Source organism: Chroicocephalus ridibundus, chromosome 13 (assembly GCF_963924245.1).
Source record: "Chroicocephalus ridibundus chromosome 13, bChrRid1.1, whole genome shotgun sequence".
NCBI lineage: Eukaryota > Metazoa > Chordata > Aves > Charadriiformes > Laridae > Chroicocephalus > Chroicocephalus ridibundus.
Genome location: NC_086296.1, coordinates 480,509 through 550,822, shown reverse-complemented (window position 1 = coordinate 550,822; position 70,314 = coordinate 480,509). Strand labels below are relative to the sequence as shown.

The 70,314-nt window shown below is 47.7% G+C and overlaps 3 protein-coding genes and 1 long non-coding RNA gene across 5 annotated transcripts in view; 2 read left to right on the top strand and 2 right to left on the bottom strand.

Annotated features, from left to right (window-relative positions):
- The window catches only part of LOC134523085 (uncharacterized), an 18,435-nt gene extending 8,786 nt beyond the window's left edge, over window positions 1-9,649 (top strand). The window contains exons 2-3 of the long non-coding RNA XR_010073206.1: window positions 1,372-2,061; window positions 8,284-9,649. This is a non-coding gene — a long non-coding RNA (uncharacterized LOC134523085). The remainder of the gene's footprint in view (window positions 1-1,371; window positions 2,062-8,283) is intronic.
- Window positions 9,650-16,187: 6,538 nt separating this feature from the next.
- SDF2L1 (stromal cell derived factor 2 like 1) lies at window positions 16,188-20,540 on the bottom strand. Its single transcript, XM_063351527.1, has 3 exons — window positions 20,297-20,540; window positions 19,345-19,541; window positions 16,188-17,336 (listed from the first exon to the last, which is right to left on the bottom strand). The coding sequence occupies exons 1-3, from the start codon at window positions 20,463-20,465 to the stop codon at window positions 17,058-17,060; spliced, it is 645 nt and encodes a 214-aa protein (XP_063207597.1). The 5' UTR covers window positions 20,466-20,540; the 3' UTR covers window positions 16,188-17,057.
- Window positions 20,541-20,671: 131 nt separating this feature from the next.
- Window positions 20,672-42,842, top strand: YDJC (YdjC chitooligosaccharide deacetylase homolog). 2 transcript variants are annotated; one of them, XM_063351524.1, is made up of 8 exons: window positions 20,672-20,957; window positions 23,822-24,040; window positions 27,929-28,259; window positions 29,198-29,370; window positions 37,475-37,634; window positions 38,353-38,452; window positions 39,371-39,548; window positions 40,993-42,840. In XM_063351524.1, the coding sequence occupies exons 4-8, from the start codon at window positions 29,213-29,215 to the stop codon at window positions 41,321-41,323; spliced, it is 927 nt and encodes a 308-aa protein (XP_063207594.1). In that variant the 5' UTR covers window positions 20,672-20,957; window positions 23,822-24,040; window positions 27,929-28,259; window positions 29,198-29,212; the 3' UTR covers window positions 41,324-42,840. The 2 variants fall into 2 exon arrangements, with proteins under 2 accessions (XP_063207594.1, XP_063207595.1); XM_063351525.1 differs by lacking the exons at window positions 20,672-20,957; window positions 23,822-24,040; window positions 27,929-28,259 and adding an exon at window positions 28,533-28,667 and having other exon boundaries at window positions 40,993-42,842.
- Window positions 42,843-43,738: 896 nt separating this feature from the next.
- Window positions 43,739-63,438, bottom strand: UBE2L3 (ubiquitin conjugating enzyme E2 L3). Its single transcript, XM_063351142.1, has 4 exons — window positions 63,301-63,438; window positions 54,242-54,337; window positions 49,975-50,161; window positions 43,739-46,542 (listed from the first exon to the last, which is right to left on the bottom strand). Exons 1-4 carry the CDS (start codon window positions 63,325-63,327, stop codon window positions 46,388-46,390), a joined length of 465 nt encoding a protein of 154 aa, XP_063207212.1. The 5' UTR covers window positions 63,328-63,438; the 3' UTR covers window positions 43,739-46,387.
- Window positions 63,439-70,314: the final 6,876 nt, after the last annotated feature.

Sequence of the window (70,314 nt, the reverse complement as noted above, 5' to 3'; positions counted from 1 at the left end):
CAGAGTGGCAGGATTAAACCTGAGGTTTTGCCAAGGTAACGAGAATACAGAAGTTTGATAAAACTCATTCTGAGCCGCTTACAGCAGTCTCTGTGAACATAGCCTTTTAATTAACGTGAGCAAGGGTTATTGCAAATAAATAATGTGGAAGAAAGATCCCTATTTGCTTCCAACAGGCATTACAAAGGATGGGGAGAGGGAAGGGTTGGGGCGCATTGGAGATTTTGTTTATCAGTCCATTAGAAAAACAAACAATTAATGCGGCTTCCCCTGTTCCCTTTGGCATGTCCTTGGTTTTTGGCTGCTCTGGGCAAGTCAGGCAACATCAAAGGGGATGCAGGGCTGCCTCACGCCAGCGTGCCAAAGGCCAGGGATCTCTAATGGCAAAGACTAGATCAATGTGGCATGCATAAATTAGCCAGGAATCCATGAATTAGGGGCTTGTCTCTCCATCACACTCCTATTTAATCCACTGGAAAGCAGGCTGAGGAAAGAGAAGCTGAAAGTGTCAAAATCATGACCTGGTTTCGGATGGCCTGGGAATGAAGTTTCCTTCCTCTTCCTCTGGACTCAAAGTGTTCCTATGTGACAGATGCACCGGGGCAGGTTCCCCGGGAGCCAGACTGCAGAGGAAGATTCTAGTTGGCAAAGCAGCCCTGAAACTGGAGGTGTCTTGCCCCTCCCCGGGAATCATTTCTGTGGCTGTTGGTGCCTTCAACATCAAGGCAGCCCCAGCCAAAGATTGTGCTTTCCAGCCTCAGACAGAAAAGATGCTGGGAGGGGGAAGAGGAGAAGAAAGAGCCAAACAAAAATGAGCTAGGGCAAAACACGTGTGTGTCTCCAAACATGGTTTAATCTCTGTGCATTAATGTGAAGTCAGCGCAGGAGAGCTAGCCCTGGAGATCCTGTTTCGCTTTCTAATTTTTGGTGTGTACTTAATCCCATGATTTCCAATGAAGGGAGGGATATTTTAAAACACTGGGCTCTCCAAGTAGGACGGCCCTAGAAAGGAAGTTCTCCGAGGGCTTGATGCCTGTTACTAAGAGGTTTAAAATACAACTACCAGTTAATCAAATAAATAGCACTTCCCAGCCTCTAACAGCTAGGCAGCTAATTGACTGAGGTTATTAATAAAGGAGAGAAACTTACGCAGAAGAAGGTGAGAACTGGGGACAGAGCTATAGAAACCTGGATAAAATCCACACTGGACTTCAGTATGTCCTGGGAGGAAGGGGTAGTGTCCATGCACAGATTCTGTGGGGTCAGAGGTTTGCTCCGTCCCTGCATCCCCACCCTCCCAGGAGCACACGGTGCTGCGATCCATAGGGCAGTGCACTGCTTTCTAACCTTGTACCCCTTCCCCATTTGCAGGCATGGAATGAAGCTCCCTCCAGTCACCTGCTGCAAGACACATTATCCAGCTTCCTAACCTTAAGGATGAGACCCTATCAATATTGCCTCTGCTTTTGTGATCAGGGTAGTAGTGCAATATTGCTTATAGGGTCTTTTCTTTTGAGGGTTATTCTTCACGGAGAGAAGAAAGCCACAGCAGGAAAAAATAATCCTATGTGCCCATCGAGTTAAGGGAAAAAGTTGTGAAATGACGAGCGTTGTTAGATAGGCAAGTAATTGTGCAGGGATGTTATTTGTGACAAATAATTGTGCTATTGTGGTGACTCAGGTTGTGAGTAATGGGCATATTTTTGATGCTATCACACAGGATTCAAAACAGCCTGGTGTTTAAACCGCACAAGCAGTGATTGAAACCGGAGAAACCCATCATGGCTCAATTTTAAAATAGTATGAGTCCCGAGACGTTTGAAGGGTGCCTATTTTACATAATGATGTAAACACCCACCAAGGGATGGGAGGAGATACATAGCCACGCTTGCCGTTTCAGTGCCTGATCCCGGCCCGAAAACCAGTGCGGTGCGAAGCAGAGTGTAGCACAAAGAGGCCGAGGCTCTAATCCCAGTCGCCTCCAAACAAAGCTCACGCCTCTGGCGAGCGCGGGGTCTGCGCCGGGCCCTGCCTCCGGCCCTTCCGAGAGCACTCACGGAGGTACGTGGGAACGGAGCGGGGATGGGATGGGGCGCTCGGTCTCCCCGCGCCTTGTGCGGGATCAGCCGGGGGCTGACGGCGGCCGGGTGGGTGGCCCTGCCTTCCGTTTCAGGTGGTCCCCGCCGTCCCTTTCGGGACCTCAGGGGCCCAGGGAGAGGGACGGTGGGAGGGGACTAGGGGCCGGATCGGGGCGCGGCGGAACGGCCGCCGCCGCGGGGTTTTCCGAGCGGTCCGGGGCGGCGCGGAGCGGGGCCGCGTCTCCCCGCGGCGGGGCCGTGCCCGCTGCCTCCCCGTTGTGCGGCTGACCCTGCCGCTGCCCTCGCTTCGAGCCCCCCCCAGCATCCTTCCGGGGGGAGGCGGCCAGCTCGGGGACAAAGCCAGGAACCCCCCCCCCCGTGCTCTCCCTCCGTGCCCCAGCCCGGCGGCCGGGCAGCGCTGGGACCACCGGGCGGGCTGCCCCTCTTTCCCTGTTGCACTACTGTCACGGTCGCAGCGAGCAGTGCAATAATGAAAGGGCGTCAGTGCGCCGGGGAGCGGCGAGAGCGGGGACAGCGTGCGGGGACGGGGCGTCCCGCCGCCCCCCGGGACACCTTGCCGGGGCGGGGGCGGCTGGGGGGCTTTGGGCGTGCAACTCCCTTTGTTCGACACGCGGCGGCGGAGGGTGGGCGCAGGGCAGCGCAAGGTGAGCGGCCCCGGGCCCGCCGCGCCCCCCCCCCCGCTGTACCCGGCCCACACCGAAGAAATAAAGTGACTCCTACGGGCCCTGTCGCTGCCTTTTCTTCCTGGTGGGGTTTCTTGCAGGTCCCCAGCGCCTCCCGCCACCCCAGCAGCTGTCTGTCTGCAGGGAAGAAGCCCCTCGGTGGGTTTTGGCCGTGGGATAATCACCCCTTTGGTATTCGGAGGGAGAAGTGGAAAACGAGCGTCCTCCTCCACTGTGGGACCCAAAAAACGGGCCGGAGCCGTGCCCGAGTGCTGGGTTCAGCAGCGGGGGAGCCGGTGCGTGGGGTGGGAGGGGAAGGGAAGGGTTTGCAATAATGGAGATGAGAACAGCGCTCTGCATCTGGGAGCTGTGCTGGGAAGGCCAGGAAACAGCCCTTTGATTATTAGTGGCCATGGTGAAATGGATACTTCTATAAAAGAGGGCTGGGGAGGGGTATTTCCTTTAGCAAAGGACCTTTCCACTCTGGCCTTTTGAACCTGCGCTTCTCCCTGGCACTGTTTCTGCTTCATCATGACTTTTTGCAGAGGAAGGTGAGTGCAGAAAGCAGGCTGGCTGTAGGAGAGGGATGCAATCTAATCCTGATGAAAAGGCTTTTACAGTCCATGCTTCATTTCCTATTTCTTTTGGATTCTCTCTCTCTCTCCTGTCTCTCACGTGCACAAGCAGATATAAAAGCTGCATCCTTCCCTGCAGTCTCTCTCCCAGGGAACAGTCAGCCCCCTCCCCAGCTTCACCTTCGGGCTTTGCGCACACAAAATGGCTGCAGCAGCCTGTGGGTGGGCATGGAGAGCTCAGGAAGCTGCTTTTCTTTTTCCCACCCTGCCTGCCCAGGAAGCCCTTCTGCTTTTATTTTCTGTGGCATTTTGCTCTTGCATAGCTCTGTGCAAATCCAAGGGGGTCTCCTATGTGTAAGCTATGCATGGAATGGGAGCTGGGGAGGGAAATGGCCAGTTTGCATGAGAAGGGGACCTGTCGGGCCCCAGTGTTTATTTTTTTGCTGACCTTCTGGGGATATGGTCAGTGAGAGCTGTGACAGCTGCTGGAAGCGGCAGGGGCTTTGAAGATTGTGAAGGTTGTGACCTGGAGGCCCCTTTCCTCTCTCTGTCCCAGGAGCTGCTGAGTCAATCAGGGAAAAGGGGAGGTGAAATGGGGGCTGCTCTTTAGCCATTTTTCAATCGGTGAATGAAACAGGAAAGGACAAATGCAAGAAGAAAAAAGAGCGATTACTTCCACTTTGGTGCATTACTGAGAAGGGGGAATCTCTCTTTGGCAAAAGATTATAACAATAATGGGAAAACACTGTGCTCCTAAGATCCAGCACCTTGAATAAAGGATTTAACTGGGCAAGGAGCTGATGGCAGATCAATAACAGTAAATTAGGGGGAAAGCCTACAAACTCCTCTCGGTTCAAAAGCAAGAGGAAGTCCACCTCTCACTTCCACCTAATACCAGCTCTAGATATAGCAGCAGGAACATATTCCCAGTGGGCCCACTAACTCCCACCATCTCCTTGACCCTGCACTAACACATCTTCATCCTCGCTGAGCTCAGCTGAACACTATGGCTGAGGCTGCAGGGGCCACCGAGAGCGGCTGCACCATACATGCCAAAATAAAGGGACAAAGTGCATTGTGCAGGGCTGTATCCTTCATGTGCATGTGCTTTCAAATGGCACAAGCTCCCTTAGCAATCCACACCCCCGGGCAGCGCACGAGAGGGCTCTCGCTTGGCCCCACAGCCATCTCTAAGCCCAGTGACTGGGGTTTAAGTCTTTTTCACTTTCTAGATAACATGATCCTATGGATCTTTCCTTTTAAAATAGTAATCAGAACGGCAAACAGAGCGCCTGGCTTCGCTTGACCAATACACAACAGAGGCAAAGAAGGCAAACAGCAGGCTTTTCAGCTAGTTTACACAGGGGGCACTTAAATACTGCATTGGTTACATAATACCATTCGGGGGCTGGGGTTTTACACATTCTTCTACTAAATATATCTAGGAGATTTGTTTTAAAGTGATCAACATAAGTTCAGCCACAGCTTCGAGGGGAAAACTCCAATGATTAGACCTAATACCACTAGGACGCTCGTAGCCTATTTACTGAAACCCAAGGCACAATGGAATTTTTTCCTAGACCTGCTGGCCAGCACTGCGCTCGCCCGGCTGCAGCAGAGGGGGTGCGCTGCCTTGAGCAGGGCTCTCACAGACAGGCACTTCCCTGCAGGAAGCACAAGCTGCTGGGTTTTAGGGCCGTATCCTGCCACTGCTCCACATCCAGTCCTCGGGATTCATCCCAGCCCAGGCTGAAGATAGGATATGTTCTAGCAATTATGACAAACTTAAGTGCCAAGAAAGATGATGAGGCATATAAAAAAAAACCCCACAAAACCCCAACAAACCACAACCCAACCCCAAACCCTCTAGTCCTAGCTGCGATTGATTAGGGAAAAAAGTATTCACTGTAAACTCCTCCGGAGAACCCCATTCACATGGGATACCTGAAAGTATATTCCCTTCCTCATAAGCGCCCCAGTAAGCATCCTGTTCCCATCCAAAGGGATAGCAGGTGGCCAAACTGCTCCACTGGAGGCTTGACAATGGCATTATCCACCCAGCTTCTCAGCTGAAGCCTGGCTCAATCTGTACACAACTTCTGAGACTCCAGCTAAACCCTTCCCGGGAACGGCAAGCTTCCCCAGGCAAGGCCTGGGTCTAGCAGCCCCGCATCCTTGCAAAGGGCCTGTCCCTCTGCTCAGAAGTGAACAGATGGGAAGAAGAGTCTCAAAGCATCAGAGCTTTAAAACTGCGCTCTTCTCCTTAGTGTGTTGTCACCAGAAGCTCCGCGGGCAGAGATCTCTGCCATAAGGCGTTAGTGGAACAGCGGGTGGGTGGCTAATTGAGAATGGAAGTTCCTTGGGGCAAACCAAAATAGTCTTTGTGGCACCGCACAGAACTAGGTACGCTGCCTGGGCTCGGCATCAAACACCGAGTCAGTAAAAACCCTGCTTACTCACTCACCTGGGAGGTGGGCGAGCCCTTGTCTTGTAAACCTCCTTAGGTCTTGTAAACCTCCTTAGACACACAGAATAATCAGGTAACAATGATTAAGCTGCTGCTCACAGTGCGAACTCAAATGTACCATTTCGCATGGGTGTAGTAAGTCAAATATTTTAAAGAGTCACCCTGCTACTACCACAACAAATGGCAGACCCCCTGCCTCTCTCCAACACTGGTCTGCTGAGAAGCAACATCTTTGCCAGGAACTGCTACGTGGGCTGTTGGCCCAATTAAAATCAATAGGAGCTACACTGAGTACATATACTACAAATAGAGCTAGAAGACAAACTAGTTTGTTCCTCCACTGTGAATCCCCATCATATTTCAGAACAAGTTTAGGGTGACAGCAATCCAGTTTTACATAGCCCACCAGCAAAAAATTCGGTTGCTTGGTTTTCCTTTTACAGCAGTTACACCTTTGACACACCTCTAAATTATTTTGAAAAATTCAAACAAAAGGGAGGCTGTGCTCCAAGAGAAGCAGAAAATGAAAGACTTCCCAATCTGAAGGAAAAGGAGATCTCTCAACAGCCCTGGATAAGCACAGAGGCCACCTTCACATGTAAGCCGTTACAGACACGAGGTACCAGCAAAGCTAAGGATTTCTCACTGCCCACCCCCAAACGCCAACTTAGGGTGTTTGTAACAGCATCTGGAGCAAGTCAAAGGGTAGTTCTGGTGTTCCCCTGTTGAATCTCTGGCCAAAGTCTCTGATCACAATCGATCCCTTCTCCTCCTTTCCCTCTTCACACACAGATATCCCTACTGAAAGGTAAATGTTTACAAGGAAAAAAACCACAAACAAACAAACAAACACAAAACCACAACAAACCAACCAACAACCCCCCCAAAAAAACATCTCTCACACACACACAGAAGGAGGGAAAAAAAAAAAAAAAAAAAAAAAAAAAAAAGGGCAGGAGAGAATTTATATAGGGGAGAGGGGAATCAGGGTAGTATTTAAATTGTGAAAGGTGAAGCCGAACTGTTTTCCATTTGTACCCTGTCTAAGGGAGCAGCGGGGCAAGGGGTCTTTAAACCCTCCGCCAGCTGAACGGCTCTTGGCGCTAAGGCAGGAGGCCCCCCCGCAGGCGGGTTTAAGCCAACGGCCTGCCCTGCCTCTGGCCCGAGAAATCGTGCCGTGCCTCCCCGGAGGATGCTCTGCCCGGGCACCGCTCTGCTCCCGGCGGCACGGACAGGGTTTCACCGCCGGGGCTCATGCCCAGAGCTCGGCGAGGACGGGCGCACCGCAGCCCCCCGAGCCCGACGGCTGCTGCCGAGTGAGACCGACCCCCGCGGGCGGATCGCACGGGGGTTCCGGGGGGTCACCGGCCCGTGGCTCTGAAAGGGCCCCGTTGACAGCTCCCCCGCCGCAGTGTCCGCACGGCTCTCCACAGGGAAGGCGTCCGAGCCCAGGAGCGTCCCTCGCCGGGCCAGAGGATGCAGAGCCACCCCCTCCGTCGGGGAACGTGGGCTCCGAACCACCGCCTTCCCACCGTGGGAGGCTGGTGCAAAAAATCACGTCCACCGGCCCTGGCAGAGACGGCGCGGGGGGGCTCAGGGCGGTGCAATGTGGATCTCGACTAAAGCCACTTCTCGACGTAGACGTCTCGAAATATTTTTGTTAACTTGGGGGCACACAATAAAAGAGATTAGGGGGTCGTGGGGGACACGCAGCAGAAGAGACTGTTCAGTAAGTATTGCTCAGGCTATTCACTTGGCACATTTCCGATTATTTCTGCCTAAAATAGCCCTGAAATCCAAGCACATCCTTCGCTGGCTCTTCCCTATCGAACTGTAAACCCACTGATTCACACAAACGCCCCGAGAGACCCGCCTGGAGGGAGCCCGCTGCTGCTCCGACCGTGCTGCCGGTGGAGCCCCGCCCGGGGGGCTCGGGGCCACCCCGCCGCCGCGCTGGGTTTCCCTGCGCTTCCCGCACAGAAGCGAGCGCCGCGGGTCTCCCACCCGCAGCCGGACGGTCCTGGGAGCGGGAAAGCGGAAAGCAGCGGGCGGAGAAAGGCTGCGAGGAGCAGGGAACCCCTGTCACCCCGCAGTGCCGAGCAGGGGCCCGCGCAGCCCCCGGAGAGGCACTAGCTCCCGGCAGCGCACCCAGCCTCCCTCCGGCCGTGCCCCGGCTCCCTCCCGCGCCCGGCTCCCCCGGAGCCCCTGGGCAGCCGGGCAGGGCCATGCAGAAGCTGCTGCCTTCGAGGGACAGGGTGGCCGTCGCCATTTTAACCCGCTCCGAGCAGGCCCGCAGCAGAGAGGCAGAGGGTGGTGGTCCGCCGCTCCGCGGAGCTGCGGGGGAAGGACAGCGGGGAGGGCAGGGGCTCATCCGGACAGCCCAGGGCATGTCACCCCGCCTCCCTGATGGCTTCCCGGACACCAGCCCCGGGTCCCCGCTCACAGGCAAGACAAAGAAAACCTGTAATTTTCTCTTCCAGGTGGGACGAAGAGGTACCGACACGTTGTTTGGGATCACTCGGTTCTGCAGCTACGAACACAGTGCTGATCATCAGCCCCAATACCTTAAACATAGCTTCCTACCAAAAGATCCCTCGACTTTAGCTAACACATTATTAGATGGATCTTTTTTTAGGTTAAGTATTAAGCCATTCTTTCAGTATGAACCATAGTGCCTCAGAGCAAACAACAGATAATCATTTTCCTTCGGTTTCCTAAGGCACCAGATATAAGAAAACATTATCTAGTGTCAAGGTGGTTTTCTGACAAGAACGATCTAGACTGGGCAACTTTCCTCCGGAGAAGAGCGCAGCAAGCAGCCTGGAAAGAGGGGAGCCGTTATGCGTTATTGTTTTCCCTTCAAAAGCACCTTTCCCTGTGGCGTCCCACGCGGCACCAGCCCTCCCAGCGCCGCCGGGCAGCATCTTCGCCCGGCGAGCCAGCGCCGCGGCAGGCGGCCGGGGGAGCTCCGCCGCGGGGTCCCGGCCAGGGGCTGCCCGGCGGGCGGGGGGCTGAGCATGCCGAGCACCCTCCTCCGGCCAGCTCTCACGGCACGTCCCCTGCCCCACGCAGCCCCCGCCCGCCCTCCTGCCCCGCTGGGGACCGCCGGCCTCGGAAACCCTCCTTCCCCGAGGGAGCGCTAGAAACCCTCCTTCTCCGCCGCTGACACTTTGTCCTGATGTTTTCCACATTCGGGATCCCGCTCCCCGCAGAACACGGGCCGCCATCCCTCAGCCCTGCGGGGGAACACCGCCCCGGCGGGGCTCGCTCCCTGCCGCTGGGAGGAAGCTATAAACGCTGCACTGTGAAACTTCCAGTCTCAGGAGGGTTTTCAAGGCTTTTCTCCACTATCCACCACAGCTCTCCCGGAGGAGGGTGTCCTTTCCACTCCGGCTGCCACGATTACCTCTTCCTTTTTGGGTAGGGAGGAAGGAAGTTGTGTTTCCCCGGCTGAGAACCTATACCCTAAGGAGCAAACGCATCTCTACTGTCCGGTCTGGTCACACCCCGCACCGCCCCACCCCTTGCCGAGCATCCCTCCTGCCCTCCGGCGCCCGGCTTTAGCCCCAGGACAGGCAGCCGTCCTACGGGGCGACGCGAAGCCCTTACACCCCCGGAGCCGAGACCGGGGGGCTCCGAGGTCGCTGTCGAGGCACTGCTGAGACTTCCAAGCAAGGATTCAGTTAATCACTTACACTAAACAGCTTCCCATCTCATGAGGGAAAACAGCGGCCATATAGGGAGATAAACAAAGATTTTTAACATTTTAAGCTATTTTGCCCCGGAGACTGGTCTCTAAAGCTCGACGGAGAGCTACCCTCACCACCGTGCATCTGTAGGGCTGAGTAAGTGTGTTTTGCTGTGCAGCTTATAGAAAATTGCCTCCAGCTCGACAGTAATTGCCTCCACACCCGCACCCAGCGACGGCAGAGGTAATGCATTCAAGAAGTGTAATATTTGCAAGAGAGACAGCAGATGGTGCTCCCCTGGGTGCAATTTCAGGAGAAGCCTCGCATTCTGCACTTACCGATATCTGTTTTAGCCGCACGGGTTTAATGCTACAACAGCCTTTTTTTGGCGATGGAGTCACAAACACACACGACAGAGCGTAAGATGTTCCAGGCACGAATCGCGAGCCTCCCATTTTGAACAAGCGGGGAGGGTAAAAGTGAAGCAGACCGGTGATTAAACAAGTGTCTATACAGTTATTTTATCACTCCACGCTCCGTGTGCCCATCGAAGCCAGCTCCCGAGCTAGATCAGTTTGTAGCAGGACGGGAACTGTCGGAGGTGCAAAGGCGTGTTCCCTCACAGTGGAAGCAGCCGGACAGGGCTAGAATTTTTTTCACAAGCCCTACAGCCACGCAGTTAGCGTCCCCGGAGATCCTAGATGCAGGACAAGCGCTCAGGGCGCCCGGGAGCGCCAGTGTGCCGCCCGGCTCCCTCTCCCGGGCAGGTATTGACGCGCTGCTGTGTTGTCCCGGCACCAGGAGGCACCGCTCTCCCGTAATTCCCCAGCCCAACGCTCCTGTTTGTAGCCTTTCGGGCTCTCGAGCTACGGGGCTTTAAACTCGCTCCTTGGTTAGAGGGAGTCGGGTGGAGGCAGCCGGGAAGGGACCCCCGCGCCCTCCGCCGGGCTCAGCCCCGCTCCTGGGGTTCACCCCGCGGCGAAGCATCGCCGCGCCCCGCCGGCCAGGAGCCCTCCCGGGGGTGCCCGGTCCCGGGCTGGCGGCGGCAGACGTGGCTCAGGGCTGCGCACACGAGGTGGGACCCCCCGCCCCGCGCCCCCCGCAGCCGGCGAGGCTGAATACAGAGACGACGAGCCCTCCCGGCGGAGGAGGCAGGAGCCGGGGAAGAGGAGAGGGGCGAGGGGAAGGGGCAGAATGTGGCTACGGGAAAGCGGGTTTTGGAGGAAGCCTCCTGTCATCACCCGAGGATTGCCGTTAGCAGAGGCTGGCTCGCAAATGCTGGTACCCGGGATGGTAAAAGGCTCCTATTCGAGATCATCTTTCCGCTAGAGATGAAGGAATACCGGCAGGCGCCTGATGCCGAGAAACCAAAGTTGCACTGCCGGACGAATTTGCAGAGAAATCTACGTCCATTTGGCAAATGAACGAAACCCTCGGCAGTAGCCGCGCCGGCAGGGAGGGGCGCTGGCCCCGCCAGCCCCCGGTCCCTCCGAGGCCGGCCAGCGGAGGTGACCCCCGCAGGACGGCGGGGAGGAGCCGACTGGCGAACCGGCAGGGTCTCGGAGGAGGTGGCAGCTTGGCTTTCATCCGGACGCCAGAAGGAATCACCCGCTGCAGGGGAAGGGGTGCGGGCAAGCGCCGAGGAGAGCCGGGTTAGTGACAGCGGGGACAAGATGCGCTCGTGGAAGTATCACCGCTGACGTGCAACGGATCTTACACGGGCTAGAAACAGATCGCTTTATTCTAGCTTTTGATGTCGAGATATCACAAAATGCAACGAGGCTGTTGTAGGGGACGGGAGGAGAAAAGAGCTGCCTTTAACGATCCTTTTGTGTCTTCCCTCCTCCCACCGAGCGGAAACCGGTATTTAATTTTATGATACAGATAATTGCCTTAAACGTCTAGTGTAAGCAAACAGCCTTCAGCCTCAGCCGCACTTTATCAGGGCGGCTATTATCAATCCTATAGCAAGACAGAAAAGCCTAAAACATCGCTTTATAGCCTACGCTGATGTTTTAATCTTCCCCTCCAAATACCGCGGCAGTACACGACTTGGCGGAGCGCACTTCACGCGAGACACGGCCGCGCAGGAGGGCTTACGGCAGCCCACCGCCCCCGCGGGGAAGCGGGCCGCGCTGCCGGCCGCGCAGACCGCCGACCCCGGACCGCCCCCGCTTCAGGCGCCAAGGCGGAGGTAAGGAGAAAGACGGTCTCGTCCCTTTTTCCTCCGAAGGGCCCGCTCGCCTCTCCCCACCCGAGTTTCTCCGCAGGTCGCCTGCGGGGCCGTTTCCTGGGCAGCACCGAGCAGCCCCCCGCCCCGGGACAAGAGCTCTCTGGGGGCACCTGCAAACCCAGGGAGCCGCGGGAAGGCGCCTGCAGTGGCTGGGGTCGGGATGGGGCCGAGAAGGCATCAGCAGAACAACAAAACCGGGTACCGATTTTGCTTTATGTTTAGCTGTGGTTCGAGTCACACCAGATACTTCCATTTTCAGCACACGCACACCTCTACTACTAATCAGTACTCCGAAAATGAAGCTTACGGGAATAAATACGAAGATCAAGCAAAGAGCCTCAGATCCAAGTCCAAGCTCGACAGTCCTCCAGACATGCAAAGCCAGCACCTGCACATTATTTTTATAATAAAAAAGCATATAGGAACTAATCAGGCAGCTTTATAACTTGCACACACTCTGATTAATTTGTAATGTGTTTCATGGGGGTTTGGTGTTCTTGAGAAGTCATACAGCTTCTAACCCAAACGACACAGGGAGCCATTTTCCCAAAGGACTGAAGGCAGCTGAATCCCTCACAAGACAGCTTGAATGAGCATCAGAGCTGCCACAGGAGGATCCCATTGTGAACGTCATGCTAATTTAGAAGTGGTACAATACCCAATATAGTAAAAGGTTTTTATAATCTATTTAATTTGCAGCAATTTAAACAGAAAGAAGTGTTGAACCATGCAACTGCTGAAGTCTACTTTTAAGGTGCTCACTATATTCCCTCCTTGTCTCATACACACCCAAAGTAATTTAGTTCTACCTTCAGAGGAACTGCTCGACCACCTCTCAGTCAATTCCACCACACCGCTGAAATTATTGCGAGTTTGGTTAAGGAAACAGATTGGGAGGAGCTAACCCTGGTGTTCTGTCTTTTGCATAGAGTAAGAATAACTTATTAGGTATAAATACTCGAGGTCCTGTTGAAGTATTTATAAACATGGGAGCACTGAGATGCTCAGAATGTCAGTGAGAGGAGGGGAGAGAGTATAAAATATTTATTCCTCTAAGTATTTAAAATAACCATAGGACCCTGAAATTTATTACTGTTTGTGACTTGCATACATAATAGATGCTACATACCCTAAGGTAAGTTTGAATTGCCTTGTGTTTCCAATGCAACTCCAGGTTGGTGAGGTTGAACATTTTATTCCGTCTCGATGAAGCAAACCATGCCCTGTGCTTCCCGCCCCATAGAACAGCACCGAGGAGACCACAGGAAGAAAGCACTTCCTTAGGTCTGACTGTTCCTGTTTAAGGGTAACTTTTTGTTAAAAACCAGTTTCCTTAAAAAAGCTTAATGACACAACCATGGGTGCTGCTTGTAAGTTCAAACACACGGGGTTCCCAAAAAGGAGCTGATGAAACAGCCATGTTACGAAGCAATTAATTATCAAAGAGATTTGAATGGTACTCCAGAGCTGGATTACAGGAAGATGTATTTGAAGAGAGAACTGCAAAACCAGAAGGGCACAGATGAGAACTCAAAAGCAGGTAAGGGGGGCAGAGGCAGCCTCAAGGCACCCTGCATGTGCCCACCTCTCCTGGGCTCCTAGCCACTTCCCCAGCTGCCGGCGGGCACCCAACCAAAACACCAGCACACACGCCACCCAGGGGTCAGACACCCAGCAGATGCTGCTGCTGGAAGGAGGTATTTCTAAGGCTCAGCCTCTGCCTAGGGCAGCTGTGAAACGTGGCACATCTACAGTGACCGTCAGTGCTTCAGTGAGGGGTAGGAGAGGCCGGAGAGAGAGAAGATTCAGCAAAACTAACTTAAAGACATTGCTGACTAAGCATCACCATTAAGGGTTGTTTGGATTGTAATGTTTTTTCTTTTTTTGACTTTTTAAAAAAATATGCTAATTTACCTTAATAAGAACAGATATACCCAATTAGTATTCCCAAATATAAATCAATGTTTTCATTTATTATCTTTACCCTTGACATTCAGAATGAAGAATCAATGAGTAGTATATCCGTTCTAGCACTTTGAAGAACTAAACCCAGTTCTCATTCATACTGACTGAGAAGACAAAACACGTGGCAAGTGCTCATATGCTGAGCAGTTATACAGAGCTTTAAAAAGCTTCAGAAAATAAAGAGTAAAAGTGTTTGTATACACACTTGACTCCAAAATGAACATGCCTAAGGAACTCCTTGTCATTTTACATTGAACTAGATATATACATGTGTAAAATGCAGTATTTCACAGATTTTTTCAAAGTAGAAAGTTTAAAGTAGGTAGATTGTCTTTAGCAATTATTCCCCACTAAGAACAACTATAAATAAGGACCCCTCTTAATCCTTTTCCCAAAAGCCTTTCTAGTTTACTAAAGGAACAACATTGGCACACCTTTTCAAAGAGTTCTTGTAATAGTCATGAGCAAGAAATTGGAAAGCACCTGTCAGTTATTTGAAATTTTCACTTAACCTTGAAGTATATAGAGAATTTTGACAAGAGGTATTATAAAATTCAGCTTATCACCTTAAAATAAAGAGAAAGGAAGGAACAAGACAGTGTCGCCAACTCTCATACCTACATCTCTCACTACTTCATGTTTTACCCAGGAGTCCCAACATCTTTAGGCAGGTTATAAGAGTCATATGGAAAACAAACAACAACAAACCCCAACAATATAAATACTGTGATTCTCCAAGTCTCTAGTCCTCAGCCATAGGGGGAGGACCAAAAAGTTGAATCATAAACAGCCAAAGTAAATACAAACACCTGAATCAGATTCTGAAGATTACAAGGCTTGTAAGTCTAGAAGTTACACAGAAAGGAAAGCACGTTAGCACTTGCACAAGCAATCATTTTTCACAGCTATAAGCCCTTGCACTTCCTACATTAACTTATGACTTTCGTAGTCTGCATTTAGCACGCTATGGGTACCAACCATTATTTTAATACGACATGAGACCTTTCCAACTGGCCTTATTTTAAGAGTCCTTCAGCACAACTTTTACAGTAATGAGAACTGAGGAAAAAATTAACCTGTTGTGACACACACAAGCAGAAAATTAAGGACAAATGACTTCTACACTTTGGTCAGAATCAAAAGTGAAGGAAACTTAGTTCACAGGAACATTGTCGAATATATATTTAAATAAGGCATTCACAGATACGTTTGTGTGGGGAAGCTTGGTCTTTGGGAACATAAGGTACAAGCATTTTCAAAACTGAGAGATTAGAAAGTAAGCAATAAGAACCAAAAGCCAGTTCTTTCCTAGCCTCACCAAACCAATTTGTCTCAAATCCAGAAGAGAAAGAAGGTCCAGCGAGATCCCACTCAAGCATAACAAATAAGACTGATAAATACCTTTGCTAGGGACAGAAACATCCAGGCAGAGATAAACATCGGGTAGGGATAGTTCTACCCCTTCTCAGCCAACTCAGCATTCCACAGGTGCACCAACACTAACCCCACACAGTTTAGATATAAAGCATTCAGCTCTTAGTGACAGAGAACTCATTGCCAAATTTGTTTCTTCCTCCTGCCAAATGCTACCACTCTTTTTGTGTTTACTCATATACTGACTTCAAAAGAAGATACCTCTTTAATAAAGCCAGCTTGTTTATGCAGAAGGTTTGTTTTGTTTTTAAATAGTTATCCTTTATAGCTATAATTTCAATAGCAATTAGTCAGGAGTATCAGTGAACCGGAAATATTCACATGAGTTTACTTCTAATATGAAACAGCAAAAGCCTATTTACTTACTCCCTAAAATGCTCATAATCCTTAAATACCCACATGCAACTAAGAATCATAGAAAAACAGTCTTACCTTTTTCTTCAAAGAAAAATAATCAGGTATGCCAAACAACTGATACAGAGGTTCCGTGTTCCATAGGGCATGAAAGGTCTTCGCTAGTAGCAACCCCCTGAATAAAACCCGATGCTGGCCTGCCCAGCTGCACGAGGCTCCGGAGCACGTATCAGTAGGTGTATTTATAAACCTTAACTGCAACTGCCTCTTGTACCTTCTCAACACAACACTCCAGCACTGCTGCGCACGACCAGAGCTGTAAAAGCAGTAAATGAGTTTCCCCGCTTCTTTAACTGATTGACTAATTAAGACCATAATCAGTAAACTATTTACACATGAAGACACAAACACCTGCATTTGCTGACTTTTTACTCTCATTTTGTGAGCTTTTCTGTTTAAAGCAAATAGAAAACGTATGGTAGTTTGAATTTTAATCAGTATTTCCCGTAACACCATGTAACACATTCAAGAATTAGTTTTTTTCCTTTTCACAGAGAAAGAGGAACACAGAAACTTATAACTTATTCAATGAACATTCCTTGCTAGCACGCCAGAGCACACCATTCTGTCAAAAATCCAGGACCAAACCACTCTCAAAGAGTCTTTTTCCTCTTCTTCTGGATTCACACACAAAAAACCCACATGGGCATATGCTCCACTATTTATTCATCTAGATTCTTATACTGATCTTGCAGAGTGACATGCAAGTACAACATAAGTCAAATTCAACCGTTCCTTCGCACCACATGGAATTTTATAAAATTCTAATATTAATTAAACAAACAGTAGCCTTCTGCACCAGTTCATAGAGCAGAGCAGTCTCATCATTTGACAATTAGCAGTATCACCATTACCAGAAAACTTGAACTTCTTGGAGAAAGAGAATAAATAAAAACTTAGTCTTCTTACTCCAACATACACAATATTTTCAACTCTTCCAATACAGTACATAACGAAGTCAAGAAAGACATTGGAAGCAATTTTCAAATGGACCACAATTTTTTTTCTGGAAGGCTGAATAACTGACTTCAAGCCATTCAAAAGACACCATATTTGAGAACAACTTTTCCCTTTCCAGGCTTACTCCATCTCCTCATAAATAACATTCTCTCACTAAGAAGCAGACATCAGTTTCCAAATATTTAATTATAATTGGAAAAATATTACAAAATGCACATTTTTATTTCACTTGGGACTGCAGAAATGTATTAATTCAGTTTTTCCATTTCCTTCAAATTTGAGAAAATGTAACAAAACAATGACAACAAAAACTAACAGATGTATGAACTAGTTTCATCAATTAAGCTTGAAAATTCAGAAAGGATTTTGCCAAATAAATTTCAATGGCTGGACCTGGCAGATGCCATTCCCCACAGAAGTGCTGCATTCCTAGAATGAACTAATGCCCTTCAGTAATACAGAAAGTCAGTCTCTTAGGCAAGGCGGGACTTATGAGAGACCAAGGATTAGCATCTCCGAACATTGGAGTAAGCTGAAGCATTTTGGATCCTCTGTCAATTCAGAGCTCATCGTGTTTTGCAGGGTCCATACTGGGTTTGATGAAGACTCCTTCCATTGCTTTCCAATAGTTGTGATGATTAGCAGTAGGCATGCCATGAACTTCCCGTTGGCCTCTAATGGGATGGCCATACTGCTCCCCCGTTATCGAAAGGAACACCTCCGTTCCCACATGCTTGAAGCGCACTGCATCCTCCCGCTCCCAGTAAGTCCCACTGCATTGCACAATCCATATATCGAGGTCATCTCCTTCGCCATCATCACCAAAGGCACTTACTTCCTGTTAGAGACACAAACTTCCTGAAGTGAAAAAGCAAACACCTCCAACACACACATAAAAATATCAGCCACAAAGTCAGCAGAGTTTAAAGGCAAGGATGGAGAAGGAAGAAAAAGCATTGCTGCATTGCTTTGTCACCAGTCATCGAGTCCAGAAACAGTAACTTTCTACCACTACAACCTGAACACAAAGTGCCAACAAACTCCAACATGTAATCTGAGCAAAAAGTGCCAACAAACCCCAACATACACTACAAGTGAAATGAAAGAGGACTTGAGCACAGAGATCAGAACAGTCCTTCTGAGAAAAAATTCAAAACAAACAATACTAATGCTGATGAAAATGTTCCTCACTCAAAAAAGTTTGTAACCGTAGATATTTAGTTTTGCAGTATGACCATCTTCATAGTTACCATTGCAACAGTTTTTGTCAGTATGTGTTTTTATCACAATGTCCCAACAATTCAGCTTATTAAGCTAATCATATTCCTTTTTCACTTGATTATACCAAGCTTACAATTGGGTCAACAACTATTCTGGTTTATGCTCTTTCTTCACATAGATAGCTGAATAGCAGAAAAGGAAAAGGAAATCATCATTAAAGCAAATTAATTCCTGATAAAACAAAAGTTAGAGATTAGATTTCAATATATACCAAAAAAAAAAATTCCAAGCATTTTCAGAAACTGGAGAGGCTAAGCTCAAACTGTTTAGGACTCAAGACAGCCTTTAATTCTTAAAAATCTGATAACCAGAAGTGATGAACAACTTGGAAATAGATCAGCAATAGTTTGTACCTAGCAACCTAAAATTTTAGGCTCATGTTAATTCAAGTTTACATGGTCCAAGAAGTGTGTCAGACAACATACTTGAAAATACATATGAACATCCAACTTCTGTTAAGAATATGAAATAAAAATTTGTGTTCATATCTACATCATATTTCAATAATGTCCTAAGTCACGGTCCTGTCAATCTCTGGGAAGTCATGCAAACTCCTTTCACTTAGATACTGTGAAGGCACATCGCAAAACCAAAGACACACAATGACAGGTGCTGAACATTTTTACATTAATGACAATGTTATAAAAATTGTCTAAACTGACAAATGCGAACTGGTGGGAGTTTTAGAATCAAACTGTTCTTTAAATAATTCTTCTGAAATGCTATTTTTCCATCACTTCTTTTGTTTTAATAACCAGATCATATAGATACCCTACACAGAACTGGACCTGATTGTTTCAGCCACTTCACTGATAGTAAGAGACAGATCTTTTTTACAGAATCAGGTCTTCCAACTTTGAATGTAATGACCTATCTACATACCTTGAAGGAAGACTAAAATGACTACTAGCGACAAACTTCCAACAAGTTTGCATTATTTATTTTAAGCGAGTGCTTCAATCTTGGAGAAGCATTTGTCCAAGGACAAGACTGGGACCTAATTACAGTTAGAAATTACACTCTTCTAGATATGTACAAAATGATAAATAAATATATGATTGTGAAAGCAGATTCATTTTTCCTGTGGAAGGAGGACAGATAAATAAGGATAGTGAACTAAAATAAGGATAGCAAGATAAGGAAGACTAATAGACTGGATCACCAAGAACTTGGATATAGGAATGCCTAATGACTAGCTGCCTTGCTCTAGAGCAATCTTCATAATATTGACGGAGGTGCCCAGTCTCCAACGCCTTTAAAGTGCTAAACATTTCAGAACAACCTTCCCAGCAGCAATGGTGCAGGATAAAAAAAACCAACACAGATATGTTAAAACTACTGTGAAATACCAATACTAGTATACATTACATTTTACCATTGCCAAGAATTTAAATACATTATTCCAAGATGCAGAAAAGCATATACTTGAACTCTGGAAATGCACACACGTACTGTTTCTGGCAGCTGGGCCCCAAGCCTGATTCTTCAAAAGATGAAAAACTGGAGAGAATACTGTCAAAAGCATGCACTATTTATACAAAAGCTTAAAATTCAAAAGAACTCACTTGGTTATTGGAGAGTGGTGATGGGAAGTGATGAGTGTGTAGATTTTTCCCTGTGTTAACGTGGGTAAGTCGTATAGCTTGCCCACATTTCACCGGTGTTCCGCGTTGGCAACTGCCGTCACTCTTCCCACGAATCCGCCAGTAACTGTTAGCGTCATCTGAAGCTTCAACTCCAGTCACTGACTGCTGCCCGCTTCCTGTTCAGATAGAATTAAACGACAGGAGACTTAACCCACCTCCCCAATTCAAGAAGTCCTGAAAGGACTAAAGTAATTTGTTTAATGTTCTCATGCCTTCAGGTTTAAAAGATGTTTAATTCTCACAGTCCGTCTACTGACTGCAATAGGAATGCAGGTACCTAACAATCTTTCAGACTGACGAAGTTAAACACAGCGTGTGTTAGTAGATGCAAACTGTTAATAGTTCACGGTGAACGCATGAGAAGAAAATCTGATCGCACCATCCCGCCTTTCTCAAAAGTACTGCCGAGCTCTCCGTGTCCGCGGGCGAACCGGCGCCCCGCTGCCAGAGCAGGCGCTGGGGAAGCGCTGTGGGGGCAGCGCCGGGCTCGCCTCAGGGCCGGGGGCAAGGCCTCCCTGTCACCTCCCCCCCGGGACCGCCGAGCGCAGCTGCAACGCCCTCCCGCGCCCCGCATCCCCCTCCCCGGTCTCCGGTGCCCCACAGCCCACCCCGGCCTGCTGCTCCCTCTGCACCAGCGACACGAACCCCACCAAGCTCTAACGTCCCCCTCCGCCGCCGCCCCCCGCTGCCCGCCCCCCTCCCCCATTTCCCTGCCTCCCTCATCGCCTGCCCCCCTCACTGCAAGTCCCCCCGCCATTTTCCCGCCCCCCTCGCTGCCCGTCCCCCAGCGCTTCCCGGCTCCCGCCATTTTCCAGCCCCCTCAGGTCTCCCCGGCCCCTCAGCGCGGCGCCCGCGGCCCGGCCCTGCTCACCGGAGCCGTACTTGACCTCGTGCGAGTGCAGCCGCACGCTGTGGCGGGTGTTGAGCAGCTTCAGCACCGAGCCGCAGGTAACAGCGCCCGGCGCCGGCTCCCGGCCGCGGCAGAGCCCGCGCAGCAGCGCCAGGAGCAGGAGCGTGAGGAGGCGGCAGCCGCCCCGCATGGCGCCGCAGCCCGGGCGCCGCCGCCTCCCGCAGCGCAGCGCGCTTCCGCACCGCCTCCGCGGGCCCAGCCAATCGGCGCGCGCCAGCGCCGCGCCCGGCCAATCCCCGCCCGCCCTCTGCTCGGCCTCGCTCCCGCATTGGGCCACGGCTTAGTGACCTCACCGCCGGGAGCCCTCCAGCAGGAGGAGCTCATTGGGCCGAGGGGAAATGGCGACCAACCAGAGCGAGCGGCGTGGCGCCCCCCGGGCAAGGAGGCGGAGCGCGGCGCTCTCACCTCAGGGCGCCGCGGGCCGGGCCCTGCTCTGGGCCGGGCCGCTTCGGCCGGGCGGCGCCCAGCGGGACCCTCCGCCCCACCCCAGGCCACAGCCACCCCACCCGAGGGCCTTCGCGCGGTCAGGGCCGGGCGCTGCAGCAGGCGATGTCCCCGCGCGCCGCCGGGAGCGCCGACAGGGATCCCCCGGAGGCCGTTCCTGCCGGAGGAGCGCGGGCAGGTCTGTCTCGTCTCACGGGTAGTCCGGGCTGTAACAAAACCAGTAGCCGGGTCAACCCAGGCACGGGCGCAGCGGCCCAGGCACAGCCCCGGGGCCTGGAAGTGGCAGAGACGGGCCCATGGGCCAGTGCTGCCTCGGAGCCGGCCGGCAGCGCGTGTCGGTCCGCTCCTGCCCGCTGTGCTGGCCCTTAAGCTGCAACAGCGTGTCCCCGTTTGGGGGATTTACAGACATGTAACATAATGTTGAAAACCAAAGAAGATTCATGGTAGTCTTGCTTAACATACCACTGGTCCAGTCATTTCTGGATTATATTAGAGCTTCTGACGACAGGGCAAAACTACTATACAAGAATTAACAATGACTGCTGTGTCATTAGGCTGTAGTGATGACATCTTTGCTTTTGGATCTGGAAGTTCACCACCTGTGATTCAATTTCTTCACTGAAGTTCTTGTAACAAAAAGAGATTATTAAGCTCCATTCTGTATAAGACAGCTGCATAAATTAACATACATACTGTCTTTCATTGCATAGTTTTTAAGAATGAAGGACTCCTGCCCCACCCCCCCCACCCCCCCCCCAAAAAAAAAAAAGTCTCCTTTATCAATAGGAAGCAACCATGGACAAAGGATATGGGAACTCCTACACAGTCCATTAGCTTTTGCCTCTGAAACTGCCCACTGGACTGACCCGTACATCACATCGCAGCCTGGTGTGAGTCTCGTGTAATGCTCCCAGGAACACAGAGTAATTTAACAGAACAAAAGCTTTTGACGTCCTTAGCAGCAAGGGAAGGGGTAGAAGGGCACCTCCCCTGGGACCCGAGTCTTTGCAACAACGGTGTTCCGAGTGTGGAACAGCAAGGAGCGGCAGCACCGTGCTGTCTGTTACAGGGTGCTTTAGAAAGCACACCAGTGTGACTGGCTAGTGGAAACATCATAAGGTGCTCAGCTGACTCTCTCTCTTCTATCGGTCCTGGATCCGCAAGGATTTTTCCTACCCATGTGATACCAGTCCATTGAATGGTTATTTTTCTTTATGCTGGCTTTGGCCCATTTTATATAGCTGTACCTACATCTCAGAAGAATCTCTGACTGAAACGTCATCCCCACATTAAAATAAGCCTGAGGACTAAATTCAGTCACACATGCACACATGTACACACGCAGACTCAGTGTGTTTTTCTGAGGGCTAAAAACTCACTTCCTAGTGCTGGAAGTATCAATATTTGCTTGCAGAAAAGCAAAAGATCACCCATTGATAGTCAAATGACATATTTCTGTGTCACTCTAAGAAGCCTTGCTGTTCTAAGACAACAGCTCACATTTGCTGTTGTTATAAACGGGGCAAAAACAGATGTCTGTGGTTGCCATTTTAGCCGTGGAAAATCAATCATATGGGGCTTTAGCTGGCACCTGTCTGTCTTTCTGGGAGGTCTCTCAGTCTCAGTGCATTTACTGCCATTTACATGGTGCTCCCTACAATGCCTTTCAGTCCTACTTTAGAAACATAATTGGGTTAGAACGGTTGCCAACAAAGAACCCCATCAATGCCAAACACTCGTGGCAATTAACAGCCACCTCATGCTACAGGGCCCGCTATTGTTTCCAGTAGACTGCTGTAAGCTACAGGTGAACTTGTCTCTGAAATTATGTGATGGTGCACACTGGATGGATACATCAGCTTTTTTGACAGGAATCTCATCATTATTATTTATGCACACAAACAAAATAATTCAACAGTTCTGTAAAAGGGAAGAACGTAAAATGTAACTAGAATGCCTTCTGCCTTCAGTCACTTAACCCAGCAGTCCTTTTGCACACTTAATTTTCTAGGATTTTGGAAATGCCTACCATCTCCACTCAGGTGCACCTGTAGGTATAACCTGGCCCTCCCTGAAACACAGGTTTTAGTAGATTTGGCAGTGCCAAATGCTTTTAGCATACAGGAATGAGGAATCTGTGGCACAAGAGAGTTTCAGAGGGTGTATGCTGGCCCAAAGCAACATATTATATTATTCTTTTTATATTGGCCTTTGTTAAACGTGCTTTAGCTTTCTGTTTGCTTTACATGACAAAAGCAGGGACTGACAACTAAGGTAACATAGCAGGCAACTGCTGGGCTTATCTATACCCAAAAAAGCATTGGTGCATTTTTTTGGTATGGACAGCCCTTGATTTATGGAGAACACTGCAGTAACATCGCCTGCGTTCCTTCCCAGACTGTCACTAACCTTAGGGAAAATATATAGGACGCAGTTCTGAACATACTAGTACCTGATAGAAAAACAAGTCCGCATAAGCTCTTCCATTGACTTTTCTCTGCATCTGGTCCTTTCTCTGGTACCAATGAGGACGAACTGTACTGAGATCAAGGCAGTAACAGCAGTGAATCAGGCCTGTAAACACTGTGTGGTTCTTTCCATCTCCTTTCACCCCACGCTGACGAACTGAAGGTTATAAACCTTACTTGAGATCAAACATTGGTATCCACTGGCATGCCTTACAGCAGAGCTCTTCTATCTGTGACACCTAAGCATAATACAAATAGTAAACAGTAGTAATAACAGTAAAATGCTGTCACCCAGGGAGAAATTGAAAAGACAAAAAAGATGGCTTGCCAAAAATTTATAGAATTACACGGTTTCTTATCACTCAGCCCATGCTGTTTAAGGACTAGAGACCCAAAATCAGCTACGCAGATTTTTGCATTCAGTAGATATAATGTAAGAATAAGAAGAGTAAGTAAATAAGCAGAAGACATTTGACAAAAAAAAGTATTAACATATACATATTTAAATGGAAGAATTTTTCATCTGAGGGAGAAGAGTTGATGTTATTTTTTTATGGCTGTCTCCTGTTTCTAGTCTTTGAGGAAGGAAGGACTTCCTTGAAAGTTCTGCAGAGACCTGGCGATCTGCGCCCGGCGACATTGCCAGCATCTCTCAGCTGCTCTCCTGACGATGCTAGTCCTTCAAGATGGGATCTCCCCTCAGAGCTCCAAAAGGAATTACCAGCCACTGCCATTCAGTCAGCTGGCATTTTCCAGGTGCCTTCGCTGATGCTGGGAGATGACAATAATCGCTGTAAGTGATGTGCCAGATTAATTTACAAGTTCGGCAATGTTGTTGAGGAGTTCCCAATGTTCTCTTTGGTAACACTAGCCCCTTTGTAGAAGGGACTCTTTTGAGATGACAAGGAATACTCACGGTTCTACAGCAGTCTCTTCCGTGTCTGATAAAAGAGGTAGTTCTCCCTGGCTATCATATGTACCACTGGATTTTTTAGAGTCTGTTGTTTCTCCTAAAAGTTCAGCAGTAGCCTGCTGTACAGAGTCTTCTACCTCTCATGGTAGACTTTCCTGGAATTTTGGAGGCAGTAGTTCTGTCATCTCTGGCAGAGGAGTGCTATTTTGGCTCATGGATTTCTTGGTTAATTCTACTTTGCTGATACTCATTTTTAGTTTAGGCAAAATCTTTTTATCCCCCACTTCTGACACCCCCCCTCCTTCGCTGTCACCCCCTCGGCAGGGCAGCCCCGCAGCCGGCGGAGCGCTGAGGGGCCGGGGCCTCCCCCTGCCGCCGCTGCCCGCCGCGCCAGGAGCCGCCCCTGCCGCCGCGCAAAATGGCGCCCGCCTGCCCCTACCCAGAGGGCACCGCGGCGCGCCGGGAGTTGTGGTGCGGGCGGGCGCGGCACGGGGGCGTTGTGGTGCGGGCGGGCGGCCCGGAGCGGGCCCGGCGCGGACACCGCCCGGCGAGCTGTGTCCCGCAGCCGGGGTCCGGTGCCCTCAGCGCACCGGCCCGCACCCTCATCCCTGCCCTGGCCCCACGCAGCACAGAAGTGTCCCGAGAGACCGAGCAAACCGGTTTTTCTGTCTCACCGAAGGCTGATCCTGTCCGTGAATTTTAGGAAAACCGGGCGGCCGCCGTCCGGCGCTCCTCCTGGTCACATTCCCTCGCTTCTGTTCAGGTTCACTCAGCTCCGATGCTGAAAATTACAGCTAACGAACACACAGCCCTACAGCACTCCTGCACATCACCTATCTCCAGCCTCCGCAAAAGCCCACTCGTTTTCTGTCCCTTCCTGCGCAGCGCCTCGCCGCAGTGCCCTCCTCCATCTCCTGCCCCGGCCGCCTGGACGCCCCCGTACCTGGGCTTTGGGGGCGGCAGCGTCACGGCCACGTGCGGCGTTGGCTCGTCGCAGGACCTCCATCTCTGCGGCAAAGGAGGTCGGCGTTGGCCAAGGCATCCCACCGCCCCTGAGAGACCGAGTTGGGCGCCGACAGCGTGAACACAAATGTCTCGTTTCCTCTGAAAACCGGCCTCAGTGCAGGGATGAAAAGGCTTTAATTTAAGCATTTCTGCAGTAGCCACTGAACTTCCGAGATTTTGTAAATCTTTGAGGCTGGGGAAGAGGAGAAAACGTTAACATCCTTTCGTTTCAAAAATGGATTTTACTTTGTCTTATTCAAACGTCTTTTACAATTCACACTTTCAACAAGATTTCATGCAAGGAAAAGACAAACCAAGTCCTACTGTGCTACCATTGTAATCCCAAATGAACTAACTCACTGCAGCCAAGAGAACAAGAAAAAGAAAATACTTTTTTAATGTCAACATGTCAACAGATGGCTTGTTGAAGCATTAATTGTTAGGAAAGGCTTTTGTGAAATACAGGAAATCTCTCAATCCGCTACTGAATAACTCAAAGTTCAGGGAAAGAAATTCAAGCTCAAAACCAGTGAAGCGCTTGAGGTTGGAGAGCGCTCCCGCGCCTCAGATATGGTAGGGATGTGTTTTGTTTCACTTAAGCTGGAAGATGCAGCCTGTGCTTAGTACATGTCCCGGCTTACGCAGCTCCGCCAGAAACGCTGGCCAATATTTTCATTCATGTCTTCGTTGCAGAGGCGAGAGTAGCCAGAGGAAGCCTGCCTTGCCTTTCAGCTGCAGGCTGAACTTGTGAGAGACTTTGCTCCGGCCTACGCGGGGGTTGGCTGCGAGGGCTATTTTGGCAGCCAGCTGGAGTACGCAGGCTGGGGGGAGACATTGTGCTGGGGTCCAAGGGGACGTAGCACAGCGGCAAGATTTGCTTGTTGGGGAGTTTTTGCTTCCAGTCACGGGAAGGAGAGTTTTTAAACAGGAATGAAGTGGAAAAAGAAAGCCTCCAGGAACTGCATTCAATATTTAAGAGGGATGTCACCGTTAATAGCATTAAACGCATCCTAAGGTTAAGAAGGCTGAGAAGCCAAGCTTTGTCTAAGATTCTTACGATTCCCTGCCTCTCACCTGTGCAGGGACAAGCAGCATCGACAGTACTAGAAAGAGGCAGAAAACCCCAGAGTTTGCACTGGCAAAGGCAGGAGGCACTTGGTTTCGATTCATGACATTACTTCAGAGTTGTGCTGACTTCATCTCTTACACTAATAGCCCCCACCAGTAAGCAAAGCCTTGGGGGAACGTGGGCAGGCTTGAGGTTCATCTCCCAGATGGGGACGCGAGTAGCAGTTGCACAAATATCCACTCTGAAGTGCCAGGGGCAGTGGAAACACTTACAGAGCATCAAAGTTTTTTCTGTAACAGAGACATACAACTATTAAATGATGGAAATGCTCACAGGAATTGATAGAATGAAGATTTAGAAAGTTCTCTACACTATTTTAGCATGATTTGTTTGGAATTTCATTCCATATAATTTTTCAGTGAGAAAGGTGTCACTAAGGGGGCAGAAGGCTGTCTCCAGCTCTCCCGTGATTTCCTGTAGTCAGTGTTCATTTACGTGCCAGGGAGGAGTAAGCTCTAGACAGTGAGGCACAGACGATGTCCTCTCTGGATCCAGGACAAGTCTCCATGCTGCCTGTTCCAGGGCCTATAAGGAGAGCACAGCCAAGGAACCAAAGTCTTCCATGAGCAGCATTGCTACCACCCATTCTGCTTTCATTTTCCTCCTTCAAAGTATCGAAGTACTCTTAGAAACAATTGCCCAAATCTTAGCTGCCCCTGCAAAGTGCTCTCAGGCCAGTGGAAACATTTTTGCTGCTGCAGAGCGATCCGAGGTGGGAGGCAGAGGCATCCCCCCCCCAAGCCCCACAGCAGTTTGCTGCCTGGACTGCAATCGACGGCAGCCTAAAGATCAAGAGGCCACAGCCCTCCTCCATTCACCCATTCCCAGTTCCTTGTGAGGAAAGAGACATGGAGAGCCACTGGCTGCGCAGGTGTTCAGGCCCCCACATTCAGAATTTTCATACCTCAGCTCTGCGTGTGAAAGCGGTGGAATTCCCTCCGCTGAACTGTGCTGCTTTGTCTCCACAAACGGATGGTTCTTCCTTTGCCAAGAAGGACGGTCAGTGCAGGTTGTGCCTGCACATCCTTTCCTTGACTTTGGGGCTTGGGTGCCCTGCCTGTCTTTTAGGAACGGAATTCTGCAGAAAGAGGGAACACCCGGAGGCTTTGATTTCTTTATGCAAGGATTGCCCAGAGCTGAGAACAGGGTTGTGGTTGCAATGAGAGAGAGCTAAGTTAGCCCAAACGAGTTTGCCTTAGCCATGAATTATGCAGCAGGATGGTCAGTCTGTTCCCACAGAAACAACCATTGAAGCCTTTTCTGACCTGTTCCACCCCAGCTGCTCTTCCAAGAAGCCTGTGCTTGGTCTGACAGCTGTTTCTTCTCTTCCCCGGCACTCTTACCTCCACGCTGACACAGGTTCAGACACGGAAATCACCATCATCCGTGCAACGGTCCCAGCCCCAGTGTGATCCCTGCGTCCAGGGACAGGTTAACAGCAACCACAAAGACAGCTACCCCGAATCCATGGACATGTTACCCTAGCACTTTCTGAACTATCACTCTCCTCCTGCCCCAAACATCAGTTTGTTGTTTCTTGTGCAATAGCAGGAGTGGGTGAATATTTTGGGATAACATTACAGACCAAGAGGGTGAATTCTACTTTGATAGAACTCCTTCTTCTTCTTCCACAGGTGAAAAACGCAGGCTGATAATATCTTGCACTCAACATTTCTAACCTACTCGGTGCTTTCACTTTCATCCTGGTATATCAAGAATTGCTTTTCTGCAGTAAGAAAAAGCACTTCAGCGCCAGGACAAACAGGATTTTACATGCAGCCTGATGGAGAACTGGCTTACATCCAGCACGGAACGACAGCACTCTAGACGTTGCCCGTCCTGGAGCTCTCTCCTGTCCTCCCTGCCCTTGCCCAGCCCAGCATCAGGAGCTGTGGGGGCTTCTGAGCAGGCTTTACCGCGCCGCAGCTCTCGCTCTCAGCGGGTCCGCGCTGCCAGCACACCAAGGTGGGGAAAAGCAAGCGAGTGGCCGCGGTGGGGCTCAGGGGGCGCGGGTCCGTACCGGCGGCACCGTTGGGACGGTTCGCTCTGCTCTGGGGCACCAAAGGACACGACGTGTGTCGCTTGCCCCGCCTGCAGCCGCCGGCGCAGGTCTCACCCGGGGGGCGCCGGCGCCCGGCGGAGCCCCCGGCACCGAGCGGGCGCGGCCCCGCTCCCTCCCTCCCGCCGGCCGGTCCGGGCCCGGGCCCCGCCGCCGCAGCCAGGGGCCGCCCCGGTGCCCGCGGCGCTGCGGCGGCGCCGGTCGCTCCGGCTGGGGCTGCACCGGCGGAGGGGGATGCGCGGCGGCGCGGGCAGAGCTCCGCCGCCGGGGCCAGCTTCCCCCCGGGGCGGCCCCGGCCGCGGGCAGGAGCGGAGGTACGCACCGCCCGGGGGGCGGCGGGCAGGGCCGCGCCGCCGGAGGCCGCGCCGCTCCGGCTCTCCCCGGGGACACGGGCCCATCCTCCCTCCCCTCGCCGGCGCTGGGCGGGCCGGGGATCGGCGGCGTCACGGCGGCGGGGCTGCCTCGGGCGCCTGGCACCGGTGCCCTTTCCCCGGCACCGCGGGCGAGGGCGCGGGGCGGGGGAAGGAATTTGAACCCTGCCGCACCCTCAGTCCATTAAACCAGCCCTCCGAGCCCCGGCCGCCACACGGCCCGCCGTCAGGCTCCGCTCCGCAGCGGGGGCGGTTGCGGGGCCCCCCGGGCAAGGGCAGGCTCCGCGGCCCCGGCGCAGGAGCCGGGCAGCCCCACGCTGCGGTGCGGGGCCGCGCAGGCCGAGGGCGAGCAGGAGCCGGCCGGGCTGAGTCACGGCCGGGGCCCCCCCCGCGCTGAGCCCGTCCTTTCCTGTTCGCCTGCGACCCGCAGGCTGCTGATCGCCCCGGTCTTCCCTCCTTTACCTCTTTGCTAGGGATGACCTCTAAGGATGCTCCAGGTGAAGCTAATAGTCACTGGAGATGACTTTGGCTATTGTCCCCGGAGAAACCAAGGCATCGTGGACTGTTTCCTGGCTGGTGCGGTGTCTAACGTGTCCCTTCTAGTCAACGGAAGCGCTGCCGCAGACGCAGCCGAGCTGGCAAGGAGGTAAGCTACTTTCTTTAGCTCCTTTGTGGACAGCCCCCACAGGCTACCCACGGAAAGCCAAGCCTGAAAAATTTAGTATTTTGTAGCCCCAGTATAAACACCGTATCGTAGCCCAGGCTGGTCTAAGAAAAGCGGACTCCAGGTATATTTGCTAAGACTCTTCATAGTAAAACCAGTGACCTGCCAGCTGTACTCATAATGGCTCTTTCTCTGGTATCAGCCTGCACTGCACCTTTTTTCCCCTGGGGACAGAAAGCCACCTACACAATTTGACTAATAGAGTTTGGGATTGCCGGCCTTTCTTTTCGTACACTTTTAAAGGATGGACCATCAGAAGAAAAGTCCACGCTATATACCCAGACCAAGCTGCTACCCCAAAAACTACTAGAGCATAAAAGCACAAATCTTTCAATCTGATTTGATTTGATGCATTTCAGCCATTGCAGAATCGGGGAAAGGTGTGATTCTGTGAGGACTAAATTATAAATCTGAGCAGTAGAGAACTTAATTTTTCCACCCCAGAAACCTTTTTAAAAAGCACCTCAATGTTTCTGTTAATTCTAGGCTTGATAAATCCGTTTGTAAAAACCACTTACTTACCTAAAGAGAGGGACAATAGCTTTTACCTGTGTTGTACTTACCACCGTTACTCCTTCCCGACACCATCAGCACTTGGTAAATGCTTTTGTGCTGGAAGTTTTCAGAGGTTGCTGGCACGGTTGGCTCTGTAGCAAATCAAGTGCTAGGTGTTGTTCTCATGGACTAGCCTAGCAAATCCTTTAACAGGAAGCATTACTTCTATTTAGAAGATAAAACCCAGCTAATGCTTCAGCTCCAGCGTGGACACGCACTTGGAAGCAGGGGTACGTCCTGAAAGAGAGAGCAGCAGGGTTGGGAAACAATTTAGGAAAGGAGCTGTACTGGTACTAGAGCTGAGACCTTAGGCTTCAAATAGAGCTGCTGCAGGGGACAGTCACGCGAGTCGTGCTGTCCTTGTTCTCCTTGTTTCGGCTGTGATTTTAGGGGTACTTGGAGATTGCTTGCAGCCTGCAGCTTCTTTGGTGCTGGGTGGTGCAGGAAAGCCAGGCGTAGTGTCAGTGGCAAACTGGTCTCTGTGGAAAAGGTTAGAGATTACACAAGAAGGAGATAAAGCCAGCACTTCTCTCAGACACAGGGGTACCGTGAAACCCCTTAAGCCCCGATGCTCTGGTAATGCTGTCGGCTATTTTAGCCGTGCTCTTTAGCAGGCTTTTAAATATAGAATCCACCTGGCCTCATTTCCATAGCCAGCAAGTAGGGCACGCGATCAGAGGTTTAAAAAGCATCTTTGAATCCGGGTCATGACACTTGTGCTGACAGCTGATACGGGTGTGAAAAGCCAGGTTTCAGGGCAGGTGACCGCAGAAGCTGCAACAATGTCATTCGTTTGGGTGGTAGTTTTGAATTGTAATTGTGAATGAAATGGATTTAAATCCATTTCTGAGAATACGAGCAGGGCGACTTTGGGAACATCTGTCAGCACTGAAGATCAAGAGCCCAGGTTCTGCAGTTCCTCATTTGTGTGACTCTGCGGCTGTGTTCAGCCCTACCCAGGCAGGGGGGAAGCACTGGCAGGGCCCAGGAAAGCGCTGGTCGTGTTCCAATGCAAGCCCCATGTCAGGCGCTGCGAGTACGCATGCACTTAATTGGCACCTGTGCATGTAAAAAACCCTCTTGTGTCACCCCTAAGATATTTGTTCCTCTATTGCAAAGGTTCAAGCAAACTCTTTTTAGACGCAGATGTCTTTAATAGGTCAGACTCACTAGAAATGTCATTGAATCCTCTTCACCTTGTGGTGCAAAAATGTGACAGTATCGCTTGCTTGGCTGCCTTGCCACTGTTACTCCTCCTTCCCTCTGCTGTGAATATTGAGGCGTCACAACATTTTGTGGTTTATGGGAGGAAAGTCTGCCCTGTTTTCTCTCCCCATGTTTGCCTTCCCCCACAGCCACCCAAGTAAGCAAGCACTATATATATACACACACGCACACGGACACACATCTGCTGAACTCCGTCGCAGGCATTTCAGCTGTGACCAGCGGTGTAAGCAGGGAGACTGCATCACTCACCCGCTGAGAACAGGCCGGCAGCACTTTCCTGCGGTCACTCCAGTGCTGTGGGAGCTGGCGTTTTGCAGGCACGGTGCCACGACTGTCGGGGTGCCGGGCCGTTTCCGTGCAGATGACCTGGGTGTTTCCCGATTAACTGTCTATGACATGGTTGCTCATCGTTGCAGGTCTTGAGCTCCCTCTCCTCACCTGGTTCTCAGTTAACTGGACACGGGCAAAGCTAATTAGTAACCAGATAACTTTTCCTGCAGGATAGTCCTTCTTAGGCATCTCGTGCTGCCCTGCAATGTTAGGACTCGTGCTTCAGAAAGGAACACAGTTCCTCTGGAATTTCATTTTCCCCTTCATTTTCCCAATAATTCTGTAGGCCTCTGGGCGTACCATCTGTTGCCCTGTGTTTTGATTAGACGCCTTGGCAGAAATGTGATGGCTGTCAGCAGATCTTTGTACCAGCTCTAACACAAACTGATGGCAAAACAGCTGAACCGAGCAGTAAATACTACACCTTCCCTAACATCCAGCTCCTGGATCTTGGGCCTTTCTCATTCACTGTCACAACGGGGCTAAAAGAAGGACCCACTCGCTTCAGGCAAAAGTGGAGTTTCAGCGGAGGCCTGATTGACCGCCGAACGACAAACCCATTGACAGCGCCCGCTGGAGCCGTACCCAGCGGAACAGCAGGCGGGGAACAGACTTCCACTGGGGGGTTGTTCAATAACTCGGCATTTTTCTCTTTACGGGGTGTAGACTGATGGCGATTTTCTGGTTATCCATATAATATAATCTCAATTTTCTACTTATCAAGCCCCACCCTGAAGTCAGCCAGTCTTCCTGGTGATTATTCCAGAGCCTTTCCCAGAGACTGGAAGGGTTATTTTGTTACCTGAAATGAACAGGTCCGTTCATTTTTCCTTAGAAATACGGAGAGAGCAGGAATAGAGAGACCTAAGACTGTCTGCTGACATGTTTTTTGCCCCTTTTATCAACCAGCTCAGTTGTGACTGTATTAGGACCCTTTTGCAGATGATCATACCCAAATACTTGATGAAGAGTGACATATTTTAGAACGCAACCTCAATCTTCCTGTTTTTTTTTTTTTTGCTGTTTGAATGCTGAACATCAGCTACACAAAGCTGAAGCCTCTACAACATCTGGGTACGTTTAACACAAGAATCTAACAAAGCCACATTTAATTGCTGTCTATGTTTTCACTTCCTTTCCCATCAACACTAATTGCAAAATGTATGTGTAAATTGTGACTTAATTCTGACCCTCCCAGTCAACATCTGACTAATCTAGAAGTCTCTTGTGCTTTCTCATCACCCTTTTATCTGACTGTTAATCACAGCAGACGGTTCCACTGCTGAGCGGTGTCTGGATTAGGGGGGGCCAAGCCGAGGCCTTAAAACTGGAATTCCAGATCATATTAACTTCACTGGCACCGGCACCTTTTGCTGACGTAAGGTCACGGGCACAGGAGCTTCAGTTGATACAAACATGTAATTAAAAAGAGAGTAACATCCCTAAGCTATGTTATGATACCAGTTCTTAACACTGCAGAGGCTTTGGAGTGTTTCTTCCAGCAGAAGTAAGTCCTTAGCAGTAATGGAGCAAGACAAGACGCTATTTGATGAAAGGCAGTTAGATCTTACAGTTTCCTAAAGGCTGAAAGCGGGGGGGGAACAGGTATGCAAATGCCAACATGGAGAAACTAGGAGGTGTGCTTTTTCTCACAAAGCGCAGCCTGCCTTTGTCAGGCTCCAGACACTCGGAGGGTCACCGAAGCAGGATGTCTAGCTGCAGATATTTACATGAGGCTCTTAATTGCGTCACACTTGGGCTGAAATCTGATGAACAGTGATTTTCCAGATAAGGATACAGACAGGATGCTGAAGGTGGGATCTGTTTACCCACCAAGGAAAAGGGGAAGTGCCGTATCATGCCAGCGCAGAGCCCGCAGCAGGACAACTGGGACTGGGCTCGGGGAGCCACGGATTCCCACAGCCGCCGCTCCCAGGAGCGGGGGGCTGCGCACACTGCGGGCACCGCCAGGCAGGGCCCGGGGCACCGACACTCATCCACCAGCTCAGAAACGTGCAAAGCTGGTGGGCACTTTGAAGAGTGGCTCAGTCTAGTGACAGCCTCCAGGGGCCCTCCGCTGCTCAGGGTATTGATCCGGGATTGCAGCTGCACGAAGCGCATTGCCTCAGCAGAGACGTGTGTGTCGCAAAACAAGCGACCACTTGAGAAGGAAGCAGTTTAGCTGATTGTGTTTCCTCTATTTGATAACTGGGCTGGGCACGTCAACTTCTTCTCCCCCATCCCCCCCCAGCATGTTGAGCCAAGAACCACCGAGAAGCCTGGTTTGAACAGCCAACCTTCTCCGTGGAAACAGCTCGCTAACCCTGGTGGCTGCAGAAGCTACTGGCCCCAACCTCTTCTCAACGAGCTGCTCATGGACAGCCCCCTCTAATGCTCCTCATGCTGTAAGAGCACACGCTTGTGGACACTGTCCTTTGGCTTTTTCAGGAGTTAATTAAATCCTGCTTCGTGGCTGTGCATTCTCCAGGGCAGTGGCTTTGGGACAGACTTGCAAACACCTAGACATGGGCCTCAGACTGTGGAAGGGTCATTGCTCCTTAAAACAACCACCAAAACTGAGTTGAGAGAGACTGGGCAGATTCCTCAGCATCATTTTGCGTTGGCAATGGCAGCTGTTACTGCAGCGCTTTTATTGCGGAAACTAAACCCTTGCTTGAAGCTCGATGCCAGTCCGTTTGCTTTGAGCCTCGGGCGGAGCAAGGAGCAGTTCGCGTTGACCGGCAGGGCCCGGCCTGCCCCATCTCTAAGGGTGGGACGAGGCCAAGCCCCCAGCAGCTGAGCTCCGCTCCCAGCGTGGCATCCCGTGCTGTACCAGCTGCTTGAGCTGCTGGCCTCTGCCTCCATGTGTCGGCCAATAAAATAGCAGAAACTTTACAGTCTTTGAAACGATGTGGGCAACTATAAAGTATGTTTGTGCAGCAGAAGCAATCATCTGCCCTCTGAAAAAGCAGCCCGTCCAGGATATTCCCATAACTTTTCTCCCTGCCTTTTTTACAACACAGCATGCCTTGGCTTTGCTCTTTGGTCACAGAAGCCACATCTCAGTAGCAAAAGGCCCTCAGGAGCACGAGTTAGTCCAGTGTGTGCAGTAGTCAGTGGGGAAAAAGCCTGTTGGTTCAGCCTTAAAGCCCCAGCCTGTGGTCGGGACCGAGCGTGACTGGAGCCCTGTCTCCCAAGGTACAGCCCAGCCAATTACTATAATACTTTAAGTTTTGCTCCTGTTTTAATCTCCTGCACGTAGGACTGCAGATGCTCACGCAGTGTCAGGGCTGTTAGGAATGAAGGCCGGGCAGCAGGACGTTTGGTGCTGAACAGGAGCATCGTCTGGCTCGCTGCCTGCAGAGGAAACCCACGTTTAGGTGCAGGAAAATGTCAGCAGCAGAACTGCTGTGCCTGCTGCACTGCCCTCCTTCCCGTGTCTTTACGGCTTCCCCAGCGTGCCTGCTTCTGTGCATCTCCCACAGACGAGTATTTCTGAATAAGCTTCTCACATGCTGCATTTTGAGTTTTGGTTTCAGTCCCTGTATCCCAGAGCTGTTAAACGTTAACGGTTCCTCTTGAGATGCCTCAGCATGGACAGTCTGTCAAACCAGCCAGGACCAACGCTAAGAGAAAACTATTAAGATATTCAGCTGGTGTTAGCCAAAGCTCTGAAAGATGCTCTAATGTTACAGTCGGAGTCTCCCGTTGCAGTGAGAACAAGGGCAGCTCTCTCTGCACTTCCACATTCCGCACGTTCCCCAGCCCTGGGGCTGGCTTCAGCCCGGCGGAGGGGCGGCTCTAGGGTTACGCAGCGCGGCGTTTGGCTCCTCGGTGTCCCGCACCTGTCGGGGGAATTGTCTTTTCCTGGAAACAGCTTCCCTTGCAGCATTTGAGGCACTGCACAATTGGAGGTAGTTCATTCGATGCTCCTGGGAGACAACACTAGAGGCTCAGCTGTTCATTTCTTGCCCTCCCACAACACATGAGGAGGAGCGTGCTCAACAAAAAAAGTCTTCATCTGCTGATTCATGGTAACACATGAATCCTTTTTCTTGCAGACGGCAGCGGCTGTGGTACAAATAATGCTGTCAGCCGATGCAGTCCCAGCTTTCCAGGGACGTGATAAAGAATCTGAGGTGGATTTCTGAAAAAAAAACCAAACCAACCACCCAAAACAAAACCACAGGCTCCCCCTGTGCCCTTGGGCTCATGCAGGTCACAGGATGGAGGGAAAGCCCTCCTGTCCTGCCATCAGTGTCTGCCTAAGGGCCCCCGCCCCCAGCGACGGCATCTTCCAGTTCTTCTATTGGCAAGGAGTTAGTGTGCACGGCAAGCGCTCAGGTCCCTTGTACGAAAACCAGATGAACATTCATCATCAATTACACAGTCAGGCCCTGCTGCAGAGGAACCACCAAATCGGAAAAGCCAGAAAGGACCTCTCTCTCCAGAAGCACAAGACACGGAGGAGCCAGAAAAAAAGCATTTCAGTCCCGCAAGGGCCAAAGCCTTTGGATCCGAAGGTGCTAAATGGCCCTGACTTGGTCCAATCCACCCACAGCCCTTCTGACCCCGGTAACGTGGTGCGTCACTAGTCAGCTCCAGGGCAGCAGACAGAAGGGCAAGATCTGGTTTTTTGCACGCTTTGCCTAAAGGGAGATTGTTTTTGTTTTCCTCTTCGTGGTACAAGTGCTGTAACAGCGACAGACCATGCCCAGTTTTGGCAGCTCCACGTGGAAGTTCCAGGATGGATTTAAAGCATCACAGACCGCGTGCCTTGAAATGAACCGCGCCGTGAGTCAGACGGGGCAGCACAGAAGGAACTCTGCAGTTCTGTCGTTTGCTTACTGGGTCAGCCAGAGGCCAGGGGCTGTCTCGGAAAAAGTTTCAAAGCATCATTTTGGCTACTGATTCTGAGGACTTCCAGAAGTGCTGATGAAACTCGGCACAAGTCTGAGCACTCGCAGCTCCTGTGTTTATTGTAAGGGAACCCACAGCACAGACCGAGCAGGAAACACCAGCGCTCTGCAAAGCCCTGTGGCCGGGAGGGGCTCTGCAGACACACCAGCTCCAGAGTTTCGGTTTTGTTGGGTCTTTTTAATGTTGCAGAGGGCAACTAGTTAACAAATTGGACCCGTGAGATTCCTTAGCAAGGCTCTACACTTACGCTGCTGACATCCCTGCAGCAATCCTTCCCCTGTGCCAGAGAGATGCTCCTTCGCACAGCTCACACCACTCAGCGAGTGCTTGTCTGCACCAGCGGACAGAAACCCAGCCACCGCGGGCAATTTCAGCGGCAGCCTCTTGGACCAGGAACCCCTTAAACTCAGACAGCATTTACGCTTGCAGCCTATGCTGTTGCCGTACCAGCTGCCTTGGGCGCTGGTTCTATATGACTGGATTCTGCTTAAGGGCAGCTCTAGAAGTTGTCAGGTAGAACTCAAACGTCTCATAAATGTAGCATCTTTAATAGGGTAAACAAGTCAAGGGAATACCTAGCGAGGGCTAATGAAGTGCTTTAGAAAAGGGTTGCAAGGTCCAGACTTCTCTGACAGTCACTAGTGACTGCAGGGCAGTTAGTAGCAGCGTGCCGGTAGAACGTTTAGTGCAGTTACAGCATTTAGTCTGAGACATCTCTTGGCTGCTCTTTCCACAGGAGTCGGGGTGAAAACAGAGTTGGGGGAGTCCCCGACAGGCCCTCGGCAGACTGCACGGGATTACTGCCTGCAGATATTCTGCTCCGGTTTCTGTTGTTCTGCTTTGCTTTCTAGAAGAGCAGAGATATGAAGATGTACTCCAGTGAGGACACCACCATGTTTTAGATCAGCTTAGATCTTTCACTGAAATCTCCCCCTTTGGCCACAGTAAGGGAGACAGAGGTGCAAAGCTTACGGATGTTTCCTTCCTGTTACAGATACGCCATCCCAATAGGCCTGCACGCCAACCTCTCCGAGGGCTCTCCTGTATGCGAGGTGCTCAAGACAAACTCTTCTCTGCTCAACCAAGATGGGTTCTTCCATGGGAAAATGGGATTCAGGACAGCTCTATCAAAAGGTCTCCTGAATATGTCAGAGGTAGGAGAAAGCCATGTACAACCAGGCAACTTGCTTTCCTGATACAGATCAGCCTGCAATTAACAGCTGAAGATCTTTCCCGGGTCCCAGCTGTGCGTAAGCTCAGAGGCGAAGCTCCGCTGTGTTGCCTGGGCCGCTGGAGCTGGGTCCCGGGCCTAATTCTGCCAAAGGCTCTGCAGCCTTTGAGAACCCACTCCTCCCTGCTTCAGTGCCTGCACACACTCGTGTCCCATTAGCTACTTATCTGAAGGGGCAGAAGAGGCACTGGAACAGATATTTACAAAGAAACTAGGGATCAGTAAAGGCACAATGCCAGAGAAGTGCCAATGAGCCTTTTCATCACCTTGTGAGAGGCTGTTGTTCCCTAGGGAGATGGCTGGTTTTGCCCCGTGAACAAGGATGAATGTGTTCTGCCTAGGGGATAGGAGCACCCATCTTCCCCTTCAGTTTAAAGGGAAACAGGTGTTCAAATATCCCATGTATTTTAGGAAATCCCAGCATCAGCACCATCCACGTAACCACCGTAACAGTAGCATAATGAGACTCGTGCCTTGGGAAGGTTCTGGGCAACACCGCAGCCCTGCACGTCGCTGCACGATCACAGCGCCTTGTGCGTCCAGGGCCAGGTCCCCCGTGCTGGCCAGCCAGGTCTCCACAGCCCCCTGTGCTCTCCTCAGCCCGCCGCCGGGCCCTGCTCTGACCCCTCTCTGCTGTGCAGGTGAAGCAGGAGCTAAAGGCCCAGGTGGAGCTGTTCCGCGAGCTGACAGGTCACCTACCTCCTCACATGGACGGGCACCAGCACGTTCACGTCCTCCCAGGTAAGAGGGGCGTCCTCTTCCCAGCGCTGAGGCTCCCTGTGGGGGCAGTACGCCTCACCGTAAGACGCTTTGCTCTGTAATCGCAGTTTGACTGCTCCCACCTGGGCCCCGGGGAGACGGTCCTGCCCAGGCCCACGCCGGCGCCTGGGGAGCTGCGTCTTCCCACAGCGGCACAAGCCAATTGACAGCGCAAACGGCCCAGGCTGCACCTTTTCCTCCAAGGGCTGGTGATTCACCTCAGCATCCGAATTCCACGCTCCCGACTGCATCGAAGGAGGCAGACCAGGGCCAGCCGCAGACTGGCCCGTTTAAACTGGAATGCCCGAGTTTGGGAAAGCTGGCAGCTCTTTCAGGTGCCAGACGAACTCTATCCTGTCAGTGGTGTTTCCACACCAATCTCTGTCTGCAGGTCTCAGCACACTTTACAGAGGCGGGCAAGTGTCCTTGTCCCTGTATGTTTGCAAATAAGGTCATTGTGGTACAGAGATGGAAAACAGTGAGCAAAAAAATCCAGATTTCCCCACTCCAGCACTCGGCTGCCTCTGGGTGACACCACTCTTGGCAATTTACCCTCACAACAAATCTGGCTGCGCAGGGCCTTGATGAAGAACTTGTTCCTGACAGTGCAGTCACCTCTGGTGCGCTCTAGGACCAGAGCCACTAACTTGGAAGGGGCTACGGGACTCGGCGCTCAGCGCTGAAGGGGAGACAAGGCACCTCTCGCAGGCGCTGGGCGAGTAACGTTCCTGCGGAAGGGGACTCCCGCCCAGATGAAGAAAACCATTTCAGCAGAAGAGCAGCCAAATGGAATTTTATCTTCCTAAACAGGGAAAGCCCCCCCCGTGCTAAGAGCTTTCAGGGGAGAGGATGAGCTGGATTTCTGATTCCCGACTGAAGTGTCTCTGTTTTTACTTACAGAGGTGAGGCACGTATTTGCAGAGGTCTTAGAGGAATATGGGATTAAGTACACGCGTGTCCCAATAGAACCAGGCCTTCATAACTGTGACTGGATTCCACCATCCCTGATGGACTTTTATCTGGGAGTAGAAGAAGATTCTTTTAACACAGTGGATGTGTTTACAAGGCATGGAATAAGGTAAGTCAGGCATCACTCATCCTTTTTGTAGTAAGGCTTTAGGATCTTATCAGTTCCTTACAGCATCTTTCAGAATGGAACGCCACCTTTCTCTTTCCACTTGGGGGTTACACGGCGGCTCGGGAGGTTTCGTTTGAACAGAGACGACTCACCTCCCACCCGAAAGGGATTGTTCTTTTCAGGGTGTGTTTCCCAGCCTTTCTAGTGAAGCAGCATTAGCCTGGCACGTGGGACAGGAGGAGGCTCAAGTGCTGTATCACCACTGGAATTTTAGAAGCAAGAGTTAGGGCAAGTTCTCAGGAAATAACTTTTCATCTCCCTGGAATGGTGGAGAAAGGGTTTTAAGTAGCAGGAAAGAGACCTAATTAGTCTGTGCCTCCCTGGCGCTAACAAGCTTTTGTTGTTAAGGGGAGTCAAGAAGGTGATCACAGCTCCAAGCAAACGGTCTGGTCAGTGTCCTGCATCTCAGGACCAAACCCAAAAAGCTCAGCCCTTCCCCCAATAACACAATTTTCTTAAAATCTTAAATCAGATAATCAGATAGTGTTTTATGGCTTAAAGGCCCCGCGCGCTCCAGGGTCTCCATGCTGCCGAAGGGGCAGGGGTGGTGTCGATGGGCCTCCAAGGAGCCGCCTTTCAGAGCTGAGTGTTCAGCTGGGCTCTTCCTTGGTCATGCAGGTAAAGACTCCAGCCTTGCTTTCTTCCCCAAACTTACTCATTCTGCCCTCAGACACTAGTACGACCCTCCTGGGCTTGTACGTGCCAAGCTGGAACTGAGGTTTGCAGCCAGACTCGAACACAGAATTGTGTTGAAGCTCCACAGAAACAGGCTCCAGCTGGTGTTCTCTCAGCTCTATCTTTACCAGTAACATTTTGTCCAGTATTTTGTCTTTTATTATGGAGCTCTGATATACTCTAGCAGAATCATTTGTTAGCAGGGTGGTTTCCATTTTACTTTAGGTACTTTTTTTGTTTCCACTTAGCTGAGGGTTATCATCTAGAGATGGTTATTATTCAGGTTTTAATTGGCATAGCACCAGCCTAGCAATGGCCTGGCAATATTTTGGTAACGTGGCATTTCTCAGTTTAGCTCTGCTCTTCCCTTTTGTGCCGATAAAACGCACCTGTAAGTGCACAGATGCCAAACAACCTTGTGCCTGACTCCGTACACAGAAATGCAGCAGTCCCGGTACCGGGGCTTTGCTGGGGCTTTCTGTCAGACTAAAGAACCGCTGCTTTAAGCAGTATCCTGGTTTCAATAAGGAAAGAAAAAGCATTACTGGCTTGTAGCTTTGGTCTTACTTTTGTTAAGTCTTAAAATCCCTCTCCCCCTTTTCTATCTTAAGTTTTAGGTAAATTTTGATTCCTAATCCACTGGATGTAACAGATGCTTTTATAACTACCTCGTTAGCATTAATATTGGTGTTTCCTCCCCTGGCTACAGGTGGCCAGACATTTACATAGGTTTGAGTACCATGGGCAAGAACATGTCTGTCGGTAACATCTGGAGCGCCATCGATACTGCCATCGCGGAGTTCACGTCCAAGGCGCCCTCGCCCGCACTCCCGCCGCCACAGAGCAGGACAGTGACAATCGAGCTGATGGTGCACCCAGGGTACCCCAGTGTCCCACCCGCCGGCGGCTGTGGGGAAGGACCAGATGATTTCTCACAGTCCTGGGAGCGCCTCCATGAACTCCAGACGCTAATTAAGCCAGAGCTTCAGAGCCATTACAAAACGCGTAACGTTCAGCTTTGTTCATTCAAAGATCTTTAAGTAAACGAGCACGCGCACACACAGACACACACATTTAGTCATACTCTGAAGGCAGGCAGTTGCTAGCACCCCGAGAAGCCAGACCACTGTTACCAGCACAATACCTGCTGGAACGCCGTCAGGCCCCGGGAACAGCATGAGGCTGCTCACGGAAGGGCAGCTGCAGGCAGAACCCCAGAGCCCGACCGGCAGTTTTTGGGCCACAGCCTCTGCTCTGAAGGTGACAGACCTCTTCTGCAGTACCTGCTCGCTCCCCAGTCCAGCGCGACACGGCAGCCGGGGCCAGCCTCCTCCAGGCCTCAGCTCCTGCCGTCCTGGTGGGGAGCGGCACAAAGACAGGCTTGGCTGAAAGACCAGGTGCACCCCCACCCCGAGGCTTCTCATCATTTCTCTTTTGGGACTTAACTGCAAAAAAAAAGAAACATGCTGGGGAGCAAGTGCTGCTTGGGAGCAACCGCTCTGTGCAGGGTGCCCGCGGGAGGCCTGGCAGCCTTCAGCATTTGGCTTCCTTAAAGCACCGGGTCCCCCCCCTCCGCTGGTGCTGCAGAGCCTTCCTCTGGCCAGAGCAGTCGGGTGACAGGTTGAGCCTGGTGGTGTCTGCAGCCATACCCCATGTCCAGCCTCAGCCAGCACTAATTACGGCTCTTCCTATTTACGTTGCCTCTTGGCATTAAGCCACCGCAGGAAAGTAACATCAGCGACAGCCCTTTCAGAGAGGCTGCTTTTATTTTTTTTTCTGGATGACTTTGAAAGAGCAGCAACTGTTGACCCATCTGCTATTTCAGTAACTGCTGCATATGAGAGCTCACCAGCAACTGTTCCTGCGCTGCCCGCTGCCGCTCACACCCAACGTGTGGGATGGCCGTGTACCAACCATGAGCAAGTTTTCAAGTGGAGAAGGTTCTTGTATTTCTCCAGTTTTATTCCTGCCATCAGAGCACTCAAACTTCAACAAGCCCTACTAATACTGATACGTTTCACTGTGCTCTTAACTGCAGCCCTGTCACTCACATATAATGTTCACATGGAAAAAATATTTTAGATTGTTTATGCTCGTTTTCTGCGCCAAAGTAATCTATTTAATGTAATACTTTTTGGTTAACCAATTTTTTTAATATTACAAATTTAAATATGATCATCAGTCTTTTAAATGAAAAATAAACTCAGGTGTTTTTCTATTCTAATGCTTCAGGAGGCTTTTGGTTTCAGTTACAGCTGGAGAGCACACCAAACCCACGCACCCACCGGCTGCTACTGCGGCGTGCCCAAAGGGCGTCTCTGCCTGGCGTTAATGGGAGCCGTCCGACCCTCCCTATAAAACATCTCAGGAAGCTTTTGTTCTGTACAAATACGAAAAACAACATCAAAGATGCTCTAGAAGATGTTTTTCCAGGTTCTTTCCTAAATCACTGTCACAGAATTAATTTGATAAATGACAAGTTTGTTTTTAAAAACCCCCTCCACCGTGCTGGGCAAGTGCTCCCCCACGCAGGCGAGAGCAAGGGCTACCTTTTGGAATGACGCGGCTTCTGAAGCTTGTCCCATCGGAGCGTGGCAGCAGAGCTCCCGCCGGCTGGTAGCGGAGAGGAACGAACCCCCGGGAGCGCGGGGCTGCGGGAGGCGGCCGGGGCTGCGGGAGGCGGCCGGGGCTGCGGGGGGCGCCGGGGCTGCGGGAGGCGGCCGGGGCTGCGGGAGGCGGCCGGGGCTGCGGGAGGCGGCCGGGGCTGCGGGGGGCGCCGGGGCTGCGGGAGGCGGCCGGGGCTGCGGGAGGCGCCGGGGCTGCGGGGCGCAGCGAGAGCTGCGAGCGCCACCTACTGACCGACGGGCTCCCACGCAGGAGCAGGGACAGCGAGCGCGACGCTGGCTCTTTAACGGCAGGTCTCAGTTTCTCAGGTAACGGGACTGTGTTTGGACGGACACTTTTTAACCTCATTTTTAACGTTTAAATTGCTCCATGTTCTCACCCGTGGATTTGCTCCGATGACGCTCCTCAGCCCGTTACACGCCTGTTGACTGTTGTGCGCTCTTTGGCTGGCTGAACGCTGCCGACACAACGGCAGCCTCACCTCACTCAGTTCTGTATTGCGAACAACAACAACAAAAATTTCTGCAAATTCCATATTTTTAAACGAACAGCATTAAAGCACAAATTTTCTTTTAAATTCAAGGGAGTTTTAAACGGAGAAATAAAGAACTACCGAAAGACTTCTAAATTAGGAACCTTCCAATTGCATAAAACGCCTGGAAATGAGGAAGGAAGTTTCTCAGCGGTTCTATGAAAGCTTTAAAGACAACAATGAGTTCAAATTAAGACATTCAGACCACTACCTACAAATGTCATTGCACCAGGAGACTTAGAAAAAAGAAAAGTCTAAACCCCAAATCTCTCTGAAAATAAAACCATGCCACAAAGCCTTTGAGAGCAATTTTTATTAGGGTAGCAGGATGGAATTGCAGAAAGCCTATACCAGTACTCCTGGGTGTAGTTTCACCCGTAGGTTGTTTTTATTTTGGATATTAAACTGCACACTTAGAATTCAGCATGGCTTAGGGAACCAGAGAGAACAAGAGCTGGATTTCCTGAGTTAACATAGGACTTCGTATTTGATTTTTTTTCCTTCTCCTCAGACTTCAACCATACAGTACAGTATTTGATCTCTAGCTTTTTTCAGAGGGCTGCCTGCAGACAAACGCCATCACTTAGGTTACACATCTCGTAGTTTAGAAACTGAACTATGAAGAACACACAAGGAGAACTGATAGCAATATCTGTCTTCTGCGTGACCTTTGCAGATGGAATGGGAATGGCTGGTACAGCGCCGCTGGAGCCTGCGTGCATCGACTGGAGTTCCTTGAATTACACAGCCCTTCAGTTCCCTTCCCACAGCATCCGATTCAGATAAACGCAGTCTTTGACCTGAGAGGCTTACAACCAGAAAGTATACTCTTTAGTAGGAACAAGGGCAGCAAACTAGTGCTACAGTTTTGTTTTAAATGAAAAGAAAATTTAGAGAACGGCAAGTTTCCGTGCCAACAGACATGATCAAAAGGTACAGTGACTCATGTGATGCAGAAGTTACACACACTTCAGTTTGACAGATAATTTGGCATTAGTTTATTATGAATCTGAGTGAGCGTGAATGAAACAAAATCAGTACCAACTTTCTGCAAATGAAGACACAAAGTTGTGAAAATTTGGTAATAGATAGTGCTCTCACAAGCCTGAAAACACTTAGGAAATGCAAGTTTCCGTAAATAAGGTGAATGTGGTTTAACTTTATTTACCTGCCAAAGAATCTGTCTAAGAACACTTAAAACATAAAATTTCTTAGCTCCCTAACTTATAAAAAAAATTACTTTCAACAGAGGTGAGGTACTGGGCTGTCATTGTTTACACTAAATCAGAAATGAAAGCCGGATGAGAGGGATGAATGAAGAAATAGCAAATATACAAGACATTAAAACCAAAAGAGAGCTACCGCTTGACACACTAGTTCTGAAAGGTTGCAAAGGCAGAGGCTGTATTAAAACTGAATTTAGGAGTACAGGTAACCACCTGGGCATGAGGGATTTCCTAACTCAACTTCCTGCACATCAAAACGATATGTGCTCCCAGGTAGCTGCGGATTTCTGGAGATAGATCTGTTTGCTCAAAAGCATACCCAGGCTGGACAGGCGGGGAGGAGGCGGCAGTTTGACTGAATGGCAGTTTGACTGTGGAGCTACCATCGCACTTCAGAGTGGGGGGAAAAAGAGACAGGCAGGCAGGAGAAAAGCAGGAGACACGTTACAGGATGCTCAATTCTCAGCAAAGGGCTTCCCTCAGCAGGCGTGGGTTGCCCTGGAGCCACGGGGAAACAGCTCTGCCTGGAGAAGTGAGGAGGACAGAAGTGCTCATTACATCTTCCAGCCGGCGCGGCTGTAAAACACAGGACCAGCAGTAGCGAAGCAGACTCTGTTACAGGTTATTGCTTAATCCTTTTATACCATTTTCAGTAAGAACTGTACAGCAACTGGGCAGGGAAGTGGCACGAGTGCCACCCCATAGAACACAGATGTTTCATATGCCTTTGGATGAAAAAAATGTTCTAGGATGACTAGCAGTGCTGTCAGATTTAGTACTTGAATTCAAAATTAACGTTTCCAAAATATCGATTTTTAACTCGAAAACCTTTTTATCACTTTGGTACCTCTTGGTCCCCAATTTCCGAAACTCTTCTAAACTGGTTGCAATGTTGTTCTGTGCACACTCCCCTGGCTCCCCTGCACAGGTGTTAGGAATAGAAGTGACAGAAGTTTGTAATCCCACTCCACTACTCGTTGGCTACAGAATTTTTTTCAAAAGTTTTCCAGAAGCAGGACATAAGCCATATTTTAACTCAATGACGCACACAAAAACTTGGGTTTCCCCGTTTAATAAACATTTTGTGGTAACATCAGCCAGATTTACATAAGACCTGGACATTATTTCTGATTGTTTTTTTGTGGGGTTTGTTTGTTTGTTGGTTATTATGTTACAAACTGAAGTTAAGGGGAACTTGCAAGAGTCCCACAAAGCACAGTGCAACATTTAAAAAGAAAAGTAAACAAAACTGCCAAACACTCAATCATTTTCTGCCAGAACTGGATATTTTTCCCAAGACATCGGTTTGGGGAGGTGGATAAAATTCAATGAAGAATTAAATGATCTTAAAATAGTGGGAACTGCGAGGAAAAAATAAGAAATGACAGCCACAACCTTTTAAATTTAAGGGCAGAATATAAGTCTAAGATATTTTTGATAATTTCTGACAAGAAAAAGAAAACAGCATACTTTAAAGTATATTGAAGCAGTGATTTTTAAACAAAGAAAGCAGAACTAGAACATCTTAAATTTTAATCCTTTCTTTACAGGTTACCTAGCCCACTTTTGATTAAGAAAACTGTAGAAAGTTAGTAACAGCCACAAGTTAACACCAAAAGGTGGCACTTGTCAATTTTCCATAGAGTCCTGCTTTACGGGGTGTCTCAAATGCACTGCTCCGATCTTCTATCATACGTTGCTGACATCAATTGTGTCAGATTTTAGTCCACTGGTCGCTTTTCACCATATTTCTTTGTAAACTCTTCAGCGTTCTTACAGAATTTTTTACGGTCCTTAGAGTATTCTTCAGCTAGGTCAGCCCGGAGGGGATGCTCGGGCTGTGGATCATTCACCAGTGCTATGAGGGACTGGATTACTGTCAAAAGAAGTATAAATACCGTCAGAGACTAAGATGGTTAACTTTTAAAAATCAAAGCGTAAGCAAAATTCCCCAGTAAGAAAAGAGCTTTAACTGCATTTAAATACATCCCCATAAATCTACTGTCTTTTCAAAAGCAGAGCGTGAATAAGCTATAGCAATATGCCAAGTTTTAGTTCAATGACCATGAATGAACACCAGAAAATCGTATTTGTAAACAAAATCAACTTGAATAGAGACCAAAATGCACTACAAATTATTCTCCATGTAACTGGCATCCTATCTGAAATACTCTCCTACAGCTAAGAAAGAAACGAACTTTCATGGAGAGGTTCATCCAACAGGGACTGTGTGAAGATGGAATTTCCATCATGAAGCGTTGTTTCCTCGCACCTGTCACAACGCTGCAGTTGTAGCTGGGCCTGCTTTTGGAAACCCTTTTGCTTCAGCTTAATTTTTCTGTGACTCTTACCTCCCCTGTAAGCAGCAGACAACTCTTCCTTTATTCTAAACTGCCAAATACACCCACTAGTAGATACAGATGGGGCAAACAAGTGGGTAAGAATGGCAAGATGCTTTTCACCCCGCTGTTTACGGCCATTTCATCAACGTTCCCCTATCACTTTCAAAGGAAATGTCATTCTTAAAATAACTGGAACTGTACGCAACATTTACGCAGTGAACCTCACCCACGACAATGACATTTATTGCCACACTCTCCTCGTATACATTCTCACGACCATTTAACGCTAGACAGGTCACAACCATCGGGAGTTCTCCTGTCCATGCACTAAAGGTGTATGCGTAATTAGGCAGGTCTGCAGAAGGCGGGCACACAGAAAAAGCATTTTGCTGTATGCCAATATTAATAATATCCCATTTGAGGTAAGTTTGGGCTACCCAGAGTAATACAAAGCAGCACTCCGAGAGTTTTTAAAGCAAGTATAACAGAACTCTGTGAAGTTCATGGCGGACTCGCAGGGCTGCCGGCCCCTGCAGCATCCAGCAGCAGGAAGCTCCTCAACCCAGCGACGTGTTGTGTGAAAAAGCGGAGTCGATCCTTTGCTCCGACGCTGCTACTTTGCAGTTTAGCTGGATTCTCCCCAATTTTGCAATGGAATTTCTTACAACACTTCTCAATCCAGCTGATGCTAGCATACCAGAGTGGCTTCTTTCAGAGCATCAGTCTTTTCATGCTCATAACTCTTTTCCGCCCTGACCTGACAGGGATGGGGGATATATCTCAAAACAAATACTCAAAATCCAGAGACTGAGCTACATTGCTAAACAGGAACGTTTCTTACCACAAATCAGTTTAAACTGCAAACAAACTATTTAAGGAATGTAGAACTGATATTAGCTTACCTGACTCACCAGTCCTGGACTTATGACAACTGTCATCATATTAATGACTACTTATCAAACTAGCATCAATACCACGTGACAATCCCTCTTCACTCAGTAAAACACACTAAAACACTGCAGAGAAAGCATTATTAAAGTTATTTAACACACAAGCCAGAAAAAACTAGGATTGCCATAACAGGAGTTGCCTCAATATCCACAGCATTTTAAAACTATACTGTCACAGCAGTCTGTTTTAATATTAAGCATAAGTTAATGAAAAGTACACCAGTAAGATGCACCTTTAGTACACGAAAGGTGAGTTAATGATTTATGATGAACCTAGCTCTCCACTTTCTTGACACCTGACCAAAACCAATCGCTCTGATGCGGTACTAATAATGTTGCATTATTTCCTTGAGAAAGACCCAAGCAGCAAACAGACTGAAGTTCACTTTTCAGTGCAGAAGAGTTCTGGAGGAAAAGGAACAGACACCGAAGCAGAGCTGCAATAGCATTGTTGCAGGTTCATACACTGATGTAGTAACAACGGATGTTGACACTAAAACGGTTTCTTGAAGAAAGAGTTAGAAAACAAATGATAGACCACAAAACAGCAGAAATTGAGAATTTTACAATATTTTGTTACCCAGGATTTGCTCCAAATTCTGATTTTAGCAAAATTTTTATTCACTCTCTCAGATGAAAAGGGAATCGCCACTTCTCAGGGAGACACTATTTGCTGCACGCAAATGGTTGCTTTAATAGTTCCAACTAACACCAACTTGCATTCCAAGCTAGGTAAAGACATGTTGTTCCTTTACTTAACTAGAGGAGGCTCAGAAGATGAGGACAACAGCTAAGGTGCTAACAGAAACCTTCTACACACTGCTTCCATTTCATGTCTCTCAAGGTTCTCTGTCCTGTATAATTTGGGATAAAACAATGACAGATCACAAGAACTTCACTGACCTATTTCCGTTTAACAGGTTGTTTTTACTGCCATCTCTGCTCTCCTCAACATTCAACTGCTCGATCTTTTCAGAAAGAACTACAGGAATTTTCCTATTTTGTCTTTGGGGCAAGATCATGCAAACTCTAAGTAGTTTTATTAGCATACAGAAGCACACAGAAAAAAGAAACCTGAAGTACAGCGTTGTTTATGGTGAGGAACACAGTCCAAGTGAAAACAACCTTAAAGAGGAGTCTGGAAGAATGAAATACTTTCTCCTACAGAGCAAGACGCTTTAGTGTCACTGAAGCTCTTGCACTGGACTGAACTGCTACTCATTTGAATTAATATTATTAACAATTACGTAGTTTTTGTAAGGATGTTTGCTTTTTCTATATGTACAATAAGTGCTTAATATGAAACTAATCACTACCTGCCAGAAAACATGAAATTCTCGCCCCAACAACTAATGGAAGCAACAACAGAAAAAACCTACTCAGATCACACACTCAGCCTGCCACAGAACCTGATGAAACTGTTTTTCCTTAAAATATTTAAATTCTTATCCAAAGACACTCTACACACCAAGCATCACAGTAGTAATCTTTTAAGAACTGAGAGTTACTTTGTGTTATGATTTCAGGTTTTGTTTATGACTCCCTAGATACTTCAAACTGTATGTTCAAATCACTGAACCACATGGCAGAGATTATAAAATATACAAAGCCTTGAGGTTTTAGACCCTTTCTTTCGAACAGCCAGGAACGTACTGAACATCTCTGGATTATAAAGTCGCCGTTTAAAAAGAAGCACAAAATAACCCCCACACAAACTACCACCGGAATTTTTAAGTATGCCGAGGACACTACCTTAAACAAACTCTTCAATCACAAAGAGTTTTGTGGTTTCCTGGAGGTGGAAATGCCACACGTCAGTGTCACTACCTGACATTCCATTAACAAAATGAGATTCCAAAAGAGTTGCACACTGTGCTCACAACACGTGATTCACGACACAAACCTCACAACAAGTATACCGTAAGAGCAATGTCCAGCTGAAATGCTATTAGCTTTAAATTTAAACACAATACGAAGTTTCTTGGCACCAAGTTCTTTCTCCACACGGAGTCCTACCTTGGTCAGTTTTGGTTGCTGGCTTCCAGTTTTCAGCACTAATTACTGGCAGACAAACCTGCCCCTTTTCATCGATGTTAGGGTGATAGATCTTTGTTTTAAATGTAATCTTAGGAGGTTTGAATGGATATTCTGCTGGGAAGTTGATTTCGATTCTGAAGGCTCCTTTATCGTATGGAGGATTGTCCTGCAACAAGAAGGAAGAATGTCACGAACCTGGCATATTCTAATGGAGGCAATTAAGAAAAAGCACGCTCCAGACTTTGATCTATCAAAATGACCTCTTTTAAAAGGCACTTTTTTACGACACATACTGCCATGTCTATGCATCAGGAAACATCAAAACATATTTGGTAAAAGAGAGGCAATACAACCTCTACCTACAACATTTGTAGTCACCCTGGAAAAAGCAGATTATCGTTGTTCTGCAGTTGGCTGGCACGTCTACTGGTAAGAAAGCATCCAATCCCATTTACTCCAGACTCAAGGTCCTATCTAGTAAGTAGTTTTATTCTCAACTTTGTATTTCAAAAAACATTGTAAACCCTTTCTGAGATACAAACAGGAAGCCTGACAAGGAAAATTGGTTTCTCTGAACCCAGTCATTTTACACGCCTCACAACATGGTGGTATAAGCAGCAAAGCAATTTCATTTGTCAGATTTCCCTATACGTTCCAAAAACATTTTTGTGCTGACTACACAAAAATCTTCTGAGCATTCATTGGTACTAAAGATAGATATCCACTGCATCTGATGAGAACATTCTGAATTTGTATGCAGTTTTAGCACCCACTCTTATCAGATCATTTCTGAAGGAGCATAATGAGAACCGTGAAGTAAGTAAAGTAGTTCTTCATGCTGAAACAGAAAAAACAACGCCCAGAATCTCATTTAGAAAACCCGATAGACTATTGATACTGCTTCAAATACTAACTGCAGAAGAAAAGCAGAAGAAAAATAAACTATTGTTACATTTAAAGCTTAAGAAAATACCATTCTGCACTGAACAGTAACTATGGCATAAAACCTTTCCAAACACTCTGGGAACAAGAATCAAAGGATGAGAGTTTCCAGTTGGTGTAAAGTATAATCACACACATTCTTCATTAGCAACCAGACCATTCCCTGCAATCAAATCCACTCCAGAAGTTAAAAAAGGTTTCCCGATATTTGGGGGTGGGGAGTGTTCTATTAAAATATTATTTGACGGAAAACATTTAATTTTAGTTTCATCCATATGGAGAAGTCTGGTTATGCGTTTCTAAGAAATACAGCACAGTTTCTGCAGTCAAGGGAAAAGGTAACTACAGTGGCTTTAAAATCACTTTTTATCCAAGCAATCCTAAAAGCTCTGGAAGTTTAACAAATAACTTTCGGTGGCGGTGACACCTTAAGCCGTTAGTGCCCTCTCCCCCCATGGCTCACTTGTTCTTGCCTCCATCACCTGCTGTAATTTGTGAGGATGTTCAGTGAACTGATACGGGAATTGACCTGGCTTAAAAATGTCCATTTTCTGTTTGACTCTCAGTCAGAACAGTTCCTCACTATATTTCACCAACAAATTGAACGAAAAATGTAAAGGGTTGCTCATGTTTTAAATAGATAAACCACAGAATATTCAAGCAATTAGTTTCCAATCATTTGTTATATTTTTTTTTTTACACTGGCAAGGGAGAGAAGCAGAATGATAAATACTGAAACACAAGCAACAAATACAACTCTCATTCAAAAGCTCTGCAAGTTTGTCCAAAGCAAGCAGTTTTGATTAAGTGAAATGAAATTAATTGTTCACCAACGTTACCTCTTACAGAAACAAGGAGCCTGGGGTAGATAGTCTCATTTTGATGTTGAAATCAAACAAATACTGTACCTTTTCAACACACAGTACATAAGCTACCTTATTCTACAATTTAGAACAGGAGAAAAGAAGTTGACAAGCTGTCTTCAATTTGCTTCTCAATTGAGCAAACACCCTTAAAAACTGACAATTGTTCCAAAGAACAAAATATGTTACATACAACAAAACCTCTTAAAGCAGTATCTTTCACAGTAATTCTGTACGAAAACTGCTAAAAATATTAACCTTTGTATCTTTTACACCTTTATTAAGATGCTGACCAAAATAATGCCTCGTTATAGAGTTTAATAATAAGTACTGGTTAGTCCTACTAAAGTACGATTAATATGGCTTTAAACCCTAAGCAAGGACGCTTTCTAGAATGGAAATGACGTGTAAAACTTCAAAAGCAAAAACTCAGCAAAAACATTAAACTTGCAACCAGCTTGTATATCACATTTTTAAGCCATCATCTCCGGCACTGCAACAGCTAAAAACATTATGCTCAGACTATAGCATCTTCTACAGAGTATCCTCAAAATAATAAATTATACTACTCTTTAAACAACACAACACTATTAATTACCATAGGAAGTATAATTTCATAACAAAATTCCCTCTTAACTATACCACCAGTGAATTTAAGGCTATTTCCCTTGTAACCGGGCATATTATAACCCAAAAGGCAGGTATAAAGCACAGTTCACTGCATCAATGTTTAAACACTTGTGATGTTGTGAACCTTTGCAAAACAAACATTAAGCTCATACTCTGTTGAACAGAAACTCTTAAAAATAGATACTGAACGCAATATGTTGCTAATTTTAACAGGAATAAACAAGTATTTTGGTGTTTTGCTTTATTAGTCATATTTACCAACTGTATACTGCTTCAAAGTATTATCAAAACAATAAACTGTTACACACAAACCACAAAGATCAGAGTGACTGAAACACTGAAAGCGTATTGTTTCTCAGCTTTGTCAAATTTTAACATCAAATCCTGCTTGCTTTATTTGCAAAAGCAGCCTTAACCACTCAGAGGAATTACTTGCAGGAATATCAGTAAACAGTAAACTAAACGTATTGTACAGTATCTAAAATGCAAAGGCCTAGCCGTGATCTCAGCCTGTGGGATCTGAATTTGGGAATGGCCTCCTGCTCCCACAGCGGAGGCACTGCTGAAGAGACGTTTCAAAGTTGTAGGATAAAAGGACAGATTTACGCTGGTCGGGGGACCTTCTAGGTAGCACCCAAGGACAAGCAGAACTGATGCCCTAGTGGCACAGCCTCTACTGCTGCAGGCTTAAAAGTAGCTCATGTAATGAAGGGAGCGCAGGTCACAGCAGTGGAAAATAAAGGAGGTGAAAATCCAAGTGACTTCAACCAAGGAATTCAAGACACTCCACTTCCTGCTTTCCCTTTCATAACAAATCCCTCCCTGTTTGACTAATACAGTGGTTATCTACTTCTATTAAACATTCTCTTAAAAGACTGTAGTGCTTTTAAAAAATTGAAGCTTGGGGGTTTTATTTTGGCATTAATTAATGCCAGAAGTTTCTTTTAGAGAGCTCACTTCTGAAAATCCAAACATTTTCCTTGCAAACTTTTTCCAATACTCAATTTTATGCTAGAAATAAATCTAGTCAATTAAAAAAATAAAATCTATTAAGGAGTAAACGAAGTATTCCATACCTCTGTTTTTTTTTCCTGTGATGATGTAGATTTTATACTTTAAGCTTAAAGTAACAAACTACAAACTTCATTTGCTTCCCCTTCCGACACCCCTGCCAAGTAACCCAGTGCCACCGCGGAGCCCACAGCCCTCGCCAGCTGCAGCCAGGCATTGGACCGGGCCCACGGTTATGAAGCATCCAGGCAGGTATCGATCACAACAGTCTAGAACACCGGTCAATTACGTATGGATTTTTCTTCAGACTAGTTATAAGAAACATTGACAAACATTATCAGACTTTGATAAAAGAAAACACAAAAGACACTCAGATAAAACGAGATCTAGTTGAAAACGTCCCTGCTTACTGCAGGGGGGTTGGACTACATGATCTTTAAAGGTTCCTTCCAACCTAGCAGATTCTATGATGATTCTATGAGACAGGAAGATTACACTATTTTCCCAAGATCACACAAGATGTCTGAAGACAGACAAGAACTAAATCCAGGACCATACTTCACTACCCATTATGCTGCAGTATAATCTATATGAACTTACGATATAGTTACAAACAACTAGCTTCTGCACAAACTCACAACTCTGAAAGTCAGGTTTTATAGTAATAAAGAAGATTCTTGTCAGGGTGCAAAAATTATCTAATGGTCACCAGCAGCACGACTAAGTTGTGGATTTATGAGATAGAAATGATCCTCGTTTTATTTTAAAGCTCATCAGAATAAGGAGTAGTCTATACTCACAGGAACAATAAGCCCTTGCCAGGTCAATAAATTAGCTTCATCAACCTGGATATTACGGAAGTTTTTCATTCCACATTTGCGGATTTCTTCAAGCTCCTGAAAAGCAAGCAAAGTGTAAGTTAATAGCAGCATTAAGGAAGATGCTCATATTTATTTTTCAAAATACTTAGAGGTCAACTTAGAGGCTTTCTTTACGTTAAAGAAGCTTGAGGTTTTAGCAGTGGCAATCCACACAAATAATAAAAGAAAATTTTGCACCTGTGAGAAGGAAAATTCTCTGAGACAAGGTATTAAAAAAACCCTTATTTTTTATATGTCAGGAAAATACAAAAATGCCTTGTTATTAACATCATTACAGACACAATAAAGTAGAAGTATTGAAAAAGTGCAGTTAAAAACGTTTTTATATCTCAAATGCAAATCAGTGCCTTTGGTAACAGGTGACTGATAACTCTGTGAAGCACAGAAATAAAGTGCATCTTAGAACTTGTCTGAAGGAAAATAGCGATTTGGAAGAACCATCTCATAATAGTTTTAGACAGAGATAAAGTCATTGAACAGGTCAATTATTTCAACTGAAAAATTCCTGCATGACCAACTTAAATTGATGCTAACTCAGAAAAATACCAATCTAAGCCAAACTAGCCTTGTTTATACCAATTACTTGAAGACACAACTTTATCTCGGTTTTGTAGCTCAAAGTTAACAGTATATTTTAAGATACCTCTCTTTATAGCTGTATAACTCTTGAACAAGGTACCTTTCTACACCAGTCAATCACCATTCATTTTTGATCAGTTAGTGATCCAGCTATCACCAGAACAGGTATTTGGGCCTTTTTAGATTTAAAATGGTGCATAAGCCCTAGTGTAGAAACTGTTTCCTGGAGTATTTAATTAGGCCTAAAAAGAAACACCTCAAGGTTCCACTTCTCCCCCTCCCCCCAACAATTATAGCCCTTTGCTGTTGAATTCAGCAGTTTTATCTTTAAAGAGAATTTAACTGAATTCAAGTTCAAAAGTCATCCACAGTGAAATACAAAACTTTCCCAGCGCTTTCAAAACTGAAGCGTACGCCTGCGTGTCTACATAGGTTAGGGGAAATGTTGCTTATACAGCAACAGTGGTGCACTCTGCCAGCACACGGGTCTTCACTGGGTGCTAGCCTATTTGCAAAGCTAGACTGCATATTATTATGATAAAAACACCAACTACAAAGCAAAGGCACTATACGCTGAAAAACAAAAGAAGATCAGTTTTCCTGGTACAAGCGTTGTGCTATCCATGTGTTTTGTTTTTGGTTTTGTGTGTACCCCCTCCCCCCCCCAAAATAGCTCTATGTTCATCTTAGATCAACCCTTTCTGCATCTGACTGGCAGAGATTTAACATAGGCAGTAATCTCTTGCATAAACTTAGCATCATGATAAAATGCAAACCCAAAGGAAAAAGGAGATTTCCAAATGAACATGAAACAAAAATCACGGCAGCCACACATCAGAAGATGAACATTTACATTCCCACCCACTGCTCCTATGAAAGCAACAGCATATTCAGAATACGGAAATTTAACCTTGGAGTCTTGGATATTGAATTGATGCCCAACACAATCTTCACGACCCTAAAGCCAACTATTTAGACTAGACCTTTGGATAAATCCACAAATTCCACTGCTGTGAGATTTATGCAATATCGCAGACAGTTTGGGCTTTTTTTTTTTCTTCTTTTTAAATGGGTAAGAGGATTATCTTATTTTGTTAAAGCAGGAAAACATACAAAACCCACACAAAAGTAATCCCATGAAGCACATTTATAGGGATACAGAGCAAACCAAAATATTCCAAAGAAAATAACCTTTATTATCGCAGCTATAAGAGATCCTTTATGACCACTGAAACTGCAAACCCCTCAGTCCCTGGCTGCCAGCTCAGTGCCCCACGCATGGCAGGGCTGGGGAGCCTGGCCACAGCAGCCTGGCACAGCCGCTCGCTCGGAGCAGCGTCCCGAGCCCACAGTCCTGGCAAACCACCACTCACGGGCACAGGGATCAATCCTATCCCACACCAGACAGAGCGCACCCAGCGTCAGGAGAGAATAACCCAGTTAACCAGTAGGTACTTAAGCATGTCCAGTTCTGGGCTCCCCGGTTCAAGAGGGACAGGGAACTGCTGGAAAGGGTGCAGCGGAGGGCTACGAGGATGATTAGGGGACTGGAACACCTCTCTTATGAGGAAAGGCTGAGGGATTTGGGTCTCTTCAGTCTGGAAAAAAGACGTCTGAGGGGTGACCTTATCAACGCTTATAAATACTTAAAGGGTGGGTGTCAGGACGATGGGGCGAGGCTCTTTTCAGTGGTGCCCGGGGACAGGACAAGAGGCAATGGGCACAAACTGGAACATAGGAAGTTCCACCTAAACATGAGGAGGAACTTCTTTACTTTGAGGGTGGCAGAGCCCTGGCACAGGCTGCCCAGAGAGGTGGTGGAGTCTCCATCTCTGGAGACATTCAAAACCCACCTGGACCTGTTCCTGTGTAACCTGCTCTAGGTGACCCTGCTCTGGCAGGGGGGTTGGACTAGATGATCTCCAGAGGTCCCTTCCAACCCTATGATTCTATGATTCTATGATTCTATGAATAAACACAAGCGCCTTCACTCTAAAACAAGGACAGGAAAACAGGTTTAGACAATTTTCTACTTATCATATTAAAAACATACATACAACAGAAGTCTCCCCCATAACGTCCCAGCAGGAGCACAGCTTCCAGGCGGAAGCTTTTATCACAGGTTGCAATGATAGCATTACACTGCTTCTGGCCCAGAGAACAACTGCCCAGACACAGAAAAAGGGAGGACTATGACTCTATAATTCAGGTATGTTATTAAACTAATAAAACAAATTAGAAAAGCATGGCTTCACATTACTGGAAAATTAAACACCTACACTTTATAGTTAGAGTCAGGTTAAAAAACTGGATGCTGAATTAAGAAATGCAAGAATCCAGTACAGAGATGATTACAAAATCGTAAAACCTTGTATGAAAGCAAAGAAAAGTCTAAAACAAATGTGCAAATTGCTCCCGATTTTCCCCTCAAGTCCACCATACAAGAGAGGGAATTTAACAGCCTAGAAGACACTAAAGAACTCACAGAAAATGATGCAGGACATCTTCCTCTTTAAACTGGTACGCAAAGCCTTTGCGGCAATTCACCATCAAAATCAAAAAAGTGGTAAACTACTGCAGTGCATCAGGACTAGATCCTGTGCTTCTCCTTCTGCTGCCTTGGGTCCTGCTGTAGTAACCGACAACTGAAGAAGCAAACAGATGGGGATAAACCAGGCAATTATTTTCCTCACACACAGGCACGGCTGCAAAGGTCACGGAGAATCAAGCGTACCTTAGCAGAGGACCTGTCTGAACTACACACTTCAGACAGATTCCAATTTCTAAGAGAAATTACTTTTCTTATACTAGAAGTGTTTAAGACTTCATATGCCCTTCCAAATGAATCAATTCCATGTTCGACGTATTTACAAATAGCTTTTTTTCATACTACTATCCCCACAAATACAATGTAATACTATACTCACAAGTCAGGCTTTCAGTGTGTCACGTCAGGAGCGGTAAGAGATTCAGCATTCACAATTTAAGGGGGGGGGGGCTGTTTTGTTTTTTTTTTTCCTGGCACCTGCCAGAACCCACAATGAAGATCTAACTGCCTCGGAGCTACAGAGGTAGACACAACTGCAGTATAAATGCACTGTTAAAATAGCGAATGAGCTACTAAATACTTTCAAACAGGACAGATTAAAAGTCAATACCGCATTTAACATCTGCTTGAGCAACTCCAAAGGGACAAAAATTACTTTATGAGGCAAAAGGATATAGTCCAGATATTTACTTCAAAATAATACTTAAGAGTCTAGGCAGACAGTAAATAGATTAATTCCTTTTCTTGTCCTCCACCCCTTAATTTTGTCAAGTAACATAATTACAGGAGCACAGGCAGAGTGTAACTAAAGGTTAGAAGACTGCAGCAAGAATTTCCATCAGTCTTCGTTCCCCACCCTGTTATCAGCTTTGCACGTGGCCTTGCTGCATTGGTTTCCCCATCTGTAAAATAGAAATGCCTTATTTCACCAGGCTCTCTTGAGATGTGGTCCGTGTCGCGGGGGTATGTTCGGAGAAAGCGTTAGACACAGCACATGAAATGGAGAAAACATTGTTTCAGAGGTGGTATCTGATCTTCAGCTATAATGCTGAAGGTAGTCATAAAAGTACATACTACCACTATATATAGTCTTTAAGGATTTAAAATTCTGATTTTCAATATTGTATAATCATTTGTGCTGTTCAAAGCAAAAATTAAATGCTTGAAGTTAAAAAGGAAAGTAGCATCAGCTTAAAATGTAGTTAAGTCTTTTACAAACCCTGCAACTGTTTTGCCCATACATCTTTCAAGTTTTGGGACTTCCCTAAAAAAACAAGCCAGATAGGAAAATGCAGTGAAGACAAACACCTGTAAGGGTGCAATGCAAGAATATGGGAATAAGTGCGAGAGCTCATACTGCCTTCAGTAAGTTCTGCATCAAGGCCAAAATGCTATTAAATGCACAAACAAAAACAAAAGTCTACTGAAAGAACTCTAAACCACAATTCTCTACTGTTTACAATTTACGCTTACCTGTTTATAAAAACATTCTCTGAACGTGTGACAAAGTTAAACACTATAAGGAACTGACCAGTTTTACTTTCTGAATCTCATACAGTACAGAGAAGTGTTACCAAACCTTAAAATAAAATATAATTTTACAAAAAAAACCCCACAAAACCTACTAAAAGAACAAATCCATTCTTATAAGAATTGTTATTAAGTTTCCTCTGCAATGTTGCAACCCTGTATTCTCACACATCTTAGTTACTGAGTAATACTACTTTTTGGCAAAGTATTTTCATTTGATTAAAAATCCTTTCGCCAATTCTCAGTTTCAAAAAGGGAAAATGAATCAGTATTCTCACTTCTGCATAAGGACAATCACACATTGCTCAAAACCCCACTTCCTTTGTCACGAGAACCAGTGTTTGGATCAATTTAGACCTGCTTTTCAAGTATCAAAGGCATTTAAAGCCCCTTTATTTACAAGGGCTATGGTGTTTGCAAGACCACCGCACACTGATGGCAGACCACCTGCAGCAGGTACCTGGCTGTGGCCTCGTGTTTGTATTTTATCATGGAGTTCAACCGTTGCATAAATGTTTGACTGTGTAATTATGGAAGCAGAGTAAAAACAGTAGGATTAAAATAATCGCCTATGTACCTGATTTCATACGTGGAGTGTTATTTACTCTTTAAATCTATTTTTAATGCTAATGATACATCTAACCAGGACACAGAAGTGCATCCTTGCAGCCGCCCATCAGGCAGCACGGGGCAGAGGGAGCAGCTCTGCGTGGGGCCAGGATGGCCCCCCCAAATGCCCCCCAAACCCGCCACCGCAGCTCGGTCCCGCATTACTAAACCACAAGGAAGGAGTGTGACCGCCCAGCACCCAAACAGCCTTCCCTTCGCCACTGCCCACCGCCTCTCCACACAGGGCTGTGCCATGCAGCCGCCTGGAAAATGGCTCCTTTTACATTAGTGGATGGCAACTGGGAAAAGATTTCAATGAAATCTCTGGCATGTCTCTGGCAGATCTATGTTCCCAGTCGTACACCTTTGGAGACAATCTGCTTTCTATGAGAAAGAGTCAGTAAGCAAAGTAGCTCCCTTAAAAGAGAAGCCTTAGATCCTTTCCTAAAATGATTACCCCATATTTGCCCGTTTTTACCCTGACAGATTGTCCACAACAACATATCCCTGATAAAGATTGCTTTATTCCCACCTCTCACATTTCATGAGGAGCCAAGATCTGACAATTGTGGCTCTTTGAAGAGGTGTAATGGTGGCTCATGGATCAAAACTCCACCTCAGGTGTTGCTGGAGTATTATTCATTACCTATGTTTACTTCATGTTTTTGCTAACCTAGGTGTGCTCCTGGAAAGGGCACGCCTCCACTGATTTTTTGTAAGTCAGTAGGGAAAATTTCAGTTGGACTATTTGATGGTATAAAGCTCTGCAAAAATAGGCCATAAATAAGGTCTTTGGCCTAGGAAACATTCTGTGCTCAAGCAGAGCCTAAGATCACAGGACAATCTTATTATTCTTATAACTTGACTTCATGTTTAAAATTGAGCTGTACAAGTGCAAGGGCAAAATTTGTAATAATTCTTTCACAAGGAGGTTTGCAAACTGAAGATACAAATGGCTTCCACAATCTGAAAAGGACATCCGTTTCCACCTGGAAGATGAAAACTATACTCCTACTCCCAGTTTTCTACGGGCAGACAGTGTGTTATTATGAACCTACTACATCCAGTCTCTCTGAGCCACTGTGATTAATACGAATAACTATGATGTATGACACGCGTACAGAAAAAATGCAGTACTTCAGAATGTTGGCAAGACCTTAAGGAAATGAGAATTGCTTTATTTTACGTGACCTATAAAAGGTTCAAAGTTTATTCTCACTTACCAAAGACAAACTTGATATTTAGCTCAAAGAAACTACAGTTAATGCTTATCCTAAATTATTTTAAACATAACTGAAAACTCTATTTCCTTTAGTTATAAAGGACACACTGAAAAACTCTATTTCCTTTGGTAATAATCACTCATCATTCTACAACCCCAAGAAAGATGCACCACAGACTCTTCTATATTGCAAAACTTCAACAGTGAAAGACTCTAAAGCGGACCTGTGAGCATGGAACAATATTTGGTTGGTACACATGCGAGTCTGGACCTTCAAAACATCATGCTGCTGCAACCCAGATTACATCACATGTACGAGAGCTCTACTTTGCTGCTACTGACATGAATGGCAAAGCCCAAAGCCACTTGGGCTGACTCGACTCTGCAAAAGGCATGAAGGCAGGTGCTTATTTAATAGCCTTTACAAGTTGTGTGATACAGCATCTCACAGCTCTTGAACTGGCATAAAACACGCACAACCCACAACCATCAGGCAACAAAAACGAAAGCAAAAATGTAAGAGGGAAGTTATCAATGCCTCCTTCCTCCCTACACCACTCCCTTTCAAAAGCAACTGCCACACTGTTTTTCTAGAAAAGGAGGAGGTCATGTTGGCAAGTAACATTTTCACAGCATTTTGGTGAAAGATTAAAGTACTAATGTAAACATATAGTGGAACTGGTGGGGGCAGGGAGCTGAAACGCAAGAGGCACTGCAGCTATTAGAACAATTTTTCTTGCCAATCAGATTTTTACATTCCATTTTAAATGTAAAAAGAAAAAGTTATTAGAAATATTTTTTTCCTACCAGGATAGTAGTGATGTGCTTTTGAACAACTAATGGATTTCTGCAGAACAGGCAGAAAAGCTGCCTTACAAAAAGATAAAATTAAATTGTTGTTTACTATCTGAAACTAAGAGGAACCTTATTTGAGTATAAAGCAACAGACATATTGATTATGACACTAAAGCTGTGGCAAAACATAACAGCTATCAAAAATTAAATTAAAAAATGAATGCCATCTCATCGGGACAATTAAAGGTATACGCCTACTGATTTTATATATATGAATGACTCTGCACACAATGTATTTACCATTTAGTTTTTAATTAAAACAACAAAACCAGCCTTACGAAAGCACTGCTGAGCTATTGGTTTCTTCAGAAATGAACAACTTATAATGGTTAATTATGTATCTGCACAATTAAGGAAATACAACTTCAAAACTTGCTGTCTACACATCCTAGTGAGATCCCAGCCCTATTAGGGGTCCACATCCTTGAAGCCAGCTGCAAATCCGATATTAAAAGACTAAGTTTAACAGAATCGCCCACATACCTGTGAAATCCTAGTGCACCCCACAGGAATAGGTTTGTAATGGGGTCACAACATGGCCTCACAGTTACAGGGTCTTTCCCCTACATTTTACAGGACACGCCTGTAAAGTTCATTGATTTACGTTACAGGCACTCTGCATGCAAATACCATAGGGTATTGCCATAGCATTTTACAGATGACTAAGTTTTATGCCACTATGCATGCATGTCCTAGACAAACCCCACTGCACACAGTTTGTAATGTTAATTAGCAATTATATACAATAACTAAAATGAACTCGTATGCTTTGGGGGTAATGGTTATCATTTTCTTCTTAAGTATCCTACTCCTCAAGCAAAACGACGAGAAACATAGTCCCGAGCAGTATTTTACAATAAACCGTCGGAGCTCTTGGTCAGAGCCCCACCGAGGCCGGGTTTGCGTCCACAAGCACCATCTGCGCTCCCGAGCAAACAGCAAAGACAAAAACATCGCCCCGTCTGCGGTGAATGGGGAAACTCCTGAACCCAGGTCCACATTTCGGCGCGATAAACGTCTTACTCATACGCGGAAGAGGATCCGCTGCGAGACAACGAAACCGAGACGGGTTCGCCCCGGGCCGGCTCCTCACCGGGGGCGCGGGCCCCGCAGGGCCGAGGCCGCTTCCCGACCCCCGCCGGCGGGCCCGAGGACCGCGGCTGCGGCACGGCCGGCGGCCGGGCGGCCCCTCACGGCACCCTGGGGACTGCCCCGGCCCCGGGCGGGGGCCCCGGCGTCCCGGCAGCGGCGCCTCCTCCCCCCCGGCCCTTCCTCTTTGCTTAGTCACCGCAGGAGCCCCCCGAGGGAGGGGGACGGCAGGGGACGGGACGGCCCGCGGCGACGGCCGAGCGCCCCCGCCCAGCCCCGGGCGGCGGCTGAGGGCCGCGGAGCACCGCCGGGGCCGCGGGCGGCGGCGGGGAAGGCAGCGAGGCCCCTCACGGCCGCGGCCTAAGTGCCGGTTGCTGCCGTTCCGGTCGCTCCAGCCCAGGGAGCCACCGAGGGGAGAGGAGGAGGCCGCTCCACGGGGCCGCGGCCGGAGAGGCGACCCCCCACCCCCAGAGGGACCCGGGGCGGGAGGACGGTGCCCAGCGCCGCCCGCCCGCCGGCCTTTCCCGGCGCGGCGCTGCCTGTTACCTTCATCAGCCTCCTGCTGGCCGCCATCTTGGCTCTGCTGCTGCCGCCCCACAATGCATGGCGGCGGCGGGCAGGGCGCTAAAGCCCTGCGCTTCCTGGGGCGGCGGGTGGGGGCGGGACGGGCTGAGGCGAGCTGGGCTGAGCGGAGGGGAAGGTGATGTGATCGGCCCGGCCCGGCCCGGCCCCGCGTCCCGCCGGGCCCCTCAGGGCCGCCCTGCAGCGCAGACGCCGCCCGGAGGAGAGTGCTCCCGGGCTCCCGCTCGCTGAGGGCCGGGGCCCGCCTTCCTCCAGCACTCGGCCCTGCCTTTGTCCGAGCGTGTTCTTTAATCGTCGGCCAATGGTTTAAAATGCTGGTGTGGATTATTTTATGTACTGTGCATCACCCCAAATTCAGTATCATCTTCCCTGCGGGGAAAGAGGCAACAGCCTGCGGTTACAGGTTGGATCACATAAGCCCTCATGGAGTTTATAGCCCGTCACAACATCTGTTTCTTCATTTCCCAAAACAGCCCGAGAGGGTAGCATGCTCCCAGAGAGGTGTCTGCTCGCCGTGAACCAGGCCCATGGGCCCGGGCCTCCCGCCCGCCGCCATCGCCAGAGAACAGAAAGCTGTGGAAGAGGAGATAATGTCGCTGTCAGCATTAATCAAGACTGTAATTTGCCATGTGCTTTTTAGCTCTTTAAAGGAGCTCTGCTGGTAACTGCGCTCCAGCTCTGATCCTCCCCAGCTGGCCTCTAGCAGCCACCATCGGAGCCATTCAGGTGTCGAAGCACAGGTGCCCAGCGCCATTCCGGGTGCCCTGGTGTACCCAAGACACAGGCTTGGGATGTGGCACGGGACATAGGTTACTATACTATACAACATCTGAAATGCCACCAGACATCTGTATCCAGGCGCCTGACCGGTTCTCTAAAGCATTAATTGAAGGAGCGTACTCAGGAATCGCTCCAGGATCCGCACGGGTGATGCGTGGCCTTATTTCCCCTTTCTCCCTCCCTCGTGTCAGTTGATGTCCTCACTTGATCCAACACTTGTTCTATGGGAAATCCAGTGTTGTCACCTGAAAAAGTTCTAAGCTCCAAAATAAGCTTTACAGACCCAGACAACCTGAAAGAGGAAATGCAGTTATTACAAGAGGCTTTCAAAAACTGATAAAAACTCAACAAAAGTTGTTAATTATGAAGCACAGGATTCTAATACGCTATCTTAAATTTATCCCCTGAACAACTATTTGATAATATTTTGCATTAATATAGTGCTTATTGCTCCGAAATTTGATTAACATTTGTTAATGAAGTAAGCTATACAGCACCTACAGGAACCAACTTAATAATCACCTACTTCATATGGGTATTTTTAAGTAGTTTGTAAATAATTACATTATGATCTTCAAAGATGTTTAATATTATTCTATTATTTATTCTTATTATATTATTATTTATTCTATTAAATATCTAACGATTATTGCATCCATTGTGCTCAAGGAAAACGGAGTCAGAGGAAACAGGATGAAAGAGGCAGACCATGCTGGTGAAGCAGCGGAGATGCGGGGCAAGCATGTGTGCCGACCGGCTGGAGAAGTTCCACAGTGCCAGGCAGGTACGCGTTATGTGGAAACAGAAGCTGCAGAGACTCTGAGGATTCGCTGTGTGCTGCTGCAATGGGATGCTGGTGGTAAAGATTTAAAAATGCTGACATCTGAGATAAGGGCTACTTTAGATTATGTGCTTCTGAAATTTAGAAATACCTAAATCTGATACCATGGTAACTTGGAAGAACAGTTCTTATAACTTATTTTCCAGATGCCTACAAATATGGAAAACAAGCTGCTTCAGATAATAGCTTGATTTCTTTATTTACCAAAACTCTATTTGTATCTTCATCTCCTCTTTATTTGACCGCATAATTTTCCAAGACCACCATATGTCTTTGAGTATTATCTAACCATTTTTGTCCTTCAAAATACAGTTATTCAGGCCCTCACCTATGCCTGCACTGAGATACATAGCTACCACACACAAGAGACAACACTCGAAGCACCACAGAGAATTCTGAATTTACTATCTGTAGTTTTAGTCCATGAATTTATAGCTTGTAAGAGAGTGTCAGAAGTATCTGGGATAATTATAAGATAATCCGCATTTCCTTTGACAAGAAAAAATACCACCCACACTATAACTAACAATAGCCCAGCCAGTTCTTAAGAAATCATTGCTGAGCATAGCTGCCCTCACAAATTGCCTCTTAATTTTGAAATCCTTTATTACAGCAGGGTGTTTGAGAAGTTTACACAGAAGTAGGCACGTTTTACTATCTGCCGCCAGTATCCCGGATCCTTTCAGTGTCTTATTTCAGGTGGGATCCAGAGCAGATCCTATGATGCCAGCACCAATGCATATCTTGTTTATGAACAAGGGCTGTGCAACCACAATCATGGCTGGGTCTTGCCTGGATGCTGGTTACCGGCAGGCGTGACATTCAGTCGTACAGTCTTGAAGAAGTAGCAGGAATTTCCTATCAGACAGAATTTCATCAATTATACCTCTTACTTTCTTGTTGGCAGCAAGAGACAGGCCATTATTTATACTGAGTTTTGCCAATGGTTCTGCATTTATAACCAGGTACAGGTCTACAGACCTCAAGAAGAATACAACAGAATTAGGGAAGGTAAAGAGAAGGGCAGGCCCAGTCATCAAGAGGGAGGAACGGTGCCTTATTAAGAGAGGCTAAAATGGCTGGGGCTCTTCCCTCTGCAGAGGAGAAGGCTGAGAAAAGATATGATTTTGTAAGCCTCAATTGTAAAGGCAGTGGCTAAGGTGAATACAAGGTTGTTATTTATCAGATCTTACAATACTAGAGCGAAGTGCACACAATGAGACTAATCGGGCATTACTAACAGCCAAAAGACAGCACCTTTTTTCACAGCAGGTAAGTAATGTCTGTAGCTCCCTACCACAGCTGTAGTAAAGGCAATAGTCAGTAGGTTCAAAAACAAACTAGTCAAACTGGGTAACAAGTCTACAAACAGATAAAAAAAGGCAGTAGGCATGGAATCATCATCTAACATCTCTAACTGATGCCTAGTCATAATTACGAATGCTTGGGCGTATGAGATGAACAGATGCTGAGCCTGCTTGCTGGTCCCTAAATAAAGCATCCTCTACTGCCATGGACAGCGAGAGAGTAGTAGGCTAGATGGACCTCTGTTCTGGTCCAACAGGACGCTCCTTACATTCAAGATTCCTTGGATATGCTGATTTGCAGAATATAGACAGAATTCAAATTTCAAATGGACCCTAATTCTTTCAAAACACATCAAAGGGATCTACCTGTGATCCACAAGGGCAAAGCTCATCTCCAGGAGCAACTAAGATAAAAAATTATAAGAATAATTAGTGCCTTAAATCATTATATGCCTGCCTCTCCATTGGAATTGTTAAAGCCAAAATGGGTTAAAAAAAAAAAAAGACATGCTTAATTTCATTTTGTTGACAATCCTCCATCCTATATTCTTGTAAAATTGCCATATTAAAGTTTATATATAGGTTTTCTTGTTCCTTCAGTTTCTTAGATCTCTAACGATAAACATTTTAAATGAATTAATTATGTGTGATGATTGTTATCTGACATTTGTTCTACCAGGTAAGTATCCAGTATAGAAAGATAAAGTCATTTTCTTCCTCCTGCATTTTCTGTATCACATACTTTAATAAAGTATGCTCATTTCTTTCATTCTTAACTTTGTGACTTGCTTCCCCCTCCATCTGTGATCACATAGCACCTAACAGACTATGTAGGAATTTGCTTACATAGAAAAGTCACGCATGTCGCGATGTTTTTAGCTGCCCTGCAGTGAAGCCCATCAGCATGAAGGGAAGGGCGATCCCTCGCCCAGGCACTGCTCAGCGCCGCACCCACGGGCGCGATATGGAGAGCGGCTCAGCGGGAGAGAGCTCAGCTCGGACCTGGGCCCAGCATCGCACAGAACAGTTTGGAACACCGTCTCTCATAACTGCATAGCTGTGCGGACAACATTTCGGTAGAAAAACATTTAAAAATAGCTTTAATAAAATCATTGCCAAAACACACTGTGTTTCAACAGCAGCTGTTTAAGTGTGCTGCTGGAAACGCATGTGCAGATGGCGAGGGGAACGTACGAAGTATTGCAGTAACTGTACTATGAACTTACGCTGCGAGTACGTGAGTTTTCTGTCCATGCTGCATCAGCTTCTGTCAGCCTGAACCGGAGGGAGGGTCCCACGGTGCCAGAAACTCTAAATACCACGTTAAAAAAAAATAATGTCTCTCACTGAAAAAACCGGAGAAGCCAGTGGTGCATCCCTCGCAGAATAACCTAGGAGACAGGACAGCTGATAAATAAGGCGTGCCGTTTCTCAGAAGACCATTTAATTGCACGGGCGGCAGATACCTCGGTGCTCTCTCTGAGTGCTGAGGCCAGGCAGGTCCCCTGCCCTCCCTGGGGCCGGGGGCTGTCCTGACACCAGGGGTTTAGGTGTCCCTGCTGAGTTACAGCTCGGGATGCGGGAACAAACACCAGACAAACAACTTTACAGATAAATTGCTTATCTCTAAATAACAGCACAGTAACAAATACTCATTGGTAGTACACTATCTGGATTGAAAGAGCAGCAAATCCAGCAGTTCATCAACGCTGGGCTGGACACCACCCAGGCGCACAGAGACCACCAACTGCCCCGCACCACCCGCGGATGCCTCAGAAGCCACTGCGTCCCCCCCGGTCCTGGGGGTGTCACCAAGGGTGCCAGCAGTGAGGCGCCCGCCTGGCCACTCTAGTGGGATGGGGGTAGAGAGGAAGAGGGAAAGCGAGAAAGCTCGGGGGTCAAGATATAGGCAGTTTAATGAGCAAAGGAAAGAAAAAAATAAATTATCTGGCCAGCAGAGAGATCGTGCCTCAGTCTTCCCAGTCAGTGCTACAGAAAATGTTGCCTTTCCCCGGCTCCTGAAAGTGGTGGAAAATCCACAAGGGTTTAAAAGGTGCTCACCTCCAGGAGGAAGGGAACAGCGGGAAGTTTCTGTCAGACCCTGTGGGTGAGGAGATGGTGCTGCAGCGCTCAGGCTCCCTGCCCGGGTGTCCGTGGAGAGAGCAGGCAGGGGGCGGCAGGGACAGCCACCCCCAGGGTGCCCCTCAGGGCCTGTGCAATGTCCTTCAGAGGAAGGGAAGCTCTCTGGCGGCACGGCAGGAGGCAAAGCAGCTCAAGCAGAAGAACGCTGAACCGCTTCCACTACCAAGGCACTGGAAGAAAGATCCAAGCAATTACAAGAGACCGCTTTCGAGGAGATCAGGTCTTGCCTTCTTTCAGATGGGGACACTGAAAGAGACAGAAGTCAGTAATGGACTTCCTTAATCCTAGAGTCTCCAAGACAACAACCTGCAAAATTTAGAGTATTAGCTTGACATAGCTATGACCCTTTTGATGGTCCTAATAAGCACCTGAAGTAGAGCTTCCTCTAACTACTGGAGAATAGAGTTTATATCTTTTGAGGCACGCATGAGGATGGTTTCTTTGGTGGAGAGCCGACTGGTGGCAGAGGAGCACAGGTCTCCTCTAATGTGACAGAAGTTGCAAAGGATAACGTGATGGCAACCGAGCCTCCAGAGACAAGCGATCTGGAGAATGCAAATCACGAAGTGAGATTTTGCAGCAGAAGCGTCATCATTAAAAAAAAAAAAAAAAGGGATGGTCTTGACAAAGGAATCTGTGTCATCGTGTTGGCTGATAGACTAGGAGACAGGTATTCCTCTTAATCATGCAGCAGTACCTTATCTGAGAAATCTCACTCTAATCAAACAATTTGCAAGAAGTATTATTATTGGCCAGGAGCCTCTGCGTGTGCTAGCTGTGTGGGAGGAGGCACAGAACTATAACATTTAAGTAGATACTAAATGTAGTTTATATAGCCAGAATGTGAGACTTAGCTCAGAGACTCAAGCAGTGATTGAAAATTTGGATTTAAAAAAAAAATAATAAAAAAATCAGACCTATGTAATTATAGTTTGAAGCATAATAGAAAAAGGAAACTCAGATAAGAGGCAGCATACTGTCCTAGTGGGTAGACTTCCAAACAGCACCAGCATGTCTGAAAGCTTAGTAGCATCATCCCTATTTCAGCAGAGGTCACCTGGATGCCAAGCAGCAGCTGTTTGCACGCTGTGTACCGTAATGAAAGGGACTGTGATGTGGCAAAGGCAGAAGTCTACCCGTCCACTTCCCAGAGCTTGCAACCCAGCGCTCAGCAAGAAGCAAAAGTGAAAGCGTGGCCTAAAGACATGAAACAGCACATTAACCAAGAGAAGCTGGAGCAAAATTCAGGAACAGTGAGATTTGCTATTTTATCCACACGACTACCTTGATGTTCAAGCGCCGCCTGGCCCACTGGTGGGTGTTTTGCTTATCAGCTGGCAGTCAGGGACAGTCAGTGCCAGGGGATCTTCCCAAGGAACACAACTGCTGCGTAAATCAGTGGACAAGGAGGGACAGAAGTTGCATCTCCAACACTGGAAGTGCCCTGGGGGTTTATCTGACAGTTTAATATCATGGAAGACACTCCTTTTTTCAAACAAGAGAAGAAAACCTCACATAGTTGTTCTCAATAAAATGAATTTTATCTGTACAAAACTTAGGAAATTTGTATTATTTAATGAAAAAACCACCCCACCACACTAAACTTTCTTTGACTTTCATTGTTAACGCACAAACGTCTCTTCCCCCATTAGATGTGTGTATGGTGTATATCTGTATTTAGAAAACCAGAGAGCACCATTTTCTTCATTGAATTAAGTAGCTTTTTCGTTGACTTCTAAAGTGTAGGATTAATGTACGAATTCTTTTCTGTCTCTAGATCTAAATACAGACATTTGTACCATACATATGTATGTCTTAATTGATACTGCACAGAGGAGTGACCACCAAAAACATTTAATTCATGTCTCAGCAGAAGAACAACTCTGCACACTATAAGGACTACATCCA

Bases quoted from the DNA above. Each gene is read 5' to 3' on its own strand.
- SDF2L1 (XM_063351527.1), bottom strand. From the start codon at position 20,465: ATGCGGGGCGGCTGCCGCCTCCTCACGCTCCTGCTCCTGGCGCTGCTG. The intron at 19,542-20,296 runs GTGAGCAGGGCC...CTATCTGAACAG, and splicing joins CGAGGTCAAGTACGGCTCCG to GAAGCGGGCAGCAGTCAGTG. The intron at 17,337-19,344 runs GTGAGTTCTTTT...TGTCTCTAACAG, and splicing joins CACCACTCTCCAATAACCAA to GAAGTAAGTGCCTTTGGTGA.
- YDJC (XM_063351525.1), top strand. From the start codon at position 29,213: ATGCTCCAGGTGAAGCTAATAGTCACTGGAGATGACTTTGGCTATTGT. The intron at 29,371-37,474 runs GTAAGCTACTTT...TTCCTGTTACAG, and splicing joins GCAGCCGAGCTGGCAAGGAG to ATACGCCATCCCAATAGGCC. The intron at 37,635-38,352 runs GTAGGAGAAAGC...TCTGCTGTGCAG, and splicing joins GTCTCCTGAATATGTCAGAG to GTGAAGCAGGAGCTAAAGGC.
- UBE2L3 (XM_063351142.1), bottom strand. From the start codon at position 63,327: ATGGCGGCCAGCAGGAGGCTGATGAAG. The intron at 54,338-63,300 runs GTAACAGGCAGC...CTTGCTTTTCAG, and splicing joins CCAGCAGGAGGCTGATGAAG to GAGCTTGAAGAAATCCGCAA. The intron at 46,543-49,974 runs GTAGGACTCCGT...TTCTTTTGACAG, and splicing joins AGCAACCAAAACTGACCAAG to TAATCCAGTCCCTCATAGCA.